General features: G+C 40.7%; 4 protein-coding genes across 10 annotated transcripts; 2 read left to right on the top strand and 2 right to left on the bottom strand.

Annotated features, from left to right (window-relative positions):
• Window positions 1-1,082: 1,082 nt before the first annotated feature.
• Window positions 1,083-33,585, top strand: sp2 (Sp2 transcription factor). Of its 2 annotated transcripts, XM_008113451.3 has the most exons (8): window positions 1,108-1,212; window positions 15,846-15,944; window positions 16,081-16,157; window positions 24,977-25,942; window positions 26,921-27,236; window positions 28,883-29,057; window positions 29,847-30,040; window positions 31,063-33,585. In XM_008113451.3, the coding sequence occupies exons 2-8, from the start codon at window positions 15,896-15,898 to the stop codon at window positions 31,161-31,163; spliced, it is 1,878 nt and encodes a 625-aa protein (XP_008111658.1). In that variant the 5' UTR covers window positions 1,108-1,212; window positions 15,846-15,895; the 3' UTR covers window positions 31,164-33,585. The 2 variants fall into 2 exon arrangements, with proteins under 2 accessions (XP_008111661.1, XP_008111658.1); XM_008113454.3 differs by lacking the exon at window positions 15,846-15,944 and having other exon boundaries at window positions 1,083-1,212; window positions 31,063-32,636.
• A 1,356-nt stretch (window positions 33,586-34,941) lies between these two features.
• On the bottom strand, window positions 34,942-40,044 carry LOC100551546 (uncharacterized). 2 transcript variants are annotated; one of them, XM_062984157.1, is made up of 6 exons: window positions 39,995-40,044; window positions 39,194-39,260; window positions 37,890-38,204; window positions 37,233-37,394; window positions 36,546-36,698; window positions 34,942-35,075 (listed from the first exon to the last, which is right to left on the bottom strand). In XM_062984157.1, the coding sequence occupies exons 3-6, from the start codon at window positions 37,990-37,992 to the stop codon at window positions 34,951-34,953; spliced, it is 543 nt and encodes a 180-aa protein (XP_062840227.1). In that variant the 5' UTR covers window positions 37,993-38,204; window positions 39,194-39,260; window positions 39,995-40,044; the 3' UTR covers window positions 34,942-34,950. The 2 variants fall into 2 exon arrangements, with proteins under 2 accessions (XP_062840227.1, XP_062840226.1); XM_062984156.1 differs by having other exon boundaries at window positions 39,867-40,001.
• A 1,880-nt stretch (window positions 40,045-41,924) lies between these two features.
• On the top strand, window positions 41,925-50,181 carry pnpo (pyridoxamine 5'-phosphate oxidase). Of its 2 annotated transcripts, none has more exons than XM_062984141.1 (7): window positions 41,925-42,035; window positions 43,431-43,555; window positions 43,644-43,743; window positions 44,596-44,649; window positions 45,296-45,424; window positions 46,516-46,586; window positions 47,130-50,181. In XM_062984141.1, exons 2-7 carry the CDS (start codon window positions 43,500-43,502, stop codon window positions 47,293-47,295), a joined length of 576 nt encoding a protein of 191 aa, XP_062840211.1. In that variant the 5' UTR covers window positions 41,925-42,035; window positions 43,431-43,499; the 3' UTR covers window positions 47,296-50,181. The 2 variants fall into 2 exon arrangements, with proteins under 2 accessions (XP_062840211.1, XP_003222536.2); XM_003222488.4 differs by having other exon boundaries at window positions 41,996-42,179.
• Window positions 50,182-58,344: 8,163 nt separating this feature from the next.
• On the bottom strand, window positions 58,345-67,892 carry prr15l (proline rich 15 like). 4 transcript variants are annotated; one of them, XM_062984142.1, is made up of 3 exons: window positions 67,355-67,892; window positions 62,082-62,228; window positions 58,345-61,057 (listed from the first exon to the last, which is right to left on the bottom strand). In XM_062984142.1, exon 3 carries the CDS (start codon window positions 61,029-61,031, stop codon window positions 60,708-60,710), a length of 324 nt encoding a protein of 107 aa, XP_062840212.1. In that variant the 5' UTR covers window positions 61,032-61,057; window positions 62,082-62,228; window positions 67,355-67,892; the 3' UTR covers window positions 58,345-60,707. The 4 variants fall into 4 exon arrangements, with proteins under 4 accessions (XP_062840212.1, XP_062840213.1, XP_003222537.1 ...); XM_062984143.1 differs by having other exon boundaries at window positions 62,122-62,228; XM_003222489.4 differs by lacking the exon at window positions 62,082-62,228 and having other exon boundaries at window positions 67,355-67,887.
• Between the last annotated feature and the right edge of the window lie 2,938 nt (window positions 67,893-70,830).

The raw sequence follows: 70,830 nt of genomic DNA, 5'->3' as shown, positions 1-70,830 counted from the left end.
ACCACTGGTCTAGTCATTTGTAGCGAGAACGTAAGACTTGTGTTGGAAAACTTAGAACTTGCTAGAGATATTGATTTATCGAAAGCTTGTGCATTCCTGAATCCACTGAAAACCTTTTTTAAAAATAGAATTAAAGTGCCAAACATTTACTTCTATGTAGAAAGTTTTAAAATGGACCTAGACCTGTTATATCTACCTACTGAAGAGTCAGAAATCCATCCTCTGTGCCTTCAATGTTTATTAGTACCACAATTTCTACATTTTAAATCTCTGGTAGTGCATTTACACCAGGCATGGCAAACTTGGGCCCTCCAGGTGTTTTGGACTTCCAACTCTTTGGACTTGAACTCCAAAACACCTGGAGGGCCCAAGTTTGCCCATGCCGGATGTAAACAATCTTTGCCTGATCTACACTGTGGAATTATTGCAGTTTGATACCAGTTTAATTGCTATGGCTCAATACTAGGCGATCCTGGGAACTGTAGTTTGGTGAGGTACCAGCACTTTTTGGCAGCCAAGATGAAAGACCCAGAAAACTACAATTCCAAGAGTCCCATAGCATTGAGCCATGGCAACTAAAGCGGTGCCAAGCTGTATTCATTCTACAGTGCAGAGGGCTTCCTAACATGCTGAAGGATTATCAAGACCAGGTGAGCCCAGGTGGCTCTTGGGGGCGGAGGGAAGTCAACCTAATTTTTCTATTGGCTTCTTGTCAAAGAATTCTCCTGCTTCCGACCAATCATAGGCCTTTGAAAATAAACCCCGCCCCTTCATAAAGCCCTGCGCGTCGGCCTGTTTGTTTGTTTCTTCTCTCTTCTCCCTCGCAATCCTTTCCTATCAATCCGCGGGAGGCGTGACGTCGTTCTCAACGCCCATTGGCGAGAGTTCAAATCAATCTCCAGTTCCGCGCAAAACGATTGGGCGTCAGCCTTGCGTCCGTCATTGTCAAAACCCTTCATTTCCATTGGTTCAAACGGGACACTCGAAGGAGAAGGCGACGATTGGCGGGGAGTGACGTCAATCGTGGCGGAGGCCTTTACGTGAGTCAAGATAAGTGAAGCTGATTGGTTACGCTCTAAACAGGTCGAGTAGGGATTGGCCATCCGTCAGAGGAATAGGCGGGCCTTGCAGGGCGGTGCCCGGGCTGCTGAGGAGGAGGAAGATGGCGCCGTGAGGGGGGTCCGAGCCGCTGCCGCCTCCTCTTCCCCGCCGGTAAGTGCGCCCAGCGGGGTGAGCTTGAAGCCCTGAGGAGGGGGAGGAGGTCCCGAGAGGTGGGAGTGGAGCCGCGAAGGGAAAAAAAGGAGGGCTCCGTGGAAAGGGAGGGGGGCCGCCAAGGGAGGGGGCCCGGCGCGCGCGAAGGGGACTGAAGCAACTGGGACCGGAAGGGGGCGGGGCCAAGCGGAGAGCCCGCCTCCTCGGGGACCCGTCAGAATAAAGCGGGCTTCGGGGCAGCCAGCGTGCCTAGGGTTCAAAGGGCAGCCAGCGAGGGGAAGAAGGAGCCCCGTCAAGACTCAGAGGAGACACGCATATCCACACAGCTGGACAAAATCCCACATTATTGGATTGGAGCTGTAATATATGGCAGTGTGGACACCGATAATCCAGTTCAAAGCAGATATTGTGGGATTTTCTGCCTTGATATTCTGAGTTATATGGCTGTGTGGAAGGGCCCTGAGTTTCTTACTGCTAGCCCTCTTCCTGTATCTTTTCATAAGGTCGAGTCCAGTAGGTGAAGCTTTTTGTAGAACACATTGAGGCTCGCTTATCTAAATGGCTTGGGACCAGGCTTTTTTTGTTTGTTTGCTAAGATTTTGGAATATTTGTATTTGCATATACAGTAGAGTCTCACTTATCCAACATAAACGGGCTGGCAAAACGTTGTTGGATAAGCGAAAATGTTGGATAATGAGGGTTTGAGGCAAAGGCTATTAAACATTAAATTATGTTATGATTTTACAAATTAGGCATCAAAGCATAATGTTTTACAGCAAGCCTGCCACTTGTTTGGGAGAGTGGCTGCACTTGTGTTGTTGTTGGGAGTGTTGAAAATATGTAAATGTGAGTAGATCAATAGATGCTGCTCTGGCGGGAAGGTAATAGCACTCCATACTGTCATGCCAGCCACATGATCTTGAAGGTGTCTACAGACAATGCTGGCTCTTCGGCTTAGAAATGGAGATGAACCCCACCCCACAGAGTCTGACTCCACTAGACTTAATATCAAGGGGAAACATTTACCTTTATTATATATTATATAGGAGCTGCTGTGGCATAGTGGTTTAAACCCTTGTGCCAGTTGAACTGCTGACCTGAAGGTTGACGGTTCAAATCCTCGAGACAGGATGAGCTCCTGTCTGTCAGCTCTAGGTTGCGCGGACATGAGAAAAGCCTCCTAGCTGTCACATCAGGGCATCCCCTGGGTAATGTCTCTATAGACGGCCAAATCTCTCACAGCAAAAGCGACTTGCTGTATGTTTCAAGTCACTTAGTATATGTATATATATATATACATACACATATATACTGTATATTAAAAAATAGTTGAACACATTTGTTATACAGCAGACACATAATATTCTATACAATATACAATACATCTCAAGTCGCTTCTGACACGATATATTACATGTAATATTACTAATAATATTGCAGTATAGTGGTATACTACAATATAATAATTTATAATACTAATATTGTGCTATTTTAATAATATAATATATTCTATATACATATAATATTGATAATATAATGTAAACAAATAAAATGCAATAATAATACAATGTAATATATAATAATAATGTAATATAATACTAATATATTAAATATAATGCCATTGATAATATATAATGATACACTGTTTTGTTATTGTATATTTTGATTTGTGATGTTTTTGATTGTGAGTCGCTTTGAGTCTTCATATGGAGAGATAAAGTGGAAAATGAATAAATAAAATATTCTATTTGTTGTCATAGAATCATAGAATAGTAGAGTTGGAAGAGACCTCATGGGCCATCCAGTCCAACCCCCCGCTAAGAAGCAGGAAATCGCATTCAAAGCACCCCCGACAGATGGCCATCCAGCCTCTGCTTAAAAGCCTCCAAAGAAGGAGCCTCCACCACGGCCCCGGGGAGAGAGTTCCACTGTCGAACAGCTCTCACAGTGAGGAAGTTCTTCCTGATGTTCAGGTGGAATCTCCTTTCCTGTAGTTTGAAGCCATTGTTCCGTGTCCTAGTCTGCAGGGCAGCAGAAAACAAGCTTGCTCCCTCCTCCCTATGACTTCCCTTCACATATTTATACATGGCTATCATGTCTCCTCTCAGCCTTCTCTTCTGCAGGCTAAACATGCCCAGCTCTTTAAGCCACTCCTCATAGGGCTTGTTCTCCAGACCCTTAATCATTTTAGTCGCCCTCCTCTGGACGCTTTCCAGCTTGTCAACATCTCCCTTCAACTGTGGTGCCCAAAATTGGACACAGTATTCCAGGTGTGGTCTGACCAAGGCAGAATAGAGGGGGAGCATGACTTCCCTGGATCTAGACGCTATACCCCTATTGATGCAGGCCAGAATCCCATTGGCTTTTTTAGCTGCCGCATCAGCTAAATCCACAGCTTTGGACTTCATTCAAATTTGTCAAACTATATGATCCTGTACTATTCTTTTCAACTAATTTACAATCAGATAATATTTTGAATTTAATTAAATGAATGACTGTGATTGAAAAAAATTAAATCTTTTTGATTTACCCCAAAGCCCCTTCTACACTTCCATATAATCCAGATTATCAAAGCAGATAATCCTCATTATTTGCTTTGAACTGGATTATATGAGTCTACACTGCCATATATTCCAAAGCAGATAATCTGGATTTTATATGATAGTGTAGAAGAAACCTATGGGCCCTTCCAGACAGGCCCTATATTCCAGGATCTGATCCCCGGTTTTCTGCTTTAAACTAGATTATATGAGTCTGCACTGTGAGATAATCTGGGATAAACAGAAAACCTGTGCCCTAAGGATTTATGCTTTTAACAAGTGAGCAATAAGATGATAGAAGTTGAGTATCCCTGATTCAGAATTCTTGGCACCAGAAGTGTTCAGGATTTTTTTGTGAAAGGGGGGGGGGGGTGTGATCAGAATTTGCATATAGATACCTAATGAGGTATCTTGTGATGGGACCTAGGTCTAATTACAACATTCTTTTGTGCTTCTTGTACATATGATAGTCTGCTTTAAGCACTTATGCTTTCCATGTAAAGTAGTAGTTCACCCCTATCCAGACAGCACTGAACCCAGCCAATGACGGATCTGGACCTAACTTCAATGATAGTACCTAACATCCCAAAACAAACAATGCCTTCTTCTATAAACCCAGGCACGACCAGGTCCCCAAGCTAGTCTGAAATAAAATCTACAGCACCTGGGATACTACAATAATTTCCCAACCAATAATTTCCCAACCAAATTGGCTTAGCGAACGAACCCAAAGGGTGCTCACCAATGCGTCGTCTTCATCATGGAAAGAAGTGACAAGTGGAGTGCCGCAGGGCTCTGTCCTGGGCCCGGTTCTGTTCAACATCTTTATTAACGACTTAGACGAAGGGTTAGAAGGCACGATCATCAAGTTTGCAGACGACACAAAACTGGGAGGGATAGCTAACACTCCAGAAGACAGGAGCAGAATTCAAAACGATCTTGACAGACTAGAGAGATGGGCCAAAACTAACAAAATGAAGTTCAACAGGGACAAATGCAAGATACTTCACTTCGGCAGAAAAAATGGAAATCAAAGATACAGAATGGGGGACGCCTGGCTTGACAGCAGTGTGTGCGAAAAAGACCTTGGAGTCCTCGTGGACAACAAGTTAAACATGAGCCAACAATGTGATGCGGCTGCTAAAAAAGCCAATGGGATTCTGGCCTGCATCAATAGGGGAATAGCGTCTAGATCCAGGGAAGTCATGCTCCCCCTCTATTCTGCCTTGGTCAGACCACACCTGGAATACTGTGTCCAATTTTGGGCACCACAGTTGAAGGGAGATGTTGACAAGCTGGAAAGCGTCCAGAGGAGGGCGACTAAAATGATCAAGGGTCTGGAGAACAAGCCCTATGAGGAGCGGCTTAAAGAGCTGGGCATGTTTAGCCTGCAGAAGAGAAGGCTGAGAGGAGACATGATAGCCATGTACAAATACGTGAAGGGAAGTCATAGGGAGGAGGGAGCAAGCTTGTTTTCTGCTGCCCTGCAGACTAGGACACGGAACAATGGCTTCAAAATACAGGAAAGGAGATTCCACCTGAACATCAGGAAGAACTTCCTCACTGTGAGAGCTGTTCGACAGTGGAACTCTCTCCCCGGGGCCGTGGTGGAGGCTCCTTCCTTGGAGGCTTTTAAGCAGAGGCTGGATGGCCATCTGTCGGGGGTGCTTTGAATGCGATTTCCTGCTTCTTAGCAGGGGGTTGGACTAGATGGCCCATGTGGTCTCTTCCAACTCTACTATTCTATGATTCTATGATTCTATACTATCTGAGCCTGATATTGCTTAGTTTCCAGTATGTAGCAAAATAAAAAGTCATATTGTATTACTCATCAAGATACTGTTGCAGGTTGGTGGGTTAATCAATATAGCCTCTGTCTCAGCTTTTGAACATTCTTGTAAAGGAAGTGGTGGCTTAACTATTCAAGTGCCAAACATTTAGGGAAGCGTTGAGTAAAGTGTTGTCATAAGGATTGATATAGCCCCCAAAGATATTTTTGCAGTCCTTCTCGTCTCTAGAATCTTAGATTGATCTTTTTTGCCAAAAAGAGGCAGGAAGGGAGGAGTGAATTACTGCTCCTGGAAGCCTCAAGATGCAAAAGTTTACCTTAAAGAAAATATGGCAAGACCTCTCTGTACTGTTGAACATCAAAAACGCCTATTTTTGTGAGCCTGAAGTATACATATGTGAGATGTTTTATTTTACTTTGGATGTCAATGCAGTACCCAGACAATCCTGGCACTTAAATGTACTTGCTAGACCTGCTACAGTTGCCCACGTATAATATCCAGCTTTGAAGATCAAAAGTAGCACCATACATTTGGGAGCAAATTGAAAACCAGTGTGGTTTGAATAAGACTGATAATGTACAATCTCAATAGTATGCAGCCATAAACAGCTGCCACATTTTGCACTAGCAGTAGCCTATGAACAATTTTCAAGGACAGCCCCATGTAGGATATATTACAGTAGTCTGATCAGGTGGTAATTAAAGCATGAACCACTGTGGTCAGATAGCTCCTTAGCAGCAGCTATATAGCCTTCTAGGAAGAATGCTGGATTTTGGGGTTAGAAAGATTTTCCAGAGGCAGTCCAAACAGGTTGCTTTCCTACAAACCAAGAGAACTTTTGCCTTGAGCTTCAGTTTTTCACTAATCTATCTCTGCAGTGTAAATCAGGAGTGGGTAGAGTGTAGGTTGTGGGTTCACAAAAATGGCCTCCTGGGAATCAACTTTTTAAAAATTCCAAAATGCCTTAAAATGATCTGTAGTAGGAGCGGATAACATCTGCAGCACTTCTGGAACCCACCAACGTTAAAATCAAATTTTGTAATTTAAAAAATGTATTTGAAAGCTCAATAATTATAATTATAATAATTTATTTCATACCCGTCTCTCCTCAAGGCTCGAGATGGGGCACAACACATTTCAAAACACATAATTATGAAACATTATGTAAAATACCTATATTAAAATATATTTCTGTGAAATACAAATATTAAAATACATAAAGCAAAGATTAAAATGCAAAAAACACAAGAAATTTGTTTATAATTCATCGTTAAATATTGACTGGATAGCCCTGTCTCCTAAATTCCAGCATCTGATTTTGCTGTCAGAGTTCTTCCGGCAGAGTTCTTCCTGGAGCAGCTAATGAAAAGGTCCTCTGTGTGATGGTCGCCATTTGGGTTCTGGCTGGCTTGAATAGATGCTCCCCAGAGGACCTCAGTGTGTGGGGTGGATGGTATGGGAAAATGCAATCTTGTAGATAACCTGGATCCAAACCATGTAGAGCAGTGGTTCTCAACCTGGAGTCTGCAGATGGTTTTGGCCTTCAACTCCCAGAAATCCTACCGTGTTTCCCCGAAAATAAGACAGTGTCTTATATTAATTTTTGACCCCAAAGATGCTCTAGGTCTTATTTTCAGGGGATGTCTTATTTTTCCATGAAGAAGAATTCACATGTATTGTTGAACAAAAAATGAACATTTATTATATACTGTACAGTGGTTGTCATCACAAACCAACATAACCAGACAAACTGTGAATCCTATCAAGAATTTCTTGTTACTACCATTATTTCCATGTATAACACGCTATCGTACATACATTTACCGATCCTGCATGTTCTGGTGTTCTGTTCAGTGGGCATGCTTCCAAACAAAAACTTTGCTAGGTCTTACTTTCGGGGGAGGCCTTATATTTAGCAATTCAGCAAAACCTCTACTAGATCTTATTTTCTGGGGATGTCTTATTTTAGGGGAAACAGGGTAACAGCTGGTAAACTGGCTGAGTTTTCTGGGAGTTGTAGGCCAAAAACATCTGGGGGGACCCCAGGTTGAGAACCACAGATGTAGAGCTTTAAAGGTTAAAAGCAACACTTTGTACTTTGCCCAAAAACTAGTTGGCAATCAGTGGAGTGACTGTGGTATAAATGTAATATGCCCATTCCTGGATGTTCCTGTAACTAGTTTGGCTATCATGTTTTGAATTAATGGAAATTTCTGAACTAGGTACAGAGGTAACTCCATGTAAAATGTATTGCAGAAGTCCAACCTTGAGGTTTCCAGTGCATGCACTATCAACTTAAGGGGTCTAGGAAGAGCCCAAATAATTCCTTCATGTTCCCTAAAGAGCATTTTGGGGAAATTGGTTTGTTTTGCAGTTGGGGTGCAGCTAATGCTACCTGTGCCTTCCACAGTTGCCTACACCAAAATAGAAGATTCAGGACTATGATAAGCTTCTTAACCTCATTGCAAAAGAAAGCTAGAGCTACCGACTATCATATTGATGACATTTGACTGCAAAGCTCTGGGTGATCTCCCCTACTATACTTTGATATAGAGCAAAAAAAAGTATAATGGGTAGTATTGAGCCTTGTGAGACCCCACAGGCCAGTAACTAGAAGGATGAACAAGAGTCCCTCATCACCACCCTCTGGGAAGAGTCAGCCAGAAATGGCTGTCAGAATGACTCCTGTGAAATCCCATATCAGCTATACGATCCAGAAACGTAGCAAGATTGATGGTTCTGAACTACTGAGAAGTCCAGTAGAACTCCAAGGATATTCTCCATCTGCCCAGTTCATTAAGCAAAGCAACTAGAAAGGGTTCTGTCCAGGAGCCGTTCTGAAACCAGACTGGAATGAATTTAAGTTAACATTTAAATCTGTGAATGTCTGGAGTTGTACTGCTTCCCCCTGCTGTAAGATCTTACTTTAAAATTGGATTTGAGAAACTGGTTAATAATCTCCATTGGGGTTGGCATACAGTGAAGGTCTCTTTCAACAATAATTGTTTGACAGGTTCTTTTGGAAGAGTTGCTTTCCTTTCAAAGAAGCATTTAGAACCCCATGACCTCTTGAGGCAGGTTTAATCAGCCAGGATGAACATGGGTCAAATAAGCTCACTTTTCCAAACAGCATGTTGATCTCATCATGTAGAACAAATTGAACCTATCCATCAAGAGTAGACAGGTGTAGGCCTCACTTACCTTCCCAGACTCTGATTTGGACTCCAGATCAGAATAGTTATAAAGTTAATGTAGAAAATTAGGAAGAAGTATTGAACATTAACGAAGAAATTATGACAAAGGCATAATCTGATAGGCATTGAATTGTGGCTATAGGGTCACAAGGGCTAACAACCCGAACAACACTGCCACAAAATTTAATTGCTAAAATGCCAAAGTCAAAATATTATCTGAATTTAAGCTATTTGGCCAGAAATGAAAAGAATCTAATAGGCACAGGATTATATATTTTGACAAATGGTAAATTTGCGTGAAGTCCAAAGAGTGGATTGAGGACAAATCAGATAAAGGAATAAAGGAAAGGAATTGAATAGCTTCCCTACCATGACAAAACTATATAAAATATCAGGCAATTACAAAGCATCTAAGGGCAGGCAGATAACCAATTTCCTGACTTAGGAGAACTGTGCTCATTTAAAATGAACATTTTACCCAGGATTCTTATTTTTCTTATAACATTAGTTCGAGTGTCATAAAGAGTGCTAGATAGAAACTGGTATGTATATACATACTTTACAACTAGAGATGGATTCACAATTCATAGAATGCATTCATAAGTCAGTATGTAGGTATTTGGTTATCAATTTAAACGAAAGCTTTTCACACAGTTCCAACTGACATTAGCAACATCTGCCCATTGTTTTCGGAATACAGCCCCTAATTTCAACTTGCACACTTGAGGGACACTTTTGTAACCCCTGACTTGAGCAAACTAATAAGAATCCCATAGCTTTGAAAGTTTCTGAGGGCAATTACACCTGATCTGGTTGCTTTTTCCTGTTTTCTCGCTCTCCAGCTTGTTTTAACTTATATAGTAAGTCACCTTGAATCTTATTTTAAGAGAAAGGTGTGATGTAAATCAAATAAATTAGTAACACATGAATGTCCTCCATCTTGAAAATGAAATTCCTACATTCAGCTCTTTCTCCAATTTGAGAACCTCAGACAGTGTTACTTAGATATCTGCCGGGGGGGGGGGGGAGTTGGTCTCATTGGTTTAATAGTGATGGCTCTCCTTTTCAGAGATTATGCAACTTTAGCTTCATGTGTGCTGTAAGGTTTCTTCATGTGTAGAGATGACCACCTCAGATAGCAGGGCAGGAGTGGTGGAGGAAGATAGAGGTGTAAGAACTATTGCGAACCTGAATCTCCAACCCTATCTGAACCTCCAGACCAACTTGGCTGCCTACAAGTATACTGGAAGTAGAGCTTGGAAAACATACTTTTCGTACTACATCTACTAGAACTGCCTAGCTAGAATGGTTGCTGTCTATTACTTTCCCAGGATTCTTTGCCTATATTCAGATAACCTTCAACGATCAAATTGGTTTCTGTGTGTCAGATTGAAGATCTTATCATTTTCTTCAGATAGCAGATTTATTGGGCTAAGACATTTAAGGGTATAGGGCAAACTAATAGACACCCCCTCCATACACACACACTGTTTTCAGATAACAGTGAGATGGTTCCATTCTGTATAGCTTTATGTGCAGATTGCCATGAAAGAAGAAATATAGATAGGGTTGGGAGCCTGGGAGTTGTTCTCTGCTATACTGGGTGTAATGGCGTTGCCTAAGAAGTGGGCAGACAAGCCCAGATTGATTTGTCCTAATTTCTCCGCAAAGGGATAATTGCTACCAGTTTATATTCCTAACAATTTCGTTGTTTTCTAAAGTGATTAAAGTCCTTTCAAAAAGTAAATTCCAGTTCAGTGGTACAGATATTGAACCCGTGCTCTTGCAGATTTTCTGAGTTTATTCAGGATGCCCAAATTTCTGGTGTAAGGGGGTGCTTCTTGCAACACAGTAAAAATAGTTTTTTTTAATTGCTATTTGGGGGGTATGTTTTCTTTATTTCAGAAATGAATGCATCTGCTGACCCATACTGTTTTTATAGTCCATCCAAAAGATTTTTAAAAACCCACTGTTGCCATGGTCTTGCATCCACAAATGCCATGTCCCTTTTCAATCCATCACACGTTTTCTGTAGTTTGTTAGCTCCTGAGTGACATTAATGATTATGCTGCATTGGAGAAAATAGAATAGATGACAGAGTGAACACATACCTATTTCTTATGAATTCGGGTCTGCAAAGACAAATGGGTTGCATTTAAAGATACTGTAGTAACTTTCACATGTAATATCAGAGCCTCTGTCTCTCATTTTTAAGAATTCTTGGAGAAAGGATGACTGAATTCAAGTCTGCAGACTGGTGGCAGACAAGTTGTTTTGTCTGTAATCGAAAGGGTAGGTTAGATCAAGGTTTTTGAAACTTTTGGCCTTATACAATTTTATGTGACCCTGAGTATATAGATATATAAAATAGGTATTTAAAAATCCTGATACTAAATTGGCATTTACCAAATTGGCATTTACCAAAACAGGCTGGTTTTCCTTTTTATGAAGTACTATCTTGGGGACACGGCAGTACCCGGGTCATTTGAGAAAGGCACTGTTTGTCTTTGAATGTTAGGTATTCTCAGTTTGGAGTGGGTGAACTACAATTCCCAGAATCGTGGGCCAATCCTCCCCAAACCTGCCAGTATTCAAAGTTGGCCATTTTGGTTCTGTGTACCAAGTGTGGTCCAGATCTGTCGTTGGCTGAGTTCAGTGCTCTTTGGATGCAGGTGAACTACAACTCCCAGATTCAAGGCCCATTCCCACAAACCCCTGCAGTATGTTCAGTTGGTCATGAGGGTTCTCTGTGCCAAGTTTGATCCCGGTCCATTGTCGGTGGGGATCACTGTTTCTCTTGATGCAGGTGAACTATAACTCCCTTTTCCCCAAACTTGTCCAAAATGTTCTGTTGGTTATGAGGGCTCTGTGTGCCAAGTTTGGTCTTGGTCCATCATCGGAGGGGTTTGGAGTGCTCATTCATTGCAGGTGAACTATAAATCCCAGTATTTAATACTCCCAAATGTCCAGGCCAATTCCCCCTCCAAACCCACCAGTATTCAAATCTGGGCATATCAGGTATGCATAGCAAATTCGGTCCAGACCCATCATTGTTTGGGTTCATAGCGTTCTGGGTATAGGTGAACTACAACTCCTCTAAATTCTCCAGTAGGAGTCACAGTGCTCTTACTTGATGCAGGGTGAACTACAACTTCCACCATTTGCTGTCAATCCCCCAAACTCCTCCAGTAAGTTGAGTTGCTGCACATTCTGGTGTGTTTGTTATACAGACAGATTTGAAAGGGAAGGGCAATAGGCGGGGTCATGCAAATTCCACAGCAATGGAGAACCCTGGGATGCCTTCCTGTGGTGGAGGAAAATGCAAAATCTAGGATGAAAGGGTCCCCACATGAAAGCATTCCTTGGGTGGTGGGCTGTAGTGTTTGGGGAGGACATTGGCAGGGGTTGGGCTACATGTTCATGGCACTTGCTGTAACCGCATTGTCAGTGGAAAAGAGTGACTTGGTGGCTCCTCAGCACTGGGAACTGTAGCCTGTTTGTGGAGGCTGGAGGCTGTCTGTGTGAGCAGACACCCCTGCCACATACACACATACGGGTTTTCACTTCTATTATGGATATAGATATACAGATATAGATAGCTGAGAAATTTTCTGCAGAGTTCACCGCAAACAGTTCAGAACAGATTTGTGTAAATGTCTAAAACAGCAACTGTTCAGGGGAAAAAATTGTGACCTCGATATTGATCTAAGGGGACCCCATTTGGGGTCAGGACCCACAGTTTAAGAAGCAGTGGGTTAGAGGACTTGAGTAGCTACAATAGCCAGCAACATGTTCTAGATCAAGCATGGGCAAACTTCGTCCCTCCAGGTATTTTGGACTTTCAACTCCCACAATTCCTAATAGCAAGGCTAGCAAGCTAGATTGTATCATTCAACGACTAGTCTGAGTCTTTACATTATAAAGCTGTCCTTACCAGGAGCCAGCATGGGTTTCTCAAAAACAATTTATGCCAAACTAACCTTATATCTAAGTCAGAGGAATGATGTTATATTGTGTCTTGATTTCATTAAACCCTTTGGATGAAGTTCCCCCATTTTATTTTTGCAGACAAGTTGGGAAAAGCCAGGCAAGAGAATGCTTGCATGAGGTGGGTTTGTATCTAGCTGATGGACTAAATCCAGAGTGCTCACCTATGGTTTTTTTGTCATCCTGGAAAAAAGTGACAGGTGGAGTGCTGCAGGGTTCTACAGCAAGCCCAGTGTTCAGCATTATAAATGACTTGGTTAAAGGAATAGAGTGGATGCTTGTCAGATTTGCAGATGGCATTAGATTGGCAGTATTAGCAAATAGCTTGGAAGGTAGAATTAAGATTCCAGCTGAATGAAGAAATGAACCTGACAAAATCAATTTCAACAAGGGAAAATTCAAGTTCTAGTTTTAGTCAGAAAAGATCAGGCACATAAATGTTTTGTGATGCCTGGTTTGACATAAGTACTGTATTCTGTTTTTTCTCTCTTCTTCTCTTGATCTTGAATGATTGTTAAACTGGGTCATGAAGGAAGAGTTCATTTCAGCACTGTACTTATTATGTGTTTCAAACCCTTCAACTCACGAAAGCTGTCCAACCTTGATTGCCCGCAGAGGGAAAGAGGGAGAAATCTGTTATTCTTAATACCAAAACAGTGGCAGAAATGTGATATAAGAAATGTACTATATTTACTTGAATCTAACACACACTTTTTTGGCTAAATTATATTTTTAAAATTGATATGTGCATTATATTCAATGATGCGTTATACTCAAGTAAATTTGGTGGTAGAAGACTTGTGACATCTACAATAGGTAGATGATAATACAGGTAACTTTGTTTTCTGATAGTTCAGTACATACAATCTATGTTTCATGCACAAAATTATTTTAAAATATTGCATAAAATTACCTTCGGTCTATGTGCATAAGGTTTATATGAAACATATATGAATTTCATATTTAGATTTAGATCCCCATCTCCAAGATATCTCATCATGTATATGCAGGATTCCAAAATACAGAACACTTCTGGTCCCAAGGAATTAGATAAGGATTATTTAACCTGTACCAAATTGCAGACATGTTGAAAGCATAAATGCTAGAGTGTTTTATAAAAGCTTAAGTATTTATGGTTGCCAATGGTACAGTGATTGTGACACTGCCCCTTTGTAAACAATTACAGTAGAGTCTCACTTATCCAACACTCGCTTATCCAACGTTCTGGATTATCCAACGCATTTTTGTAGTCAATGCTTTCAATATATCATGATATTTTGGTGCTAAATTCATAAATACAGTAATTACTACATAGCATTACTGCATATTGAACTACTTTTTCTGCCAAATTTGTTGTCTAACATGATGTTTTGGTACTTCATTTGTAAAATCATAACCTAATTTGATGTTTAATAGGCTTTTCCTTAATGTCTCCTTATTATCCAACATATTCGCTTATCCAGCATTTTGCCGGCCTGTTTATGTTGGCTAAGTGAGACTCTACTGTATTCACAAAACTCGAAAGGTACAGATAGCAGATATGCTACATAGTTATTTATTAGGGCTGTAAATATTATATAGGGACTTCACACAGTTGTCTGCAAGATACATTGATTCGATGTTACAGGTTCTTAAGAATGCACCATGCAATTCTTAGGAATACATGGGCTACAAGTAGTGAGGAAATAGCTATCATAGGGAGCATCCAAAGCACTGTTGAAAGAACCAATGTCCTCTTTTCGCTGAGCATTGAAAAGTCTGTCCATAGTACATTATTTTTTTCTGTCATTTCAAATTTATCTTCACAGCTGTAAAATCATAAAGTTTGCTTCTGAAATGCAGATAGGCACATAGTTCTCTGTGAACTAATCTTCATAATTGGGTAGCCGATTATTGGGGATCAGTTTTACAATATGTACTTTAATAGGTGTTAAGCCAGTGCTACTGAGTCTATGAACCATTGGTTGCTGGTCTGTGGTAAGTTTCCAAGAAATAAACTAAGGCACAGTTATGATGCTTGTCCCTGAAATAACCCAAATATTTCACTGCCAGTCAGCCCCATTGTGCATCTTTAAGGAATACTGTGCAAAGCTATCCGCATGTATTGCTGCCTTCTTCATGCTGCAAATCATAATAACAAGAAATTGTGTTCATTTTCCTTGGGGCTCATTGCTAATACATTTTTCCTCTCCTTACTTGCTGACTTTATCCAAATAGTAATTTGGATAATTGATTCAATTACCGTGAAATTGTTAAAGGTCAGGGCTTTTTATTGTTTCCACCCATTTTGCCCTTAATGTAATGTTTTCTAAGGTGATATCAAATGAAGCCAGAGAAGGGCAAAATTAAGCAACAACTCAAATCACAATAAGCTCTTTTATTTTCACTTAATCATTCAGTGGGGTTTTTTCCCCAGTTATACATGTACTGTCTTTTTTTTACCTTTCCTTCTGTACAAATTTTGTGAGTGTTATTCCTAAATTGTTTTTTCAAATACAACACAAACTTTTCCTACTCCAGTGAGTTTTAAAAAAGTGTTTTTCGTGTAACTCTTAGCCTGTATGAAATTTTAAAATAACATTTATTTCACGGTTGTCCTTTTTTCTTATTTGGGACACTTTAATAATTTTTTATAATCTAGTTTCATCCGTTTGTTTTGATTTTTAAAAGCATCATCTTTGGATTAAACATGTTAAATAGTTGGATATTAAAATCCTTAAAATGTTAGAGAGAAAAAATACAGATAATATGGACTAAACATAGCCTAAACATCATCAATTTAGTTTGGGTGTATCAAGAATATAGTTTTTAAAGTTGCAAAATCTTTAATCTGAAATTATTTTTTCTTAGTGAGGTAATAAAATTTTACTATGATCCAAAGGGGCTTTGATTTGGGGTGCACAATTATGAACCAGAAAAACAGATACCGTGCTTTATGAGACATTTTTAGTTTTACACGACCTTGAAAACTTATCATGTGGTAGGTGAGCTGGTTGGTGATTTTTTTAAACAAACATTCTTTCACTAAATACGTGACAGTAGTGCTCTTCTCTTCCTTGGTTTTATACTATTGTCTTCATTGCTGATCAAAAGTTTAAAACTAAATTTTGTTTCTAATTTAGTACCAGACTCTGGTCTTTCCTAGAGGTGGGGAGCAGGGGTGTCCTTACAGATGTTTTCTTGGACTGCAGATTCCATCAGCCTGACCAGCATAGCCAATGGTGAGGATTATGAGAGTTGCAGTTTAGCATCTGGGTTAATCATCACACATTCCTGATCTTAGCACTGTAAACTATGGGGATGTTAATGTCAGCTTTACTCTCCATTCTATTAATTAGCCATGTCTCCTTTTTGCAGATCCAGAGGACAGTATGGCTGCCACTGCTACTGTAAGCCCCAGTGAATATTTACAACCTGCTGCTTCAACAGCTCAGGTAGGTATTAAAAATAAAACCAAGAACAATCCTTCAGCAGAATGTTTCCTTGTAATGCATTTTATATGGTAGTATTTCTGCAGGAAGAGACCAGAGGAAAACACTCTGTTGTAAGACACACATGTGGATTGAAAACTTGTTGGGCCATTAGTTTATAGAGATGTTCACTCACTAGTTTCTATAGGACTCTAATCCAGACCTAGAGGTTAAAGACTCAGTCTGGGATGAAGGCTTAGTCAAAGATAATTTTAATTGTTAGCAAAGTTTGCAAGATGGTACTTTTTAAAAGAAATTGCTGGAGAATCATATGTTTTAGTGCTTTGTATATAAACAATGACTGCCATTTAGAAATCAGTGTTTCAAGAAAAAGGTTAATGAAGAATTTTTTCTAGCTTTTCTATAGGATGGTTCCTCTCCTTTCTGAAGTGATTCTTTCTCCTTAGGCGCTGAAAAGAGGATTTGAACATCTTTGAGAATAAGACTTAAGATTCTTGGAAAATATATTTTGTTGTTGTTGTTTGTGATCAGACAACCTGTCATCAGCTGCCCTTCTCAACTCTTGCAAACTCAGTGACATTGCTTCCTTGATTGAATCAATTCACCTTTGGTGTAATTTCCCTCTTTTCTTTCTGCTTTCTATTTTACCAGGCATTGTCACCTTTTTCAGTGAATCATGTCATCTTATGAAAGGTCGAAAGAAAGGGTGGGCTGAGTATATCCCCCAGGAGGGGTCAAAAAGGGATTTTTGTAAGAAAAAAGTGTGCATTTCTATCATGTTCATTTGCCACCTGTCTTCCCCAGGGATCAAAAACATTTATCTTGCCCAGCAATGTCCAACAGAGGCATGGAGTTCAAGGCCACCATAGTTTTCTCTCAATTTAAACCCAGGAGAGGACTTTTGTGAATCCCAGAAGATAGTAGAAATTCCTTCACATACTGTAGAGGCATTTGGAGGTATATTTTTTTCATGAGCAAATGGACACCCCCTCTTCCCCTGGTCTCCTAGGAGGTTTATGCAGCCTCCTAGCCTTCCATTGTTGCCCACCCCTGATCCAAAGTATGACAGCCTCAGTTTAATTATCTTTGCTTCTGATGAGAATTAGGCTTGATTTGCTCCAAGATCAATTCCCTTATCTTTTTAGCAGCTCTTGGAATATTTTGAAAGTCCTTCCAGCCTCTCATTTCAAATGTTGCTTTTCTTCTGGTCAGCTTTCTTCATCCCCCAGCTTTTACAACCAAACTTAGAAATTGTATAAGTATATACTTAGCTTAGAAAGACAATAATAGAAAGACTGTGTGGCCAGGCAAAATAAAGAAAATGTGCTGCTTTTTGAAGTGTTAAAATGCCTTTGATGAAAATTACCTGACAGTAAATTTGGAAATGAGAACAAGTATTTATTTCCACAGAATATAACTAATTCCTGGAATTCATTGCCACGGGATGTTGTGATGACAGTTACTATGGGTTTGCTTTCAATATTAGCACAAAGATAGATCTTTTAACAGCCATTAGTCAGTATGTCTAAAAATTGAGCTCAGGTACCAAAGACAGGCATCAGAGGAAGGTTACTGAAATAATTCATTTTTTAAAAGGTTCATGGTTTGTGGTGCCTGCATGTGAAATGCTGAATTTTTGAGAATTCTCCCTCTTGACTGGGCACTATGGGAAATAAAAAGCAAAACATCAACAATACGGTTTTCGTTTTGATTTTCTTTTCTAACAAGTGCAAACATTATTTGGTCCTCATCTAATATATTATTTTACTAACATCATGAATTTGATTTTAATGTCCCAACGTGGTTCACTAATTTTGATCTAGGACAGGTTAATGACACCCGCTACCATCCATTTATCATCTTTCTGAAGACCACTGACTCCTATTTAGAGTAAGGAACAGGCACACTTACAGAATATCCTTTAAACTTCTGACCAGAGGAGTTTTAATTTTTCCAAAAAGCAAGCCAGATTGGGCATACCAGAGATTTACAAAATTATTGACATTGTGGGGAAAGAAGTATCAGAACATTGGAACATGGGATCACGCAATAAATTAATCTGCTAATTTTTCAGACTGAAAAAATTAATTCATTTCTTAAGTTAAAGCAACAAAATATTGTAGTACTTTAAAAGCCAGTTGCAAATATATTGGTGCATACATATGTTCAGCCTTGAAGCACTCATATAATTGTATGAGAACAGTGAGTGAGTATAGAGTACAAACCTGTGTTTTATTTCTAAGTTTTGTACAACATATACCCAATGCAGTAGTAACATTTGGCATGTCATACGGCTGCACAGAACACAGCAGCTCATTGCAGAGGGTGAGATAATAATTATTTTATTTCTTACTTGCCTCTTCTTGTGCCTTGAGATGGGTTAGATCATTGCTAAAAGCACATAATTATCTAAAACTTCTATAAAATACACTCATTAAAATACATTTTTACAGAATACGAATTCAAATTCACAGAATAAAGGCAGAACATAAGACGCAAGTTTAAAATAAGTCATAGAATAGAATCGTAGAGTTGGAAGAGACCTCATGGGCCATCCAGTCCAACCCCCTGCAAGAAGCAGGAAAATCTCATTCAAAGCACCCCCGACAGGTGGCCATCCAGCCTCTGTTTAATAGCCTCCAAAGGAGGAGCTTTCACCACAGTCCGGGGGGGAGAGTTCCACTGCCGAACAGCTCTCACAGTGAGGAAGTTCTTCCTGATGTTCAGGTGGAATCTCCTTTCCTGTAGTTTGAAGCCATTGTTCCGTGTCCTAGTCTGCAGGGCAGCAGCAAACAAACTTGCTCCCTCCTCCCTATGACTTCTCCTCACATATTTGTACATGGCTATCATGTCTCCTCTCAGCCTTCTCTTCTGCAGGCTAAACATACCCAGTTCTTTAAGCCACTCCTCGTAGGGCTTAAAGAAGTGTATTAGTAACATTTGGCTTAAAGACATGCAAATGTTACTAATGCATTGGGTATATGTTGTACAAAACTTAGAAATAAATAAGTGATTGAAACTGGCTGGGTAGGCCTGTCAGAAGAGATAAGTCTTCATATGCGTTTTAAATTCTGAAAGCTCATTTAGATGTTGGACCTCTTCTGGCAGGTTGTTCCACATTCTTGGGGCAGCCAATGAAAAAGTCCTCCGGGTTGGCAGTTGGGTTCTGGTTGGCTGGAGTAGACTCCCCCCCACCCTCCAAAGGACGTAAGTTTTCAGGATGGATTGTACTGGAGAAGGCAATCCTGTAGGTAACCTGGACCAAAACCATGTAGGGCTTTAAAAGTCTAAACCAACCAACACTTTGTACTTTGCCTGGAAACTAATTGGAAGTCACTGGAGTGACTAGTATAGGAGTGATATGCTCACTCCTAGATGTTCCCGTAACCAATCTGGCTGCCATATTTTGAACTGACTGGGGTTTCCTAACTTGATACAGAGGTATCCCAATGTAAAGCGCATTGCAGAAGTCCAGCCTTGAGGTTACCAGCGCATATACTCCCATCTTTAGATCCTCTAAATCTAAGAAGGAGCGCACATTGCATATAAACCGAAGCTGATAATAAACTCTCCTGACTGTTGCATCTACCTGGGCTGACATTTGGAGAGATGGATCCAGGAGCACTCCGAAGCTGTGAACACAGTCTTTCAGGAGGAGTTTAACCTCATCCAGAATTGATTGACACACCTCCATCCCCAGACTAGGTTGCTAGCGAGAAATATTGCTTTGTACTAGGGCAAAATATGTGAGAAGTTAAGGGACAAGATCCTGAGTGTAGCCTTTATGCATTTCATGACATCTCATTGGACTTGACCTGTACCTTTCTGTTTTCTTCAGTGGCTATTTTATAGAAAACTTTTTAATTGCATCTAAGCAACTCCCAAGCTGTTGATTTCATTTAAAATATCTGCCTCCAGTACTTTGATTAAGCCAAAACACATTCGCAAAATTGCCCATCCTACACTAGTTTCATCTCACTTCAGGCACGTGATCCCACCACATGATGTAGATCTACTTCTGACAGGGCTCCATACCTGAAGTGAGGTGAAACCATCATGTAAAGTCACCAGCGGGAAGAAAGGGGGTAGAATGAGGTAAGGGGAAATGCGTGGTGACTGATGCCCCAAGCTGGATTCACCACAATCCATGGCAAATCGCCCCACTGTCACCCATAAGTTTGACTTCAATGTGATGAGGTCCTTGGACATGCATTTGAACTAACTTCCCTTCAGAATAATAAATACCTCCATCATAACTCAGTAAAGAAATTGCTTTTGAAATCATTTCACTTATCTGCTATTTATGATTGAATTTGCCACCTTGTAGGTCTAAATATCCGGAAGGCACAGGATTCCACTGATTTTGGAAGCTAAACAGGGTCAGCCCTGGCTAATGCTTAGATTGGACACTGCCAATGAATATCAGATGCTGTAGGCTATATCTCAAAGAAAGGAACAGGCAAAACCATTTCTGAATACTTTACCTATGAAACCTCTGTGAAATTCATGGGATAACCATAGTTCAGCATGTGACCTGAAGTCACATAAATACACCATTCATCTACTTAAGCTTAAATTGCTTCCTTTGTTATACAAACCAGCAGCATCAAGATTCCTTCTGACTTGCTTCAGGCAGTCTGTTTCAAATCCTTTCATTTTGAAGTGAGCCTCCTAGGAGTCAGGTGAAGGTGATTCGCTCATATGTTGAGTTTAGAGTTCACAATGGGGGACTGAACTAACACATGGGTTATTCACGGAAATACACAGCTGGGCAACATAATTTTGAGTTGCTAACAGTCCAGTAAAAAGCACTTATTGAAGCTTCATTTCATGCTGGCCTTTGAATTTTTACAATCAATGCTTGACACAGAAACAGATTCCCAGGCTATGAAGGAAACTAAGATTATTGCCATTTTAAAACCTGGTAAAGACGCATCCAGTGCCAAGAACTACCAACCAATCTCTCTCCTATGTCATCTGTCTAAAATTTATGAGAGGATGCTATTAAATTGACTAGGCCCTTTTATTGAACCCCATCTTATTGCGCAACAAGAAGGCTTCAGACCAGGGAAAAACTGTACAGCTCAAATTCTTAAGTTGACTGAATATATCGAGAAAGGCTATGAGAAAGGTTGCCTTATGAGAACAGTAGGGGACCTTACGGCAGCCTATGACTTGGTGCAACATAGGACAATGCTGCATAAAGTTTACCATACCATTCAGGACTATGATTTTATAAAAACTAACCAGACCCTCCTAGAAAGCTTCTATGTGGAGTTTCAGGGCAGATAAAGTAGATGGAGGAGGCAAAAAAATGGTCCACCTCAAGACAGCGTTCTTGCACCGACCTTGTTTAATATTTTTACTAACGATCAGCTACACCCACCACTCACAAAGAACTTCATATATACACTGATGACCTTGGCCTAAGAACACAAGCAAAAGACTTTGAAACAGTTGAGAACCAACTTACTGAAAGATCTCTCCAGTTACTATAAAGATAACCGCCTGAAGTCTAACCCTGGCAAGACACAAGTGTGTTATTTCCACCTACGTAACCGTGAAGCCAACAGAAAATTGAAAGTTGCGTGAGAAGAAGAGTTTGAACATTGTTCCCATCCTAAATATCTCGGCATCACCTTAGATCAATCGCTAACATTTAGGAAACATTTTGCAAGCACCAAGTAGCTGCACGCAATAACATCCTGTGGAAACTTATTGATAGCCCATGGGGTGCAGACCCAAAATTAATAAGAACATCAGCCTTCGCCTTGTCTTACTCAACTGCTAAGTATGCCTGTCCCATCTGACATAAATCTGCCCACGTGAAGCAGGTGAATGAAACACAGAATAATCACAGGATGTCTTAAACCTACACCTGCTGATAGACTTTATAAGCTAGCTGCTATTGCCCTCCCCCCCCCCCCCCAAATGTGCAATGGGAAGTTGCTGTCAATTGCGAGAGAAATAAGGTTGAACACTGTGAAAGCCACCCACTACATTGTCATCCTCCTCCCAGTAAACTTACGGTAAATCAAGGAAAAGTTTCATGAGAACCACCACTCCTCGAAATGTTCTTGCAGCAACAGCAAGAAATATTCCTGTGGGCAGCAAAAGCAGGCAATTCCAACTGGGTGGCCCCCTACCAGGATTTTCCTCTAGGGGCAAACCAAGAATGGGTAACTTGGAAGTCCCTGAACAGACTCAGAAGTGGAGTTGGCAAATCAAAAGACAACCTGGCAAAATAGCACTACCTAGAAGAATCCTCCACCTTGTGCAATTGTGGAGCAGAACAAACAACTCAGCATCTGTATATTTGCCCACAGTGCCCTGCCTCATGTTTAAAGCTACAGACAATGCGGTTTTTGGTCTAAAATTATTTGGCTGCTTGTGCTCCCTTTATTTTATCAGTTTGTTTGTTTGATTGTTTATGCAATTCTTTTGACACTAAATACATAAATAATTTTGGTGGCACACATGCAGAAAAGCCTTCAAATCAATTACGTTTCCATAAGAGAAACTTGTCAATTAGTAAGCAAGGGATGACATTTGGATTTTCTACTTCAATTTCCAAAATGCTTTGGTTTATGCTGCCTCACAGTTGGTTCTTTTTTGACATGCATCTGCATTGTAGAATTAATGCAGTTTGACACCATTTAAATTTCCGTGGCTCAATGCTATGGAATTGTGGGAGTTGTAGTTCGATGAAGTGCCAGGATTCTTTGGCAGAAATGTCTAAAGACTTTGTAAAACTGCAATTTTCATGATTCCATAACATTAAGCTACTACTTTTACAAACTGATTACAATCTGTATCTGGGACAAATGGAATTTTGTCTCCAAGTGAGAAATCCTTCCTCTGCTGCTACTGCCCCCTGGCCCTCAGAATAGAGAAACACGGTATATTCCTGATACAGTAGTTTCAAACCCAAGACCAGCCAATGAGAAAAAGGGGAGGGTCCCAAACCAAGCTGTTCCCCAGAAGCTGAGAAGTTCCCTACTCCATTAAGAACATGGATGCTGCCTGATTGAATCATACATAATAACTGGTAACATTTCCCTTGTTATTTAGCTCACAAGACTGGAAAAGGAAAGGGAGAAGAAGGAGAGTAAATAAATCTTGCATAGTTAAGACTAATATATGTTAACATGAACATTCATAGTCACAATCCTTTTTTATAATTTATTCTAGAGCTGTGCTTCTTTTGCTGTTTGAAACTGGAAGGTAGTAGAAATCTGTGGGAAGAAAGGCTAAGGGTTTGTGATACTGGTGGTGGAGAATGCTGTTTCAGTAACAGGGAACTGCATGTAGTGATTACAAACCTTTGTAACAGAAAAAACTTCAAATGTGACTTCACTTCGCTTCCTTTTGTTAGGCTTTTCTTTACCACTGATTTATGTTAAGAAAGGCTACTTTAGATTTACTCTTACAAAATGGAAGGAAACCACGTGTTGAACCATCTGAAGTGGTTTCTCTTTAGTTTATTCCACGATATGCTCTTTAAATCCCCCATTTGTAGTTTCCTAGCTGGCATAACAAAGACTCGAAATGTTTGTGTTTTGATTTGCAACTGTGTTAGTTAAGTGTCTCCGTTGATCATTCAGAGGTACAGTCTGGATACTTTCCTTCACACATCCTTTTCACTTTATTTATTTGTAAATCAGAAAATAACTGCAACGTTTTCAGAATCCATTGGTTAAATAGGTTTCAAAATCATTTCTGTTACATCTCACTTGGTTTTTGTTTATGCACACACCACCCTTTCATCCATTCCAAAGTTGAGGTATTTCATCAGTTCTATTTTGGGTAAAGTACTCTTTATGTATTGAATTTTATTTTAAGACATGTATAAAATAACTGCATGTGGATAGCTCTGTATGTGAAACCTCTGTTGTACTAATGGTTTCCAATGTCAGTGGAAAATGCTCCATGCCATATGCACGTATACATGTATGTAAGTCTCAGTTTATTTATAGTTGTCCGAAGTATTGTATTGCAGTCAGTAATGTTAAATGTTATAGGATCCAAATTTCTAGTTATTGTTCTCAGAAGACAAGCACAAGCACTCTAGTGTTCAGAAGAACAGACTAGCAAATTAACACACTGCTAAGCTTGTTTCCATTTCAAAAAATGTCTTGCTTGTCAGTCAGTCACAAATGCAGGTAGTCAAGATAAAATGTGATATATTGCTTATATCTTCATATTCATACCCATCCTTTGGTGAATTAGAATGTCCAGCTATTTGTACTGAATCAGATAATTAGTGCAGAGAGTGAATGAAGCACATGAAAGCTAAACTGTTGGTATAGAATACATCAAGTACAACACTTAAGGAGAGTGTTCTCTGAGGTGTAGGGAAGTATATGTTCTTATCTTTACATTATTAAACGTATTCCAATAAAATATTTTCCACAAAATTGTATTGGGTTTTTGTAAATCCTGAGACAGTATATGTGGAGCACTTCGGACACTCAAAGCTCTATATCAATAAAGGTATTGCTTATTTTGAGATTGTGCTGGTATCAGATTAATTAGGTTGGAATCAAACATAGGTTAGTCATGTTTAGTCCAGTTTAAGTCCTTATCAGAAATAATTTGTTCCATTGATTTGAATGGCCTAAAAGCCTGACTACGTTTTGGTAATGTCTATTCATTCCAGGATGTGATAAAAACAAAGCTGCATCTCCCATAGTGATCAGGTCATGACTGTTGTCCTTACATTAGGTTTCATAACCAGCTCACTGTGCTCTGTTGAATATGAAATGACCTGTTTGCTTATCAGCCTGCCTCTGATGTCACCCATATTATTTCAATTCTTATAGGATTCTCAGCCATCTCCACTCGCCCTCCTTGCTGCCACATGTAGCAAAATCGGTCCTCCAGCTGTTGAAACAGCCGTTGCTTCTCCTGCCCCTCCTCAGCCTGCCCCTCGAAAACTGGTCCCCATCAAGCCTGCTCCACTTCCACTAAGTTCCAACAAGAACAGCATTGGGATCTTGTCTTCGAAAGGAAACCTCTTCCAGATCCAGGGTTCTCAGCTCGGGACCTCATATCCTGGGGGGCAGTTGGTGTTTACCATCCAAAACCCAGCTGTAATCAACAAAGGGGCTCACTCCCCTGCCAACATCCAGTACCAGGCAGTTCCACAAATACAAACAACATCAGGGCAGACCATTCAAGTACAGCAGAACCTGGGTAACCAAATACAGATTATTCCAAGTTCCATCCCTACTTCCTCCTCTTCTTCATTGTCATCCTCCTCCTCTTCTTCAGCTCATAAGCCTGTGCCAATCAAACCAGCACCAGCTCACAAGACCTCCGCTGTCCATAGCCCCACCAACGTGGTCAAGTTTGGCACCAGTGGGAACGTCACCCTTACTTTGCCAGTGAGTAATCTGGTCACAGCCGGAGACACCAACAGCCAGACTCAGATTGTCCCAGACAGCCCCTCAAAACCAAGCAAAAAGGCCCGGAAGAAGGCAGTATCATCATCCCAGACAGCTGCGATGGCTGTGACTGAGCAAGTGGAAACGGTCTTGATAGAGACCACGGCTGAAAATATCATCCAGGCAGGGAACAACCTGTTGATTGTGCAGAGCCCTGGGTCTGGCCAGCCAGCAGTGGTCCAACAGGTACAAGTGGTCCAACCCAAGCAAGAACAACAGGTCGTTCAGATCCCCCAGCAAGCTCTGCGGGTGGTCCAGGCAGCCTCAGCCACGCTCCCCACTGTTCCCCAGAAGTCACCACAAAACTTCCAGATCCAAACATCTGAGCCCATCCCCACTCAGGTATGGTCTTGATTTGATGTGATGGTTTACAGGTTATTTGTATGTGTTCACATTGTATGTTGCTTACTTATGTGGTGACTCAGAAAGACAGTAAATAAATGTAGGAGTTCCAGTACAAGCCATGTTTGCCTGGAATTCTGGAATGAGCTGGAATTTTGTCAGTTGCATATATGGATGTATAAATAATATCTTTTGGGAATCACTCTTTTACCCATATGGAAAGATGGCTTTCTGTAGTGGAATCTGCTGCACTTTGAGATATACTCCTCCACAAATAAGGAGTCACACAATCTCTCATCTTTCTGTACAGCTTTCCTCTTGATCTGTGTTTCTGTCAAGGATCTGTTGATTATGTATTCATTTATAACACAATTTGTCTTTAGTAATCTTAAAAGCAGGAAATAAAAGGTCTTCTGGAACCACATTTCTAATAGTTTTTGAATATCTGTGAAGTATGATATATTGATTGATATTAAATGTAGATATGAAAGCAGGTTTAAATTCCAAAATATTTCAGTTAAGTCTTTTTCAGTTTGTCTTATTTATATAATTTCTAAGTCCCTTTTTTACATTTAAGGTGACTAGTTAGAAACAGTCATGAAAGAAAAAATGTCAGTGTATACATATTATTTCAACTATTTACTGCAATCAGGGTGCCAAGAAAAATGATATTTTTGATATGTCTTATGCCTTGTAACGAAGTTAGATACATTTATGAAATTTCTGAGCATGACATGGTGACAGATATGTTAAGCATACAGAATCATGAAGGGAACAATGAACAATTTAAGGAGGTGCATACCTGGTTTTCATGGGATGTACTCATTATCCTTCTTAGGGAAGTGATACAGAATGTAGTGAGAGGCAAGTGAGAACTTGGTTTTCACTAGGTAGCAGTTCCTCTACTTGAAAGAGATGACATATATGTGCCAGAAAGTAGCACACTGCACCCCTTATATTTTTGTGCTCTACTTCTAGGTATATTTCAAGTCTCCTTCTGGTGAGCTGCAAACAGTGCTGCTCCAAGAAGCCCCTGGCGTTACTGTGGCCCCTTCCCCCATCGCTTCCTCCACCACCTCCTGCAGCAGTCCTGCACCTCGCAGTTCCCAGACAGGAGGCAGTACCAAAAAGACAGGGGCTCGCAAAGAGCGTGCCCTGCCAAAGATCGCTCCTGCTGGGGGCATCATCAGCCTCAATGCTGCTCAACTCGCCGCAGCTGCTCAGGCCATGCAGACCATCAGCATCAATGGGGTTCAGGTTCAAGGCGTTCCCGTCACTATCACCAACACGGGAGGTGAGATGTGTTGTGGAATGTTCTTGATTGTGGTGAGCAGTATCTCCTGCTGAATGTTTGATACAGAAATGCATTTTGGTGGGGTATGTGAGAATATCTAATACTTAAAAAAAAAAAGTACAGGCCGATGGCATAGCAGTTAGGGCTGGCATTGGCAAACTTGACCCTCCAGGTGTTTTGGACTTCAACCCCCACAATTCCTAACAGCTGGTAAACCTTTCCAAAACCTTTTTACCACCATACAAACCCACCAAATTAATGGTTAAAATTGATATCTCCCAAAGGGAGGAATGTTGGAAATGTAAAACGCAGGAAGGCACATTCTTCCATGTTTGGTGGACCTGTATGATGGTAAAGGGGTTTCAGAAAAAGGTGGCTAAAGAAACCAACAAAATGATTACTAAGAAGATTAAGAAAAACCCAGAAATGTACTTATTGGGTTTGTTTCAGGAGAGAATTGACAAAGATGATAGAAGAATTTGCCAGTATCGTTACGTAGCAGTGAGAATTATAGCAAAATCATGGAAAGGGGGGGGGACTACTTACTAATGATCGGAGAAGCAAAGTAATAGAGTATATTCAAATGGCCAAGCTCCCCAATGGCTTAAGGGGAGGAAACAAAGAAGAATTTGCTAGAAGATGGGAGACTGGCCTTTGGGTACTTAAAAAAGAAGACAAAAATAGATTTTGAAATAGCTGAATGGGGATTTATTAGTTTAATGACAAGGACAGCTTTTTGTTAGATACTAGTTCCATATGCTGTGGTGTTGGAAGTCATGGGTTCACAGGTGGAAATGGAGAGGTGGCAGGATTGAGGAAATAATACTTGTTGAATCTTGAAGATTGTATGTTGTTGTTTTTTCTCATATATCACATACACGTGTATACAAAAAATGGAATTGTGGGAGTTGAAGTCCAAAACACCTGGAGAGCCGAAGTTTGCCTATATCTGGGTTAGGAAGATAGAGAATTCCAGTTCTGCACAGTGCAATTATGTTGACTAAACCAATAGGAGGAAAGAAGAAAACCTGTAGAAATATTTCAGGAAGCATCAGTGATAAGCATATTACTCAGAAATGCATTGAACCACATATCATATTCTTTTAATTATTGCTCAAAAGGATTTATAACTCTGTTGCTCTGTGCAACCTTTAGTACATGGAACACATAGAAATCAAATGCAGTGACAGAATTATTGAACACCTTACTGCTTGATATCCCTTTTCCACACTACTTGTAGATTCTTTGCCCTTTTAAGAATGTAACCATTTACTACAGCATTTATTATTTCGAAGTTGAAAAGGATCTTTGTGAATTAGAGAGGTGTCAGAGGAATAGGGGACCAAACAGGAGTGCTGTGGAGGAGAATTCTAAATCAAGACTAAGACCAGGGAAAATGCAGGTGGAAATGAGGTGCCTCCCAGAATGACATGCTGGATCTCGAGGTATTTTGAAGAATATACAGCACTGACTCTTAACAAGCAACAGAGAAAAGTAAAAGTGAGGGAAGTACAAAATTCCTGGCTAGCATGTTCACTTGACTATCCATGGGGAAGTTCGGTGGCTTCTTGAAATAACTACGCACTCAAGCAAATTTGGTCACACACTAGTACTGAGCCATAGCTTCATTGCCCCTCTCCCCACAGGCCAGCAGCAGCTGACAGTGCAAAATGTCTCAGGCAACAACTTGACTATCAGCGGCCTGAGCCCCACTCAGATCCAATTACAGATGGAGCAGGCACTCTTGGGAGAACTGCAGCCAGGAGAGAAGAGACGGCGAATGGCTTGCACCTGCCCCAATTGCAAGGATGGGGAGAAAAGGTGAGAACTGAGACTCAATCTGAAAGGGACACCAAAGCTCCAAAAGTTCTCTACAAATAACTGCTCTGGGCCATTGTTTGAGAAGATAGAAACTGTATTGAACAAAATGGAAGTACTGTTTGACTGAAACCCTAGAATGCAGACATATCTCAGTTAACCAAGTCTTTGAGTTTCTGGGCATAACTTTTTTAATAGAAAAAAATTAGTACTAGGGGCAGAAATAATGTGAAAAAAATATGGGGTGGTAGGTTCCTACACCACATCAAAAATAGTAATTCAACTTGTTTCAGTAATTTTCTATTCAGAGCTAACAATGTACACATGTGAAATGAAATCATGAGGTCTGGACCAATACACAAATGCATTTTGAAACTAGAAGGCTTCTTCTAGAATGAGTCTGTCAATGACTTTCTTTCACCAGCCTATCCTCTTCATATGATTTCCATTTTGGTGGTCAAATCTATACAACTTGTGTTTTTAACATGTTGGGGAAAAGATAATGAAACAGTCCTACCTTCTCACCCCCTTTCTCTCTATTTTGGTGTTCCTACATGCTCTGTAAGGGAATCTGGAAGCAGCTGCTATTTACCTTACCTGTTGTAAGCTGGCACACACAGTTATGACAAAATCACCTAGGGGTGAATCTCATTCTTGTCCAGCTCAAGATTTGCTGCATTGTTTACTGTGGACATGCTGCTACAGCTGGACACTGAAAATCTGTGTTTCTTCAACTCTCCTCGCCATTCTCCTTATACCAGTGCTGCTAAATAAATCTTCCTTTCCTTTCAGGTTGGGGGACCAGGGTAAGAAGAGGCATATCTGCCACGTTCCTGAATGTGGGAAGACCTTCCGCAAGACCTCTCTGTTGCGGGCTCATGTGCGCCTACACACAGGAGAACGCCCTTTTGTGTGCAACTGGGTCCTTTGTGGGAAGCGGTTCACACGCAGTGATGAGCTGCAACGGCATGCCCGGACACATACAGGTCTGTACAAAAATATTGGGTAAGAAAAAAGGGCCTAATACAGATTCTTCAGGTGCTTCTCATATATTAATTATCACAGTCAGCCATTCAGATGCTATGTAAAGCAGGAATAATGCTCTATTTTTTTTGAGGTGATACTCTTCTAGTTTGGCTGTCCTGTAGATATTTCAGAGTCCCAAGTGAATTTTATGTGACTGCATGCCTGCTTTATTTAACCTTTTTTAAAAAAAAGATTAGTGATAGTAGAGTTATAGCCAAAAGCATTTGGAGAGACACAAATAGCTCACATTGCTTAAGCCTGTTCTTTTTTCATAGCCTTGGATTTTGCTGATTTTCCCTTAGTGCTGTGGTTCTCAACCTGTGGGTCTCCAGATGGTTTGTCCTTCAACTCCCAGAAATCCTAAGAGCTGGTAAACTGGCTGGGAGTTCTGGGAGTTGTAGGTCAAAACACCTGGGGACCCACAGGTTAAAAACCACTGCCTTAGTGGTTCTTTGTAATTGGAAAGAAAGTTAGTTATAGATGTGTCTTTCTGAATTCGTAAAGCGAGGTAATAGCCACAGCCTGTAGATGTTTTAAGACTGCAGAGCATCAAACCCTTCACCATTAGCAGTGTTAGGACTTTGGGAAGATACAGTTTCTTTACCCAATTATACAAGGTTATTATCATAAACTGTGTTATGAAGGGGCATAAATCTCCTTCCATAGTTTTATATTCTCTCATGTGTCAGATTTGGATGATAATATATGAAATCAAGAGCTATTACCAAGCATTGTGTTTTCAAAACTGTTTTGCCATATGCTGTGAGAATTTACTGCCAGGTTGTGGGAATCTTATTGTGAGTGTTTTCCCATGAATGTGCTGTTAGGAGTTATGGCTGAAATATCGAGTTTGGGGAGGGCTGAGTTAAACCATCTAAGCAAGCATCTATCACTACCTCTTGTGCATGTCACAAGTTGCTGTATGTGTGACATGACCTATTTTGCATTCTTAGCCTTTGCTCTTGTTTCTTCCTCTGGGCAGGTGACAAACGTTTTGAGTGCGCTCAGTGCCAAAAGCGCTTCATTAGAAGTGATCATCTGACGAAGCACTATAAAACCCATCTGGTCACCAAGAACTTGTAGGGTTGGATGCAACCAGGAAAAGTGGGGAAACAGTAGGGTTGGTAATAACCCCTTCATGTGGGCAATGGGAATCTCCACAAGGAGAGCAAAATGCCTAAGAAACACTCCTCATTGGGACGTTGGCATCTGCGTAGGGAATTGGTTAACAGCCACTGTTCCTTGGCTCAGACGACCTCCACTCCTTTGGAACTTCTTCGAAGGTTCATCAGATGCTGTGGTTTCAGCCCGGGATGAAGACAACTATCTGGGGGCTAAAATCAGCACAAAGCCGAGCAGTGAGCAGGGGAAAGGATATGGAAACAGCTAGGCACGAAGCCCATCTACCCACTGGCCTCAGGAGCTTGAAAAGCGAACTCCCTGCTCTGCTACACCCCTGGGCCTCCTTGTGCCCTTGAAAGTAGCACCAGTGAAACAGTAGACCCCACTCAAAATTTTGCTTCCCTCTTCCCATCCGCTGCCCCCTTGTGCTTGTGAAGCTTTTGAATGGGGGACCAGGAAACCACCTGAAAACGGGACTCTCAGTCCTCCAAGCACATTCCTACTTTATATTTAAAAATTATAAATATATATAAATATATATCTCTATATTAAAAAAAACCTACTTAGGAAACCTTTTTTTTCTACAGAGAATGTTGCCTTATATTTTCCCCCAGTTTCAAATTATGTATTGTGAGCAATTTTTTAATTTAATTGTGTGTGTGTTTTTTAAAGCCCAAAGTCTCTTTGCTAATGCAAGGCCCTGTACCCCGACAGTGCCATTGTCAGGTCTATGACATGCTTTTTGTACACCCAGGGCTTTCTAGGACATATGTGGCAGCAGCACTTTGCTCAGGAGAGTGGTGGATGTCCATTTGTGAACAGCAACCCTTGTCTGTAGTTACTAGAGTTGCTGGATCATAGCTGTGGGCCCTCAGCAAGACAGCCACAAATACAACAGAAGGATGTACATATACAAATTGTATCAAGAAGCTATGGGGCTTCGTATGCAATTCTGCACTGCTTGGTTCAGCAAGCACATCGTGGTACAGCTCCAAATGTAAAACCAGATTGCTTTCACTGAATTGGAGCAATATGCCACTATCCTTTTCAGAATTGTACTTAACAGGCCCTGGTAAAATCAGGTGATGGTGTGTGTGCTAAAATACAAGCATTTTTTTACCATCAAAAATGGAGTTCATTTCTTCTTTCATCCCAGCCCCCCCTCTCTCTTTTTTTTTTTTTTTGTTCTATTGGATTTCTTTTTCCTCAAAAATTTACTTTTTCTACTTTTTCTTTTTCTAGGCAAACTGGTGTTTTCCTTCCGCTCACCCTTCTCCTTTAAAGTACTTCCTATCATCCCCTCTGTGTATTATAGTGTATATTGTATCATAGACTATATATTGCATTATGTGTTTCCTACATGTTTCAGAAACATACGGCTTGTTATTTTTGAGCTTTTAAATTAAAAAAATCCACTTTATTTTTTAGTTTTAACTGTTTGAAGTATGTTTTTCTTTAGAGTGTTTTTGATTAATGCTGTAATTTGACTGGTCAGTATGTAGCGAACCCAATATGGATTGATTAAGGAGAAAACAATCAGATTTCCTGATAGGTAAATTTAATTGACAGAAGCAAACTCCATCATGGTTTAAGAAATATAGATAGTGGAAGAATGGAATATTTAAGTGGCTTTGTGAAGGGTTAAGATGGGCTAGAGTGTTTTTGTTTTTTTTACTTCATAGAGACTCCTAGTGACAGTTTCATAAATTCAGATTAGATTGGTTTATGATGCCACTGTATAAGACTTAGCTGGCCAGAATGTATATTTCAGTTTTATGCTGTCTCTCCCCATTTTGCTTTCTTTGCAGCATTAACAAGAGTCACAAATACATTTTCTAATTTCATGTATGGAAAATTACCTTTGGCCTGGTGTATGCATTTCATAGTGACATGGAGTGCTGGTGTATTAAAATGTTGAGCATGTTGCTAGTATACCATACATATAGTGGCAGTGTAAGTCATCACAGGAGTGTCACTTCAGACTGCCACATCTATAAAATGTAAAACAAACCTTTGCCTGCAGTTGTACTTCCAAGGTCTCATATTATAGGCACTTTCTGTCTGTGGGCACAGGCTAACAGCAAACACTACTTCACAAATCTCAGTGAAACTTCATGGAACCTTTACAAGAGCATGGTGTTTCGATAGGCTTGTACAGGACACCTTCACAGTGGATTGGTCCCTGTGTACTGTATTCAGCTATTAGTTGTTTACAGATGGTCAACTAATCGGTTCCTTTTGTGTGGGCTTAGGATATACGGTGCATAACTCTACCCACCAACTACAGTCTGCCCTTTCCACATCAAACAACCCTCAAGTATCTTTGGGAGGGAAGTTATTTTGAAGGGGAGTTAGGCAGGAGAAATAAACCCATGTTGTTACAGTCCTGTTTGAGATTTGTCTTATTTAAAAGAATGATAAGATCCATAACAAGCTTCAGTAACAGGTTGTACTATTGATAACTGCACAGACCAGTTTTCAGAGGAAAGATGGTTATAATGAGAGTGGATGGGATTATAAATTCCTCGTTGGGTGGCTTACAGTGCGTACCTGACTTAGGTTATAGTCATATGCACACATAAGATGAAATTTCACTGAACTCCATAAATGTGTATAGAATTTCATTGTTTCTTCATCTGAGTAAAGAGGTAAGGGCTGTGGTCACTGAACACTGAACAACTGCCTTGAGTCCCCTTCAGGGTGGGGTATAAATGGGGCAAATAAATAAATAATAAACATTTGCAGGGAAGGAGGATTAAGTACCTTGTAGCTGAAGATACATGTGAGTAAACCTGGTAAACCTGAAGAACTTGGGAATGTGGGAGCATTACATGTGTAATAATGTTTGGATGTGATGTGTGCAAAGGCCACACTCTTTAAAAAGGATCCCAAGTAACAGTGTATGAAAACCCTGGGAAGCTGTTGTCAAGTTGAGCTGCCCTTACTAGCTGGTTTATTGGTTTAGATGGCTGAGTATGGTTTAGGTGGCAGAATTACCATCCTAAAAAACTACTGTATCTCTTGTTCACTGACCCATCTGCAGGTCTTCCAAGATTATAGTATTGCATGCTATTTGCTGTGATTTTGATTGTTTAGATTAGAGTTTCCATCACAACGTGCTGAGAGTTAAAACTCTAAAGCAACCTTATTTGACATTATAAAGTTTCTTCCGGCATCTGCCATTATTTATGCATAAGTGGGAATCCAAATTATTGCCATTTTGCTTTGTTCCTTGCTGTCCTCTATTGCCCCTCAAGAGCTCTTTGTAGCTCTATCCAGTCCATTTTGCCTATCTTGGTTGTGGCTCTGCTTTCTCAACTTCTGTACTGCTGGCTTGTATATTCTCCCTCAGCACCAATTTATCTCCAAATTTTGGCATGTACTATGCCACCCCCTGGTTGGAAATCTTGGAAGTTTTTTTGGACAATAACTCCCAAAGCTTCCCCAGCAGTGTTGCCATGGCTGCTGGAAGATGCAGTCCAAAAATAACTTCCAAGTTTTGAAAGTCAGAGAGCATATTCATGCATCTATATTTTAATTATGGAAGAATATTAAGGCATGCTAGCCATAGATTGTTAAAAATAATTAGAATTCTAAAGTAAATATCTTTAACTGAAGGTAGCAATGTTATAAATAGAAAGTTTTGAAAAACTGGATTCACGGTTGTTTTGGGAGAAAAGAGGGTACTGATGTACAAATTGCTAATATAGGTATAAAAAATCAAACATTATGAAAGCCATTTTAAAAATTAATCTTCATGTTCATCATCATATTCCAGACCCTCAAGATGGCAAGTTCTGTGGTGAATCCACGCATTCCTCATTTTTAAAACTATCCGCTCCAAGCGGGAGATACGTTGTTCAAAATCAGTCACTGCAAGGAAAAGCACATTGTTTTGAGTCAAATGTAGAGGGCAATGATTATTATAACAATTATCAGACGTGGGATTCATGCACTTTTCTGTTTCATATGTAATATGAAAAATATGTTCCTAGTTGACAGACACATATACACATGGCAGTGTGGAGCTGACAGTGGCGAAGAGCAAGGTCACAGAAGGTATGTAATGCAAAATGTACAAGCTGATAAGTAAATGTCTATATGGAGAAATCACTACAGTGATCATGAACAAAGCAGTGCTGGTAACACATGAAGTGAGAAAAAATGGTCTCTGTGCACATCACAGAACTAAAATTTCTGATAAACTAATTTGGTAGTTTCATGCTAAAGTTCCCATCAATTGCTGCTATAAAGACAGCATATTTTGTGCCTGTCGCCTTATCCTAACTTATCCATAAAGTGTTATGGATCTTATGAAACAGATTATAGTTCATGAAACTGTATGCCATTAATAAATATTCCATAAGTCTCTTTAAAAAGACCTATAGTAAAGGTAAAGGTTTTCCCCTGACATTAAGTCTAGTCATGTCCGACTATAGGGGTTGGTGTTCATTTTTATTTCTAAACTGAAGAGCCGGCATTGTCCATAGATGCCTCCAACGTCATGTGGCTGGCATGACTACATGAAGCGTTGTTACCTTCCTGCCAGAGCAGTACCTATTGATCTACTCACGTTTGCATGTTTTCAAACTGCTAAGTTGGCAGAAGCTGGGGCAAACTGCAGGAACTCACCCTGCTCCCTGGATTCAAACCGCCAACCTTTTGGTCAGCAAATTCTGCAGCTCAGTGGTTTAACCTATTGTGCTGCCAGGGGCTTCAAAATCGACCTATAGAATCAGAATCATAGAGTTGGAAGACACCTCGCGGGCCATCCAGTCCAACCCATAGAGGCATAGATTTGAACCCAAGAACTATCTAGTGAATAGGAATCCCCTCCTAAAGCACCCTAAAAGTTAATCAACTAAACCTCTCTTTGAAATCTTCTAATGAAGATAGTCACTGCTGGAACTCAGGAAGTTCTTTAATTTAGTCATTTGAATTCATTAGTTTGGTTCTTCTTCATGGTCTCTGTCACTTACATACTATAAATGACTTTTCTGAGGTTCATCCACTATTTCTCATAAGGATTGGTTTCCAGACCTCACGTTAATTGCCTTTTAGACAAATTTCAGCTTGTTAATGTCCTTAAATATGGTGATCAGAATCAGGCACGTTATTCTAGGATAGATCTGGCCAACTTTTTGTTTTTTTGTGGGCAATATTTTGACGTGAATAATGTACTATCTGGATATGAACAAACAGATGTAGAAAGTATGTCTATATGTACAGGTACAGGAAGAAGGCTTTAGTTCACCAATCCATTCCACAGTACAAAACAAATTAACTCTTGGATTTTAGGCTTCTGCCATTTGATAAAAAAAATGGGAAGACCTTTTCACATACCTGTGTTATCCATAATAAACTGGATCCTTTGCATCCCATGCAGGATCTCATCCAGTGTGACCCTTCCTGGTGATTTCGGGAAATGATGTGGATTGGTTTGTGTTTCTCTGGTGTCCTTTTCCTCTGAGGTGGAGGGCTTTTGGAGATCGTCATCTTCCAAATGGGGAGTACAAAAAGGGAAGTTGAGTCAACAACATAGGTAATCTCTTTGCCTTGTAGAAATTTCTCATGTGTATTAGCAGAGAGTTTTGGGACCTTGCTACTAACTCACTAACAGGATTAAGCATTTGCTTATTGCAAGTTGGGAGTGAAGCAGTTGCCGATGTAACTTCTCTTCAGATCTGAGCACAGGATGCTGCTTTATATGGAGGCAAACTGTCTTACCCAGTATTGTTTATTCAGGCTGGCAGCAGCTCTCCAAGGTCATGGATAGGGATAGGTTTTTCCTATCAATTGCCACCCCGGAGATTGAACTTGGGTTTTTCAGCATGCCAAGCTACACAAAAATCCCTGACCAGTGAGGAGCAGGAAACTAGGATTGAACAACTTGCTCTAGTCATGTATCTTATTCAAAAAGAATTATGTACACTGATAGATGGGGTTATCACTTTAAATCTATCTGGTGAAATTGAGTAAATTATACTGTATAGCCATTTAAAGTCAGTAATTTTTTTTCTGTCCACGAACCTTCACCCGATGGTTCTATTTGTTGCTGCTTCACCTCCTGGACCTGGACTTGAACCTGAACCTGGATCGGGGGCTTTTCCTTGACCGGGGGTTTGATTGGGGGTGATTTATTTTCCGGTTCATACTCATCCTCATCTTCTTCATGTTTCAATACGTAGGCAACTGCCAAAAATGAATTATTTGCTGGGTTAAGTCACCACTTTTGGTAGGTACTGAATGCCCCAACGGCCACAGAGAGGCAAAGACCTCTGACTTTGGGCAACTCCTCCCCCTAATAAATCTTGCCTAACAAACCCCATGATAGGGTCAGCAGAAATCAGAAACAACTTGAAACTACATGTTAAAATCCCTACCAAAGAACATATGTATCTTTTAGAATAAAATGATCTTTTTCTGCATGAAGAAAAAAGATGTGTCTTTGCCCAAACATACCCAAGATGGTGGGACCAAGAAAAGGGCCTTCATAATCATCTCAAGGTCCAGGCAGGCTGAACAACATGCCCTTTCGTAAAGACATCTTAGCTCACAAGATAATATCTCAGGTAGGATTTTATTTTGAATATTTTTTTAGACAAAGACTCTCAATCTCCAGACAGCATTGTCTATGATCATGCTACCTGAGACATGATGGAGCAGCAAGGAAGGAGATGTTTGTACCTGGGATAACAGGAGGCTTAGGATGGGAAGGAAACTTTGGTTCTTCCACCACCTTAGGGCTGAATTCTGGGGGTTTCTTTTCTTTGCAACAGCTCCAGGCCATGTTCACATTTTCCCCATTCTCCACATAAAGCTTCTTATAGTTTGAGCAGAAATGAAAGCCCCTTTGTCCTCTGATTCAGAAATAGTTGTCTGCGATATCTGGAAGGACGCAATGCAAACTGCCAGCCTTTGGGTGGGTCACTGCTACTTCCCTGTTCTTCTGAACAACGTTGACATTCCTTTTTCAAAGGATGGATCTGCAACTTTTCTAGCCTAGAACAGAATGGCAAAGAATGTAAGAAGTGGAGTATGGATAGTTCAGGCTGAGTATCCCTTATCCAGAATTTCAAAATCCAAAATACTGCAAAGTCCAAAATTGTATTTGAGCTTATTCTTTACTGGGAGACATTATCTCAATGCTCAGAGATACTGTTACTTGATATGATCAAGGACAAAGTTTTCACATTCAAAACGAAGTACAAATTGAGTATTTCTGATTTGCAAAACCTTTCACACTAGTGGCTGAGATCGTGGTTGCTTTCTGGTGGTTCAACATACACAAACTTTGTTTCATGCACAAAATTATTAGGAACATTTTGTATAAAACTACCTTCAGGCTATGGTAGTTTCATATTTATGTGTTTCATATTTAAATTTGAATCCCTGTCTCCCAAGATATCTAATGTATATGCAAGTATTCCAAATTCTATTAGCTAGAATAGAAATCAGCTTTTCCCCTGAAGCTTTTCCTGCAGACATGCTACTGCAACCTAACAATGAAAATCTGTGTTTCTCCTGCCCTCCTTCACCATCATACCAATGCTAATGCAGCTCAATATCATTCAGTTAGACAGAGAATGAGGAGGAAATGAGAAAGCTGGGAAGGTGTAAAAAGACTTGCTTGGTTTTTTCATTTGAAAGAAGGAATCTTTGTCAGAGACTTTGTTAACAGAAGTATAGCAATATAGAAGGGTGCTGGAATGGAGTTGAATTTTACTTCCAAACTGGCAATGGGAGAGCTTCTGCCACTGTACCGGAAGACAGCAAGCTATCTCAGGGGCACCTGCCTGTCCTTCAACACATCTGCCCTAAGATCAGTGTGTGCCTTATCCTAACATCCCACAGCCATAACACATCGTATGAGTCTGGGAACCATTACTTGGGGAAAAGGACCCACCCTCCACCCTGCTCTGTTAAAGGAATAGAACTAAAACTTGGAAATCTTTAAGAATCCTCCTTATAATAATTATTTTCTCACTTACCTTCTCTCTTTCATTCACTCCTTTTCTTTTGCTCTCCAAGAAGACTTCATTGTCACCCAGGCAAGGCCTAGATAATGAAAGTATTTTTTTTCCAAATTTATCAAATTGCTAGCTAGCATTTATCCTGTGAGTTCAGGCATAAATATCAGGTTCAATAAGACCTTGCTGTGTATTCTACGACATGATTCTAAGCATGTCCTTGACATTTCTGTGAAATGAACATTGCTTGCAATTGTGTCAGGTCAATATTGGCTTCTCTGCATTTCCCCCAAACAGTTCTTCTCAAGCATGACACTTTTATGAGCTTTGCCTTTTTGGAGATTTAAGTCACTGCAGTCACCTTTATGCATTTTGTGAAGTTCTCCCAGCATTGCATTGAATGGATAGCTAAATAGATGGATGGACTAATATGAATGATGCAATGCTGAAAGACCTCATAAAATGCATAGAAGGGCTTGTGTGCACGTGTATACTGTATGTCATCTATTATAAGATTTCCTTTTTCCCATATAAACATCTCAAAAAAACGGGATGTGTCTTAGAATCACAGGCATTTTTATAAATAAAGCTTTTTTTCACTTGGTGGTAGTGTGTGCCTAGAATCAATATTATATATTAAATATGTGTGCGTGCAAGTGAGATATGGAGGTAAAGAAAGCCACAGTGTCCTCACCCTTGATTTAGTCCTCATAGAATAAACCCACTTCCTCCCGTACTTATAGAAAATTAAGCCAGAACCATAGTATCGTCCTTGTGGAGAATGTGAACACCTTGGAAGAAGAAAAGGCATTGAAGACTTACTATCAGAGAGGACCTCAGCTATATGGCAGGTGAACATGTAAGTGGAAGTGTCACAATGCAGGATATGTCACTGTTACCTTAGCAACCTGGCTCATCCATGGGCATTCTTAGTTTATGGGTTTTTTTGCAGCATTCATTTGTGGTCCAGACAAAATGATGTAAGGAATACCTACATAATGTCAGAGGCTCATTAAATGGCACTTGTGATAATGTATTTCAGGATTCAATGCAAACCCAAAATAGATGCAATGCCATAGTTAAGTGTCATTGTGATATCTCCATAGTACTAATAGGAAAAAAAATCAAACTATGAGTTGTTGGGCATTTTTGGCACCTCCTTGCACCTTAGAAAAATTACAAGTTTGTGCATCATTGGGAACACTTAGGAGTTCACCCAAAATATAGTTATGACCAGAGGCATGGATTTGTTAATGTTTTATTTATAAAGACTAGTCATCCAAATCAGTTTAATCAGAACCATGTAAAGGGGTCCATGAAGGAGACCCAAAAGCCCCTTTGCTTGTCATCTAAGTCCCCTTTGGGGAGATAGAGGCGGGGTATAAAAATAAAATAATAATAATAATAATAATAATAATAATAATTATTATTATTATTATTATTATTATTATTATCTAAAAGCCAGCAAAGAAGGATCCAAGAAAAAGTCTTCATAGAAAAGAGCGTCACAGCTTCCTTATCATTGTACAAAAGGCCCAGCTTCAGGTTCCCATTCACTTTGGATGCATCTGCTCTGTAGAACTGATGCAGTTTAATAACAATAATAAGATATTTCATTTATATCCTGCCCATCTCCCCAAGGGACTCGGGGCAGCTTACAACATAATACAATAAAATGCAATACAATAAAAATGGAATAACAATAACATCCAATCAATATAAAACACAAAATTAACAATAAAAATATGAACATTAGATTAGAGGCACAGTTGTTCCTATGAGATAAAAAGGGGGCTTTAAAACTGCTTTAGCTGCTGTGGCTCAATGCAATGGAATTGTGGGAGTTGTAGTTTTACAGGGTCTTTAGCAATTTCTGCCAAAGATGGCTGGTGCCTCGCCAGGCTATAAATCCCAGGATTCCATAGCATTGAGCCATGGCAATTAAAGTGGTGTCAAACTACATTAATTCTACAGTATAGACGGAGTCTGAGAAAAAGATGTTTGTAGCTTTTGGTAAACTCATGGTGGAGACCTGAGTCTATGAAAGATCATTCTATTAATGTCTTCTTCCCGGGGCCCTGTCACACTGCACTGTTATAGTGCTATTATTCCGCTGTAATGGCCATGGCAACATTATATACAATCCTAGGGTATGCACGCAGTTTAGGGAAGGGCATTGAGAATTCTCTGCCAGAGAGCTCTTGGGCCTCAGAATTCCATAGAATGTTGTCATGGCAGTTAAAAGTGGAATAGTAGCGCTATAACAGCCAGCCTTTCAACATTTTGGATTTTGGGATGTACATTTATGCCAATATTGCAAAATCCAAAGCAAAAAAAAAAAAAAACCTGTCGAACTGTGGTCCTGTGTATTTTGGATAAAGGATACCCAACCTGCAATTAATTTTTCCGAATACTAAATATTCTAATCATGCATAAGTGGGATTTTATTGATTAGCAGCAATTTGTAATAATTAACATTTAAGTAGAAAAAAAATAGAAAGTGGAAAACTGGTCTATCCATGTAATTTTTAAAAATACACCAAGCTCCGCCCACTCCCCTTAGGACACGCCCCTTGGACCCCGCCGTTTCCCCAAGTTGAGGTTCTTTTTCGGATTGATTTGGGGATGTCGCTTTCTATTGGCTAGAGGAAGGCCCAATTTTTCCTTCTGATTGGTGTATCTCCGTCTTCCTCTTGATTTGCTAGAACGTGAAAGAGGGCGGGATAGAAGACCATTCCCTTGCTTTGGATTGGTTCCTGTCATCTTCCTGCTGTTTTGTAATCGACCGGAGAGAGAACGAAAAGGCGGGACGGACTTTGACTCGCTCTATGTTGTCTACGCATGCGCATTAAATGGATAGAAGGTGAGCTGAATGTTGGCTTGCGGGAGGCGTTTCGGGCTCGGAATTTTGGCTCCCGTCGGCCTTCATAGTTCAGGCCAAGTTGGAAAGTATTCTTATGCGATGGATCTGGGTCCCTTTCGGAAGAATTACAGGGGAGACGACGAGGTGAGCGAGTAGGGATTAGGACCCAGAATCCCTTTTCTCCATTGCAGGGGCTTAGCATGAAGTAAAGGCCGAATAATTACAATTTATACAGTAGCTATCAATAGAGTTCCCGAGCATGTACAGAGTGTTGTCAAAGGCTTTCATGGCCGGAATCACAGGGTTGTTGTGAGTTTTCCGGGCTGTATGGCCATGTTCCAAAAGCATTCTCTCCTGACGTTTCGCCCACATCTGTGGCAGGCATGCTCAGACGTTGGGAGGTCTGTTGGAAACTAGGCAAGTGAGGTTTATCTATCTATCTATCTATATCTGTGGACTAATATCCAGGGTGGGAGAAAGAATTCTCGTCTGTTTGAGAAAAGTGTAAATGTTGCCACCTTGATTAACATTGAATGCAGTTTCAAAGCCTGGCTGCTTCCTGTCTGGGGAAATCCTTTGTTGGGAGGTGTTGGCTGGCCCTGATTGTTTCTTGTCTGGAATCCCACTATTTTATCAAAGTTGCTCTTTATTTACTGTCCTGATTTTAAAGTTTTTAATACTGGTAGCCAGATTTTGTTCATTTTCATGTTTTCCTCCTTTCTGTTGAAATTGTCCATATGCTTGTGGATTTCAGTGGCTTCTCTGTGTAATCTGACATGGTGGTTGTTGGAGCAGTCCAGCATTTCTGTGTTCTCAAATAATATGCTATGTCCAGGTTGGTTCATCAGGTGCTCTGTTATGGCTGACTTCTCTGGTTGAGTTAGTCTGCAGTGACTTTCATGTTCCTTGATTCATGTTTTGGCAACACTGCATTTGGTGGTCCCTATGTAGACTTGTCCACAGCTGTATGGTATATGGTAGACTCCTGCAGAGATGAGAGGATTCCTCTTGTCCTTAGCAGATCGTAGCATTTGTGTTCTTGGTGTCATAAATGTGTGTTAGGTGGCAATGTATTTTGTCCCTTCCCTCCTCCATCAAGAGTTATGAGGGGGAGAATTTTCTCTAGGTATGGAGATATTGTGAAAAATCCTAGGAAATTAGGGTTGAAATGACGTGGAAAGCTTCCATGGCTCTCCCTTTCAGAGGACTGCTCTCCACATGTTAAAGAAGAGGCAGAGATAATATAATCCCCGTTCTTGTAAATTTATAATCTTAAATGGCTAAATAAGTATTTTTTGAGGTTGAGGAAGCTACTAAAATGGAGGAACCCAGAAACTTGTTGTGTGGACAGATATGGTTAGCTTCTATGGCAATGCTGTTTGTTTCTCTTCCTAGGCCTTTGAGGAAAAACATCTCATCTCCCTTAATCCCATAAAGCAGTTCTCCGCATGGTTTGAGGAAGCAATGAAATGCCCATCCATTGGAGAAGTTAATGCCATGTGCCTGGCCACATGTACCAGGTAGGAATCCTAATTGTTTTCATTCTTTCCTTATTGTATAGATTCTTATTTGTGTGACTTACAACAAATTGTGTTTATTCCTTCCCAGGGATGGTAAACCTTCGGCTCGAATGTTGCTTTTGAAGGGCGTTAGTCAGGAAGGCTTCCGTTTCTTCACCAACCATGAGAGCAGGAAAGGAAAGGAACTGGTGAGTGTTCACTGCTTTAAGGGGGGGAAGCAGTATATAAGTAATAATAATAATAATGCTGTCCTGCTTGAGAAACCTATGGGAAAGATCAAGAATGTCATCAGCTGGCAATCCAAACTACTTGCTTTGGAGCTGACATATCAAGGCGTATTTAGAAAGGAGAGAACAAAATAAGTTTAAACTCTTGCTTCAGCGAATAAGTAAAAATGTTCACGATGATCACTATGTTACTCTGTGGCAGCAAAACACAGAGTTTTGTGGCACCATAAAAAGCGAAAAGGGTTTTTTAAATGTAAACTTTCAGTGATTCTGCCCAGTTATTAGTTGGATATAGTATAGCCCAGGCATGGATAAACTTTGGCCTCCCAGATGTTTTAGACTTCAACTCCCAGAAACTTACCAGCTGGCTGGAATTTCTGGGTGTTGCCCATGCCTGGCATAGCCTTATTTGTTCAATGTTAATATCACTGCTTGGTAGACAAAAAATGGAAAGTTGCTTAACAAGTGACTGTTGATGTGTTTTTTTTAATTAAGTGCTTGCATGAAGAAAGGTTGAACAAAACAACATGTTGGGAGTGATAAAAGCTTACAGCCTAGATAAACAGATTACTTATATATGAGGATGAGAAGACTTCTGCCAGCCAGAGTAGAAATCAGCCTCACAGTGAAGCCTAGTCTGTGGAGGGCTAGAAAAATGAGAGCTAGAGTGGACAGAAATTGGTAAGCAGCCAATGAAAAAGTTGGGTGTGAATACAGACAAACCTGTGTAAATGAAATGATTAACTTATCTAGTGAGGAAAACATTTTGTTTCATTCTTTTCTTGTTTTTTTTTTCTTCTTCTCCATTTACAGGACTCAAACCCGTTTGCTTCAATGGTCTTTTACTGGGAGCCCCTCAATCGCCAGGTAAACAATTTCCTTTTCATTAATTGAAAATAAGTTCTGCAATCAGACTGAAAGTTGCATTGGGGGCACAGGCTACTGTGAGAAGGAGTTTAGAAGCAACTTTATCATGCCTTCTTTCAGTATTCCAATTGCTCTGAAAATGCTTCAAAGCTTAGTTAAATCTGTTGAAGTCTTTGAGTAAATAACCAGAGAGTTTTCCTATGGCTCGATTTATGGAGGAAATTGTGTAGGACTAGAGAGTAGGGACAAAGAACTTCCAATACTTCAGCTTTGATATTGTGAATAATATCGGCCAGGTGTTAGTATCCATGGGAAATACATTTTCAAAGCTTAGGATGACGATATTGCTAGATTCGCAGATGAGTGGTGTTAGAAAATGAGAGGGACAATTCATCTGTGGAGCAGCAGCAGGGACTCCTTTGGATGAAGGACCATGGAATGGGATGGCCAATTAACTCAAAGAAATGAAAAAGTTAGCACAATTAGAACACAGTAGCAAAGTATGCCAAGAGATCAATTTACTTTAGGATGGGTCTTTCTTTTCCATTTATTCTGAACATATTCAGGGTTAGAACCATATACCATAACCCCTGATAAGTCTTCCCTCTTATCTTCCCATTAGTTATTTTTATTGGTTTCTTTCCAGGTGCGGATTGAAGGCTCGGTGGAGAGGCTTCCTGAGCAGGAATCAGAGAAGTATTTCCAGTCGCGTCCAAAGAGCAGCCAAATTGGGGCCATTGTGAGTCTGCAAAGCACAGTGATCCCAGATAGAGAGGTGAGGATTGTTCCTTGGGGCTCCTTTTGCTTGGCCATATACCTTAAGGCTAATAAAAGGCAAACACACAGTGCATAATAACATCCAGAAATAAGATATAAATAAATGTTAAGCATTAAAAACATTTTAAATTAAATACAGTTATTGTGGAGACACATCAATTAAATAGTATATTTTGCTAAGCTCAGTCAACAGTAATAAACATGAGCCAGCGAGAAAATTAAGAGAAGTCTTCACAAAATAAGTAAATAAATACAAATAAAATAAAATCTGAAAACAAAACAAAAGTCCCCACTAAAGCCCAGGAGCAACAGAGTTGAAAGTTGCGCGTCAGCAGAGAAGTCAGCAATCCCAGTGCAAATCAAACCCAGTTTCATTACTAAGTTGATGGTCAAAGAGGGGCTGGTTGGTAAAATTCCCCAGTACTGTCGTCCTATAAGGTATCAGTGACTTTAAGTAACTTCGGGCAGTGGCTACCTAGCGGCAAGAGCATGGTAGCGGGAAATGCCTGCGATGGTAGAGTGGCTTTGTTGCACCACCTTTTCCAGGCTGATGTTGGGCAGTGGGAGGGAAGGCCGAGTGGAGCGCAGCTCAAGGAAGGTTGCAGTAGTCTTTGCTCTTGCCGGTGATCGGGTTTGCATGAGACCATAGGAACTCCAATAGAATCAGGCCTTCAGTAGAACACTAGTCAGCCGGGCAACAGGTGGAAAAGGCCACCCTGGAGCAGTTAAAGATGGCGGGAGGGTCTCTCAGCAGCTGTTAGAGAGTGCCTAGTTGGTAGACTGGCTCTATATTAAAATATATTATTTTTCTCTTCTCCATTGATGGTTTGCTTAGCCAAATAACATTTTTGCAGCCTATGAGGTTAATATACATTAACTGTTAACTGGCAAAAAGGATGTAGGGATGCGGGGGCGGGGGGGGGGGGAGCTTTCCTTCCTTGGTAGCCAGCAGAGAAATACAAGATAATAAAATTAGCAACTGCAACTTATTTACATTACAGTACTAATTTAGATGTGATGCCAAGTTTCCTGTTTTTCTTTTGCTGTTTGCTTTCCAAAAGTATTCCTATTGCTTCCCTTCTTTGTTAGTTTTTAAGGAAAAAGAATGCAGAACTAGAGGAAGCATATCGAGAAGCCAAGGTGCCTAAGCCAACCTATTGGTGAGTTGGACCTTTGTATGCCTTTCAACTTTAGATTCACTTATATTATCTTTCGTTTGTTTGTTCACTGCCAGCCATAAACTGGGAAATGCATTAATATGCTTTTATATCCCAGTGAAATGGTAATTTGAGTTGTGGTAGGTAAGACTGTGTTGTCACTCTAAGGATAAGGGGTCATCAGAGTCTTACGCATAGTAATAATAATAAATAATAATAAACTTTATTTATATCCCACCACCATCTCCCTGAAGGGACTCGGAGCAGCCCACAAATGCACTCCAGGGTGCAGCCTATAGCACAAAATGGTACATGAGTATAAAACGATATCACATAAAATTATAATAACAACCACTGATTTTTTAAAAACTGTCATGCACCAGGATTTTAAAAAATGTCTTGAGTGATTTGTGGGTTTCTTTTTAACCCACTGAGAAGTCTTTTGTACTGAGGAATAGTATTAGGTTTAGCAATATGGTTTCAGATTAGGTCTTGCATTTCTTGAGCTCAGACTGAATGCCTGTGTTCTCTCTTTCTTTCTCACAGGGGTGGATACATCCTAAAGCCAGAAGTTATTGAGTTCTGGCAGGGCCAGACAAACCGTTTGCATGACCGTCTTGTCTTCCGGTACCGCCAGGATCCCAGTGCACCATTGGAGCCCATGACCCACAAAGGGGAGGGCAACTGGGTTTACGAGAGACTCTCCCCTTGAAAAGCCTGTAGGGTTCATTGTCGTTGTGCCATTCTTGCAGTATCTGTGCCAAAGTCGGTGTTTCTTGCTCCGCCCCCCTCCCGAGACAGAACAGGTTGGAGGTCAGGGGATAAAGACTGGATCTCCCCAGAGGAAGCCTAGATTCGGGTTATTGCACAAACACCTTGAATCAGCCTGATCTATTTCACAGAATTGTTGTGAAGATAAATAGGGCTGTCCCTATTTGAACCTGATCTCATTGGAGGTAGGTCAGGATACAAATTTAATGGCTCAATAGGTGTTTAGGTTACAATTTTATCTACTCTTAATTTGTTGAACTTTCATTCCTCCCAGACATGACATCTTAGGAATTTATAGTGAAACACACTTTTATGAGTAGAGTCAAGAATTCTATATCTCCTGGGGTTTGGGGGCATGGCCGTGAGAGATCATAACAGATTGGCTTCATTTTATAATGACTGCATAAATCTGTCTGGTTCTGCATTGACATGAACAGATAGGTTTCAGTTTTGTATCCCTAAACTAGCTGGCAAGAGACTTTTTTATTGAAACAGGCTTTTGGCATTTGACCGCCTATTGGAAAGAGGGGCTTTAACTGGAGGTGCTGTGTTTTTTTATCACTGTGATTTTATGCTGCTTTTAATCCTGTTCAGCTATAATTTGTTTAAATTTTAGAGATGTTGGAGATGCTGAGGCTGACAAAAGCATCCTTGGGTGTTTTGCATGTCGCCCAAAAGATGTACTTTGCCCACCACTGCTTTTGGAGGTGCTATGTTGAGACCATCAATCCTGAACACAGTATTAGGAACTTAGAAAAAAGGAGGACGTGAACTGCTCTAACTTCCCCTAACCCAGGAACTAAAACAGCTTTCTCTGAACTAGTAACATCCAGGGGTGGCCTGCTGTTCTGAGGGTGGTAGAAGTTTGTTCTGAGGGTGGTAGAAGTCATAATCCTACATGTCTGGAAGACAGAGCTAGAAGTTGTGAGAGGGACATATGACATTTCTGCTTGTCTTTAGCTTCTGATTTCACAGAGCATTGCTGTCATGTTTTTATTCTCTCAAGCTGTAAAAGCCAGGGAGTTGATTTCATAGGATTTATTTATCATGTCAGAAGCGAATTGAGAATACAGTTATAATGTATAGAAAAACCACAAACAAAGTTAAAAACTTGGCATTATACTATATTTCCTTTGACCAAAAGCTAGTCACTTGGACTGCTTCTGGTGTCCTTGTAAGACAATCCTCCATCGTGGATCTGGCAGGGCTCAGACTTCATTGTAGTAAGTGGTCTGTGGTTTACTCTTCTCCACACTCACATGTCGTGGACTCTACTTTGTGGCCCCATTTCTTAAGGTTGGCTCTACATCTCGTGATGCCAGAGCACAGTCTGTTCAGTGCCTTCCAATTTGCCCAGTCTTCTGTGTGCCCAGGAGGGAGTTTCTCATCTGATATCAGCCACTGATTGAGATTTCGGGTTTTAGCCTGCCACTTTTGACTCTCGCTTGCTGAGGTGTTCCTGCGAATATCTCTGTAGATCTTAGGAAGCTACTTCTTGATTTAAGGCATTGGCTTGCTGACTGATATCTGACCTGTTTTAACGTGGTGAGATGTATTCCACACTGGGTATGCATATTCAGCAGCAGAGTAGCAAAGCGCAAGGGTAGATGTCTTCACTGTGTCTGGTTGCGATCCTCAGCTTGTGCCAGTCTGCTTTTGTATGATATTATTTCTAGCACCCACTTTTTGCTTGATTTTCATAAGATATAAAGCATGGAAAATTATGTTCTCAGGATATTGAAATCTGATCAGGGCAGCCCATTTCATACTTGTGTCCCAGTCTCAAGAACACAAGGGTTTGATCCCAAATTGCTGTTTTGCTCCATGTAGCTGGTTCTATAGGCTATATTTCAGAGGAAGGAACTGGCTAAAGCACCTCTGAGTATTCCTTTCCTAAGAAAACCTTATGAACTTAATGCAGTTGTCATAAGTTGATAGGTGTCTTGAAATCACAAAAAGCACGCAAGAAAAGAATCTATTTCCACTCAGTCCCCATATGTTTGCAGCAGGAGTGGGCAAAGTGCAATTCTTAGTCCCCTTTTTGGGGTCCCAAGCCTCTTGGGTAGATTTTTAAAATTATTTATCTCCTAGAAAGTGGCATTTTTACCCATTATTTTAGCCCTGTGGCCATTTTAAACATAGGAAAGGGTTTTGTAAAAAACAAAACAAAAATAATAATTTCTCTTGGATATAAAATTCCTTCAAATGTGACAAAAATGTCTTATTCTCTATGGGGCTTCAGGAAATTTGGGAGACAAATTGTGGGTGGTATTGAGTTCTCCAAAGTCTCTTGAGGATGAGTTAATACTGACTCTTAGCTTCTCATAGTTGTCCCCTCGTGATGTTAAGCCCCACACTCTATTTGTCGCTTAACTGGCCTAGCCACAAGGATCAAACTTTGGGGGCAGCGTGGGAGTCTGCCAATAGTTTGAATCCACAAAAAGAAAATCAAGATCCAGTCCATTGCATCCACCAACACCAGTATTGACTAGACAACTCCTGTCTTGTGTTTTTGAGGTGCCTATCCAAGTATGTCGACCATTTATTATGTTTATGTTGAGGTAGTTTTCAAAAACTTGTAACTGGCTTATCCATTGCCATAAATGGAAGTGCAATAAAACGTCAGCTGATCCTAAAAGATGAGATGCTTGCTTGGTAATGTGCGTCATGTAATGTTTCTTATAAAATATATTTTAAGTGGTGTATGCTGTCCTAGTAATTCATGTTGTTGCTCTATCTGGTCCATCTGGCACCCGCTTGCTGCTGTGTACTAAGTTGGAGTCTGTACTTATGTACATTGGACAATAAAAGTTAGCTTGCAGTTGAAGGTGAGTGTGGTTTAATATTAACTTTTGTCCAGTTTTTCTTTTCCTTTCTTCCAAAGTGGAGTGTGTCTCAATTTTCTCAAACATTTCAGTTGGAGAATGTTTCCCTCCTGCAGCCAGAAGGGCTCTTGTGTCTATAATCAACTACACTCCAGATACAAATTCAACCAGGAAAACTGGTGAGAACTATCCCATTCGGTTACTGCGAGTTTCCAGGCTGTATGGTCATGTTCCAGAAGAATCAATGTTCCACCTTGATTAGCATTGAATGGCCTTGCAGCTTCAAAGCCTGGCTGCTTCCTGCCCGAGGGAATCCTTTACTGGGAGGTATTAGCTGGACCTCATAGTTTCATGCCTGGAATTGTCCTGTTGTTCTTTATTTACTGTCCTGATTTTACAGTTTTTTAAATACTGGTAGCCAGATTTTGTTCATTTTCATGGTTTCTTCCTTTCTGTTGAAATTGTCCACATGCTTGTGGATTTCAATGGCTTCTCTGTGTAGTCTGACATGGTGCTTCTTAAAGTGGTCCAACATTTCTGTGTTCCCAAATAATATGCTGTGTCCAGGTTAGTTCATCAAATGCTGTGCTATGGGATTCCCTAGGCAGGAAGCAGCCAGGCTTTGAAGCTGCAAAGCTATTCAGTGCTAATCAAGGTGGCCAATTTTAGCATTCACACTTGTCTCAAACAGACAAGAGTTCTTTTTCCCACCCTGGACATTCCACAGATATATAAATCCCCACTTGCCTATTTTCCAACAGACCTCACAACCTCTGAGGATGCCTGCCATAGATGTGGGTGAAACATCAGGAAATACTTCTGGAACATAACCATACAGCCCGGGAAACTCACAGCAACCCAGTGATTCCGGCCATGAAAGTTTCAACAACACAACTATCCCATTCTTTTATTATTTGTTATTTTTCCATCATTTGGAAGTGTTTGTTGTACATCCACTTTCCACCAGGAGGAGCTAGGAGGAAAGCCTTTTCCGGTGTGCAGCCTAAGTATCGGTTTACTCTCGGTTGAGTTCTTGGGTTGCGTCCCAGTGAAACTGCAGCCTTGATAACTTTTTGACCTTTCTCAGCTCCTGGTGCATATTTGCCTTCTCAGTCATCAGTCCCTTGTTCAATCATCAGGGGTCAGGCTCTCCTGGGGCAGTTCACTTAAGAGAATGGGATTCCCTAAAGGCTGGAAGAGTCCCCAGCAGGCTTGCAAACACTCATTTGTGGAATGCATACAGAACACATTCAGTTTCCTTACTTCAAGCAGTGCTTTGTGCTGTCATTTTCTGAAGGTTGAAGTAAACCATGTTTGCAAAGCAAAACAAGTGGGACAGGAGTTTCCCAGCTTTGTGCAGAACAGCTTTGCCTGAAAGCAATCAAAACCAGACCCTACACACCATATTTCCTACACTAGGGATTGGAAATAAGTTCCAAGTTGCAATCCCAGCTTTTCTATTTTATCTTGGCATAGAGTTTTGTTTTGTTTTTGTTTTTTAAAAAAAACACTACAAATTTTAGATGTTTGCAATTTTAATTTCTAGAACTGACTCAGATTCTGAGATGTGTCATCCTTTCCAAACGACCTTTCCTAGCTCTGCTTGGGGTAACATTCCAAAGAAACTCAAAGGCTGTGAGATATGATTGTAAGATACAGATCCATCTTCATATCCCTGCTCAAGTAATAACCTTGAGCCTAAATCTTTATGTGTTTGTTTTCAAGTCACCTGTTGACTTATGGCGATACAAGGAAATTTAATAGAGTTTTCTTAGTCAATGAATACTCAGGTGCTTTGCCATTGCCAACTTCTGAATCTCATCTACAATAATAAAATTATACAAGAGAAGAAAAGGGACAGTGGTGCAGACACTATAAAATTAATGCGGTTTGGCATTGCTTTAACTGTCCAGGCTCAATGCTATGGAACTGGGATTTATAGTTTAGTGAGGCACCACTCTGGCAGAGAAGGCTAAAGGCTTTGTAAAAGTACAACTCCCACGATAACATACCATTGGGCCATGGCAGTTAAACTGATGTCAAACTGCATTAATTCTACAGTGTTGATGCACACAATTTTAGAGTCACTGATCTCCATTTTATTTCAGATATTATTTCTGTCGTCAGTTAAGTTTTGGAAGAATCTAAATGCTGGCAGCGGGCCGTCCACCTTAGACATGTGAGGACAGAATACAATAAAAGGCAGGCAATAAAGTTTCACATCCCTTTGTCCCCAATCACCACATGCACAAGAAAGGGAGTGCCCTCTACCTGCTTTGATATAATTTTTATTCTCCATGATTTTTATCCTCTGCCTGAAGAAGCCAGTGAATCTTTGAAAGCTTATCTAATGTATTTTGCACACTTTAGTTGTCCCACTGTTCTGTAGATCCTATTGTGTCTATTGTCATGAGCAGCCTCTGACTTGAATGGGCATTTAGCTTTACAAAGGACCAGTGGATATGAAAGCTGCTAGAACTGGTTTGTTGACTTTGAGAAAAAGTGTTTCTCCTTGGTACTGGGGGAAAATTAAATTCCTGGCAAATCTTCAGCTGGTGATCTTATGCTGTTTCAGGAGAGGTTATTTTCCAGTCTATGCCTTTCTTGCACTTTTTGGTCTCTGGACGAAGTGTGGTCTGCTTACTGCTACACTGCCGTTTGTTGTGCTCAAGTCGTTTCTGAGTCATGTTTCCCCTCAAAAGAACCAATAATAAGGTTTTTTCTACAAGGTTTATTTAGAGGTTTGCCATTGTCTTTCTCTGGGGTTGAGACTAAATGACTTACCCACACACTCCCAATGGGTTTCCGTGCTTAAGTCAAGATTCGAACCCTAGTCTCCCAAAATCCATGTGTTTGTGTGTGCCTTCAGATTACTTGTTGATTTATAGTGACCCCATAAATCTCATAGAGTTTTCTTAGGCAAGGAACTCTCAGAGGTCTTCTAGTTCCTCTGAAACAAAACCAACAGCACCTGCTATGCTTTGGCGGTCTCCCATCCAAGTATTCAACAGGTGTGACCCTGATTAGCATCAAGGATCAGATGCAATATGGTGCCTTTGGGGTATTTAAGCCCTTACTATCCTAGGACAACCACTAGCTCATACTAGCTTTACTACGTTGACCTTTGGCAGCTCATTGTTATGGGAATGTGAGCTGATCCTAATCAAATGATGATTATGCAATGAACTTCTGATCTTTGGAGAGGGGTGTGTATGCCTGCCAGCAAACTAATATAATACACTTATACAATATTATAGACCATATCGATCAACACATCTGCCTCCTCCTTTGGATTTACTAGGGTTGGCTACTTTGAAGCACTTCAAAATTTGTTAACCCATTAAGCCCAAGTGTAGCACAAACCAGCTAAAACCTCAGAGGTGCTACAGGTACTAATAAAGATGAGTATGTCCCCGAGCATGAACTGAGTATCTTTAACTGCTAAGTGAAATTTATGGATTTGGAAATAGGAAATTTAGGGTAAAGATCTGGAGCACAGCTGTAACTTGTACCTTACAAAAGTCCCCTATCTATCTACTATCTACTTGTATTTCATTCCAGTGTTTTCCACTTGTGATAACCCATAGTCAAGAGGTCATTGTTTTGCCTATTACCTATATAATGAGAAATCAAAGGTAGGTGGAGGGGTTTGGGATGTGTATAGAATGGATCTGGCTGAAAAGCCCTTTTGTTATTGTTGATTTAATGCAGGACCAGCTCTCTCTGTTTTTTAAAGGGATGGGTGTAGTCGGCTTTGAAATTGAACAGAAATAAAGCACAGGGCCTTTTGGATACAAAGAAAGGTTGCATTGTATGGAGCCGTGCTTTGTGTCCAGTTCTCACACACGCAGACAAGCCTATCCAAAGTTTGCCCAAAGGGAACTGTATTTCCTGCAACTGACTCTCTCTTTATTGTTTGTTACCAAAACAGAACACAAGATGTTCTTTTGTCATCAACTGAGAGTCCACCTACATGCTGGGAATATAGTCTCCTTTCAGTAAAAAGTGAACAGGAAATGTCTTTTTATAAAGCCAAGTCTGTTGCTTGGCTGTGATAAATTTCATCATCCCACTGCCTTCTTGTCTTAACATATGGCTGTTCTTATGTCAGCATTGCTGTTAATTTCCATCATGTCAGTTTATGGTGATCCTATGAACATCTTCCTCTTTTCCTACTGCCTTTCTCTTTACCTGGAATTGTCGTTTCTATTGAGGATGAATCTGCACTATAAAATAAATGCAGTTTGACACCATTTTTATTGCCATGGCTAAATGCTGTGTGATCCTGGGATTTGTGGTTTGGTGAGACACTCTTCTGCCAAGAAGGCTAAAAGCCTTGTAAAACTACAGTTGACATGATTTCATAGCATTGAGCCATGGCATTAAAGTGGGTCAAACTGTATTCTACAGTGTAGATGCACCGAGTCATCTCATCTCATTGTATGCCCAAAGTGCAATAGCCTCAGTTTAGTCAATTTGTTTTCCAAGAAGTCTTTGAGTTTGATTTTATCTTGGACCCTTGATATGTCTTTTGGCCAGTCCCACAAGGCATTCCAGCACTCTGTTTCAAATGAACTCTTCCTATCCGCTTTCTTCACTGCCCAGTTTTCACAACCATATGCAGTAGGCCTTCCATTTTTGAAGGAGTTAGGCGTGCAAGACCTCAACAAAAGTAGAAAAACTGTGAATTTAAAATGCGATGTTGTTTTAATTAGCAATAACACATCTCTAAGAATTTCAGCGCTGAGCTGCTGAACTTGCCGACCAAGAGGTCGCAGGTTCAAATCTGGGGAGCGGAGTGAGCGGCTGCTGTCAGCCCCAGCTTCTGCCAACCTAGCAGTTCGAAAACATGAAAATGTGAGTAGATCAATAGGTACCGCTACCTATCAATAGATAACGGCGCTCCATGCAGTCATGCCAGCCACATGACCTTGGAGATGTCTACGGACAACGCCGGCTCTTCGGCTTAGAAATGGAGATGAGCACCAGCCCTCAGAGTTAGACACAACTGGACTTAATGTCAGGGGAAAACCTCTACCTTTTTACTAGGAATTTCTATGTCCTCCAAGATAACTATATCAAACCTCTGGCCAAATCACATGGTCCTATATGATTCGACCATGGCAGATAGAGTGTCAACATGGTGCTATAATTGTGTAGAGTGAATGGGCCCTGGGTATTGTTAAATTGGAAGCCCCAATAGACCTAGTCAGTGGATCTAGTGGTGAAAAATGTTGGGAGTTGTAGTCCAACTGCATTTGGAAAGGCATATTATTTCCACCTCTGCTGTAAATGCTCTCAGATTATGAAAGAACTATAGAGCGGGGAGGGAGGGAATAAGGGAGTTTCTAACCACAATATATTTATTGTCTGATCCCTTCCGCCCCACTCTTTCTATATGCACAGTTATAAAGGTTTTACATTTGAACACAGCAGGGCTGAGCCAAGGTATTTTGGTATTAGATACTACTGTCACTACTGTACTAAATATAGAATCAGTGTGGTGGTTAGACTGAGATTTGGGAGATTCAGATGTTAATCCCCACTGAGTCATGAAATTTAGTGGGTAACCTTGGGCAAGTCACTTTCTCACTCTAACCTACTTCTCAGGGTTGTTGTTAGTGAAAAGTGGGGAGAAAATCGGAGTTTGAAGGCGGAAGGTGGAGGTTCTAAATATAACAAGCAAAGCAAGTAAACCTCTAAACATATCCCACCCTACATAGACATGGAACATAATCCACCAGGAAGTTTATCTCTCTTTGTGTGTATACACATCCAAACAGATATACATATATACATTTTACTAAAATTCACTATACAAGAGGAATGGGCTGCCTCTCCTGACCCATGAGAACCTCATCCTAGATTCCCCTATTCATTGGAAGATGTCTGAAAAATCAAAAGACTGACTAGCCACAAGCATTTGCCTTTGAAATGCTAGCTTCTAATAGCTCTGGTCTATGATCAAGGGAGAACACTCTGCACATGATCAAGAGAGGGTTCACTTAGCGGAAATATGATGTAAAAACAACTTCTGGATAAGTATCCTAGCAAGCCTTGGTAGATAAAGACAGATAGACAGTTTTTTAAAAATTGCTGGGGCAGAAAGACCTACTCTGTAGCCTTGGCACTTCTTTTCGTTCCTACCCAGACATATTTATTTGAGCTTATTCATTGCTGGAGAGGCATTCTGTGAATGCTCAGACACCCTGATACTTAGTGTGTTCAAGAACGAAGGCTTCACATTCCAAACAAAGTACAGGTCAAATACACCAAACCAAAACACCACAAAATTGTTAACTGACACCTTTGCATCCTGATAGTTCAGTGTTTGCAAACTTGGTTTCATGACTAAAATTATTTAAAAATATATTGTTTATCAAATTTCCTGCATGCTATGAGTATGAGATATATATGAAACACAAATTAATTTCATGTGTAACTAGCGTCCTATCTCCAAGATGTCTCATTTTGTATCAGCAAATATTCCTAAATCCTAAATCCAAAGCACTTCTGATCCTAAGCATCTCAGATGAGGTCTGGGTAAATAGTTGGTAGTTAAAGTTTATTACTCTGACTTGAATTACACTTTTTGTCCATACAGTAAGAGCACTTTAATATATATATATAGTCAAAGTCACAACTGGGAGGGGTATGGAGGAAGTCTTAATTTAAAATATACACAGAAAGAAATGTATCTGTACTGTATTGTTGTTGACAGACAGAAATGTAATTATGTTTCATCTATACCACCTAATCTATATACATCTCATCAGAATGGTTGGGTTATCAATAGACCTTTGTTGCAAGTATTGGAAGTACAATGAATTGGAGATCTTTCTCTGTTGTATGTGCCATTTAAGAGAAAACCAGATGTTTTAGTGGGAGAACTTTGCTAAGATCTGCTTCTCACATAATTTTCTTCCTCAAAATGGATCTATAGCAAATTCCAATTTGGATAAGGCTATGACACAGCAGCAGGGGAGCCAATCCCCTTTCCTCGGCACCATAACCCCAATCATACATGCCTCTATATTGTTTCTGTAAGTTTTTCTCTCTCTGGCCTGAAGGCATTGGATTGCATCCCTTCTACAGGGATCAGAATTATACATCCCTTCCCTCTGTGACTTTGATCTAATTTGAGACACCCCACACCTAGTTGCAGAAAAAATTTACACTGGATGAACCAGCCTTGGGACTTCCAGTATACAGTAATGATTCTTTTTAATGTTTTGCAGCAGGCAGGAGAAAGCCCAGCAACCTTGCTAAACTGGGGAAGGGTGGGGACAAACCTATCAATCAGGCTGTTCATTTTTTTCTGTCTCAAATCTAGAAAGGGCTGTGGAGCGAGGCTTATACATATTCTTAGATTTCAACTCCCATCATCCTTGATCATCAGTCATGCATTATTGAGCCTCTGGTGGCGCAGTGGGTTAAACCCTTGTGCTGGCAGTTCTGCTGACCCAAAGGTAGGAAGTTTGAATCTGGGGAGCAGGGTGAGCTCCTGTCTGTCAGCTCTAGCTCCCTGTGCGGGGACATGAGAGAAACCTCCCACTGGATGGTAAAACATCAAACATCCAGGAGTCCCCTGGGCAACGTCCTTGCAGTTGGCCAATTCTCTCACACCAGAAGTGACATGCGGTTTCTCACACATTCATTCTGGTGTAGCAGAATTTATCAACATCAGGAAAGCCGCAGGTTTTTGGCCCTTGTTGGGCAAGAGTCAGTTGTGACCATGAAGAGAGCTTAGGAAAGGAGGGGATGTTGGAGCACAATTCCCAGAATCTCAAATCCAGCAAGGGAGTTGGCAGTGTAATCCAAAATATTTTTTCTAAGATCTAGTCAGGATGGCAGTAAACCCTTAAGACTGCAATAATTCATCTGGTGAGGTGAGCAATCATATCCATAGACACACATATTCATATGCACACATACATTGTTATGCGACTTTAAGTTGTTTCTGACTCATGATGACCCTAAGAAGCGTCCATCACAGGGTTTTTGTGGAAATATTTGTTGAGAAGAGGTTTGTCATTGCCTTTACCTTCCTCTGAGAGTGTGACTTGCCCAAGGTCACCCAATGAGTAGCCATGGTCAAGTGCGGATTCAAACCCAGGTCACCAGAGTTCTGGCCCAACCCTCAAAGCATTACACCACACTGGCTATTTATGTTTTGTTTTTGTTTTTTCCTTCCTTTTGGTAACTGGACCATATGGAACAACAGTTGGGACATTAGAAATGTAAATAGCTACAAGGCTTAGGAAAACAGGAGTGCAAAGTACAGCAAAACTGCAGCTTTTTTACAAGCACATGGTTGAGTTATTAATACAATTCTTTGCAGTGAAAGTTCACTTGGCTTGCCAGGCTGAGTTGGCTGGAATTGGCTTGGAGGTGACTGAACTGAATGTGAGAAAAGGACAACCTTGAATTCAGTGTGTGAAACAAACAGCAGCTTTATCAGATCTTTCCTACATTTTAACAGATGAGAGTCAGGACTAATACAAAAGTTTGCCACAAGTTTGGGTGAAGCTTTAGGCATGCACCTCAGGACAGAGTTGAAAATCCTTCTGCTCATATATTTCAATAGGATTTAACCAGAAATGCAGACTCAAAATATCCTCTAGTCCAGGCTTGGAGAATGCATGACCTTCCAGACGCTTTTGAAGTGCAACTCCCATTAGTCCTGGCCAATAGAGTCATTGGTGATACTTAATGGGAGTTGTAGTCCAGAAGATGGCTATATATCCCCAGTCTCACTTTAGTCTAGCTCTCCTTAGAAGGGACATAGAAGGGACATCTACCTGCCACCAAAACTCCTGTCCTTGTCCAAAAAATTAATCCTATCCTCTGTGTCACAAAAATATGCAGTATTAAGAATAAGAGGTCCCTGAAGATTCAAAACTAGTGAGCCCTGGCACATGGCAGAGAAAATCCTTCCTCCTTGAGGTTTAATGTTCAATTTGCGCTAGAGACAAACAATTTCTCATCTCTGAAGTACAGCAATTTTGGCTAGCATGAACAAATCCCACCCTAAGGGAAAGCATCGGGGTTGTTACTTATGAGTCAACCCCACCAATAGGCAGATTATGGATGTCATGAAAGGGTATCAAATTGTTGCCTATCTGTATTGCTTATTATCATATTGTATTTTTATTGCCAGGATTGGGGAGAAGTACTTGTACTTCTCCCCAATACTTGAGTACTTCATCCTCATGTGCCAAAATGACTTGCTCTGGAAACTATGGACCTTGAATTGGGCAGTGGGGATGTCATTTAGTGCTCCACCTCAAATGGCAAAATATCTCGGTCCTGATTCTACTGCCCTGTTCCAAGCAACACCCTGATTCCCTTTATGAAAGCCTTTGAGGGGGCCAAGGAAGGCAAGAGGCATATAATTTCCCAAATGAAGGGAACAAAAGAACCAGTTTTGTAGTCAAACTTGGTTGTAATCATAATAAACGGAGTTATACGGGGCGCATTATACAGATGTTATGGATTGCTTTGTAGCTAGTTACACAATATGTAGTCCATATACACCCCTGTTAATCTCTGAATCTAATCATCCATGACCTCCAACATTTAGCAGATGAAAACCAAGACACTTGTTGTCGAGCAGATCAGAGTATGGTCAAAATAGCAAATATTATAAATGAGGAAGAATACACAAGCTAGGAAAGGCTGCGTAATTTTTTCAGAGCTTATAGGGAAATGTTAGATTCCACCTGCTCCTCTCATCCTGATGAATTAGTTGAGTGGAAATTGTTTTGTTTTTCACTTTGGACTCAGTTTGTAGCAATTGAAATAAGCTGCGGGCAAAGGGGAGAAATGTGAGCAGGAGGAGGCAAAAATGAGCATTTTTAAATAATCTGAAAAAGTGTGGTGAAAGAGGATTAATTGACACCATTTGTGCCAAATAGGGACAGGCAGAGGCTATGGGTTTGGTTGGCTTTGGAACTATGGAACTTGATTTGACTTGGGGTGCAGGGAAGGGAGATCATTTCACTCACTGCTCTGCTTCAGGTGGCAAATAGTCTCAGTCCAGCTTTCTGTTGCACTAATAGCCTACCTTTATTAAAATATTTTATAGGAGAGGTAGGACAAAGGTGGCTCAATGGCACACCACCTTCTCCCTCTTGGTGCCACTTCCCAGCATTTGCGACCCAAGATGAGTGACCTTGTCTGGTCTGGCAGGGTTAATATGAAGCAGTTCTGCAAATGTCCTCTCACGCATTCCGCTTTTCATTTTTCCACTGCTAACTATGCAGCAGGTTTGCATTTCATGTAAATATTCTTTTTATTCCTTAAATTAAAAAAAGTAAAGAACAATAACAATAATAAAGTTCATTTCCCTCTGAACCTCCACTCTTCATGTGAAAATCGGGACCTAATCCTGGAGCCCCAGACAGGCCTCTCGTTAACTTCATTTGCAAATGTAATGGAATTGATTCACAGTCGGCTTCTCAGGGTCAGAGAAGCGTCTCCAAATAACCACCAAGGGTAATGAATGGGCACCTCCTTCATTCGCCCATCATTTCTCATCCCGGTCATTGCCAGCAAAAAAGTTGGGGTTTTCCGACAACGTGGCCCTGACTTTCTTCTTTTCCTTGAAGCGCCCGGAATTGGAGACCTTGACGTGTTTGCCTTTGGTGCTTTTGTCCACAATCTTCTCCAGCCGGGCATTGAATTCCTGCTGACTGTTTGCGTCGCTGCCACCATCTGCTCGCATCCCTTCTTGTTGGTTTTCATTATTAGCAACAGGATAGATGTCAGGGCTTTCATACAGCACCTTGGGAGTGGATTTCTTCTTCCGGAGAAAAGTCAACTTCCACCAGCTATAATTGTTTTCTGCCATGGTGAACAGAGAAGGACTTGTCAGCCCTGGAGAGAAGGAAGACCAAATCTGTTATTGCTAGCATCTTATGAATTGGATTCACTCTTTCCTCTTCATCTAGTGGGTCTAGATTCTGAATTTCATGCTTACCATTCCCAAACCCAATTTCATACTTTCCAACATGTCACAGAGGAAAACTAACATACATGTGGCCAAGTAAGAATATGTGGTCACGCTAGTGAGTTATTACTGAGAAACTGTACACAAGTCAGCTGAACAACCTTACAATTTTGGTGCATGAAAACTTGAAATTCATCAGTCAGAACAGGCAACTGCCCAAGATTATGGGGCTACACATTCACACAATTATTGTTGAAAGTAGTCCTTCAAGTAGATCTTAGATGACTACTTTCAATACCCATAGCACAACTTCACTTCTATTGTAGCTGGTGAAGGGGAAACACATTAAAATTGTCCACATGACAGTTTTAATTTTACAAAACAATAACATGAAGCCCAATATTCCCAACCCCAATACAAATATTTTGTTTTGGAAAGTACATATTGACATTCCTACTGACAGGAGAGTGTGTCCCTAAACCCTATTTCTGGATTAAGAAGCAGTGAAGCAATGGGTTAAACCCTTGTGCCAGCTGAACTGCTGCCTTGACGGTTGGGTTGCTGACCTGAAGGTTGGCAGTTCGAATCTGCGAGACAAGACAGGATGAGCTCCCGTCTGTCAGTTCTAGCTTGCAGGGACTTGAGAGGTCTCCCAGCAGGATAGTAACACATCCAGGCATCCCCTGGGCAATGTCTCGGTAGAAGGACAATTCTCTCTCACAAGAAACGACTTTCAGTGTGTTCTCAAGTCGCTTCTGACATGATTTTAAAAATCTAGATTGACTGGCAGTATAACTGTGCCAGTACCAGAGTTGACTATGAGTCCAGAGCAAAGAAATTGTGATTCTTTTTTTCTCTTCCAGATAGCTGAGAGATTCTGGGAATTGTAGTTTCAAATAACCAAACCCACAGACTTTTCGATGCTCTTTGTGATAGGCCGCAATACTTGACCTTGCCACAGGAGTGAGGTAAGTCTTATCTCAGAAATCACCGTGAGGTTTCTTGGTCCAAAGCCAACTTCTGACTTGGGTTGAAGCGGCTTCTATCAGAGCCTCAGAAGGTATTTGCTCAAGGCGTCGTCATGCTCTTACTTTTAATCTGTTTGTAAGCAAACAGAGAAGCATGTCTATAAGAGGAAGTGTATGCATGTGTTTCTGTGTGTGCATGCATGCACCTCTTGCCAATGCCAAGGCACCAACTATGGAAGTAGTTAAGAAATTATTCAAGATGGACAACCTTCAAGATAACACATCCTGCTTTATTGTCTTCCTGGAGGTACCCTCTGTTTTAAACACTAGCCAGCCAAAGCTATTGTCTTCCTGGAGGTACCCTCTGTTTTAAACACTAGCCAGCCAAAGCCCTCTTTAAGGAGAAATAAAATCAAAAGGAGGGAGTGCAGGTAACTGAAGCTGCCCATCCACAGGAAGCACCTGGATAACAGATAAATCAGGTGCATACACAGTAAAGTTAATGTAGTTTGACACCAGTTTAACAGCCATGGCTCAATGCTATGGAATCATGGGAGTTAAAGTTTAGTGATGCACTAGCATGCTTTGGTAGAGCTTGTAAAACTATAACTTCCATGATTCCATTGCACTGAACCATGGCAGATAAAGTGGTATCAAATTGCATTAATGCTACAGTGTAGATGCACCCCTAATCAACCTTCCTTGCTACAGAGAGGTAATTTTTTTCTTTACAATTTTACATGGTAGGAATTAATTCTATGTATATGGTAGCATATCCCAATATTGTGCAAATCTCAGCACTCTTTCTTCCTCTTTTTCGGGTAATGTGTAAGTAAGTGGCTACGTCAAAGGATTATTACCCTTTCGTATTTTAATAGACTGCTTAGAAATACTATTGTAGTTCACATTATGTCCACTACGTAGGACAAGCCACTTTTAGGTCTGTGTTACATTTAAGATGATGTAACATATGGGGCATCCAGGGAAATATGAGTTTAGGATCTTTCTAGTCTCCTTAATTTATGTTCCCTACTGTGAGACCAGTAGTTTTTAACCTTGTCCAAGTTAAACTTAACCTGAAAAGGCTCACATCAAAAATAGGAAGTGGCAGTAGCTCTGTGAGAATTTATTCTGAAAACTGTCCAAAATTGGTAAAAACAATCCCAATTCCTGATTGTCCTACTTCTCCAGCTATTTTAAAATATCTCGGTTTCTATTACCTCCTCAAATCCCCACTTTGTTCTCAGCTTTCTTCAATTGCTTTAAACTGAGTTTAAGATGCTAAAGTAGTCTGCAGTTGATGATGATGCTTTTCTAAGTGCCAAAAGTTGTTGTTGACCCAACACAGGACATGTCTCAAAGCAAGAACTAAACTTTCCTGGACCTGAAACAAGTCTAGGTACAAAATTGTGGCAAATGTCCATCGCCAAGGTGGTGACCTTGCCTAAGGGTGCATGTGGCTTTTAAAAGTCAACAGCATTCTAAATTTTGGGGTGGGGTGTCAGGGAGGAGTAGGTGCAACTCTGACGTCTGGAGGAGGCACTATATGGTCACTGGATGTTCTTCATGCTTGCTTTATGCTTAAAGTATTGGATCAGGACAGTGGTTTTCAAGGTTTTAGTGTCTAAGACTCCTTTTCTACACTGAGTAGCTTGACTGACAAAGATTAGTGTGCCCTACGTCAAACTCTAATGGAACTGCAAAATATTTGAGGATCTATTCTAGGGGATAAAATAATCCAAATAACAGATTAATAATGCCCATCATTTGGAAGAATGGAGCCCCTGGTGGTACTATGGGTTAAACCCTTGTGCTGGCAGGACTGCTGACCAAAAGGTTGGCAGTTCGAATCTGGGGAGAGGGGTGAGTTCCTATCTGTCAGCTCCAGCTTCCCATGAGAGAAGTCTCCCACATTATGGTAAAACATCCGGGCGTCCCCTGGGCAACATCCTTGCAGACGGCCAATTCTCTCATACCAGAAGTGACTTGCAGTTTCTCAAGTCGCTTCTGACATGAAAAAAATGGAAGAATCCAAATAATGGGCATAGAGTCCAAAAAAATCAGGACTCAGGAGCCTTTTCACGTTATACAATTATCACATTCTGATTCCACTTTAAGTGCCATGGTGACCACCTAAAGCAGTGGTTTTCAACCTGTGGGTCCCCAGATGTTTTGGCCTTCAACTCCCAGAAATTCTAACAGCTGGTAAACTGGCTGGGACACATGCAGACCTTGATGTCTACAGTTTAAGAAGGAGTTCTCTAACACATAGCTTTAGTGCTTTCCCAAACTATAAGCGTCAGGAGTCGAGAGGACACAGAGGTAGGTGGCAGTTAAAGTGGGATAATAATGGTATAGTTGTGAAATAGTGTGAAAGGGTCCCTTATAAGGCTCTACTCCCCATTATTGCTCCACAACCAAGAGGAAATGCAACACAGAAGGGCAGCTGTCTTTGGGGTAAACTCATCCACCAATAGTGATCTAGGTTTTCAAAAAATCACTGAATTTTCCCTGAAAAGTATTAGGATTGGTTTCCCAATCATTTCATAGAATTCTCCTTCCTCAAAAGTATGTACTGTCTGTTTGTAGGAACAAATAGCAAGCTGTACGAAAACAAGCAATTAAGGAAAGTTGGGGAAATTTCTTTTTCAGATGAGAAAAGGTTCAAAGGGCATCTTTCAGGGATACTGCAGGTGTTTACAAACTGGATATCCTGTCTCTAGACAGAAGCTACTAGGATCTCCCTCCCCATGGTAACCCTTCCTGGAGGGATGAGGATGACAGTGGCCACACCACAAAAGAGGATGCAGGTTTCCAAAGAATTTGCATGTGCTACTTTATATGTATGCATGCAAATTTAGAAATGGTTACAATGATTTAAATAGAAAATCAATACCTCTCCCTATAGTAACCAGATTGACTTTATGGTTGCTTCCTGGGTGTGCTTATTTGGATGTTCACACTGAACAGACAACTTGAAGACCAAACCCTTCCTCCTCCTTATTTAGAAATATTGTCTTCTAAAAACTATAATTCTCAGAATCCTCGATATACGAAACTCGCTTCCCTTGCTGGTTGGAGGATTGTGGAAGGTATAGTCACCAAAAGTAACTCTTCTAAGCTATCTCTACGAGTGAAACACTTGAATTAATTGGCAAATCATTCCGACAAAGACAAGAGTGGTCAGCCAGACATCAATCTCCTTCCCAGCTCTCTACTAATAGAGATTTCCCTCTTTGCCTAGCTACACTATAGGTATCAATGTGACCCTGAGATGGCTGGAATGAGTTTATCTATCTCAGCTCCCTTATTCCCCTAGGTGGGATGGAATTCACATTTTTAGTAATCTTCCATTAATTCGTCAGCTAGATACTCCAGTCTTTCTTTCCCCAACTCCCATTGGCTCTAACCAGTGATGGATGGGAATGATGAGAGTGATGATCTACCATATCTGGAGGTATCTGTTTGGGCATGCTGCTATAGTCCCTTCATGGAAACACCACATCTAATGTTCCTAAGTTAGAGACTATGATGATTATATCATTTTCAAACGGGGTAAACTGTTCAGTATAGACAAGGGGTGAATCATATAGCAACTCATCAGATAATGTTCAATTGCAGCTGTCGGTATTCTTCAGACTTATTCGGAGGAGATTTGCCATTGCCTTCCTCAAAGGCTGAGAAAGAGTGACTTGCCCAAGGTCATCCAGGAGGTTTGAACCCTGGTCTCTTGACGGTCTAGTCCAGCACTCAAAACACCAGTTCTCTAACCCAACATTTATATATTGCAAATATCCCACAATTCTTTTAAGAAGATCAGAGCAGCATATTGGAGCCTCCTAAGCAAAAATGGTTTGGGAAAGTTGTTTATTTGGACTACAGTTCCCGGAATTGCTTCTTGGCAGTGGGTTGGACTGGATGGCCTACGAGATCTCTTCCAGCTCTGTGATTCTATGAATTTCCCAGCCAGTATGACCAATATGTTCAAGGATGGGTTGTCCAGAAAAGTAAATTTTTCAGCTTTGCGGAACTTTCTGCCATTCTAAAAGGGGATTATGGCAATCAAGTAATCATCATAGACATGGAGAAAATGGCATTTTTCTCTGTTCAAAAGATCGCATTGTGAACAGTTGGGGAACAGTTGCCACAAAAGTATCCTAGTAAGGAAAAGATATCTGTATTCTGTACAATAAATGACCAGCAGCTATACTTTTAATATGTGGACCAGGCAAAACTGGCAACTTTAAATGCATATTGTAGGAATTGTTCCTGAAGAGCCTTACCACCGTGATTTTATTTAGAGCATTTTAAGTGTACGTGATGCATAAAGCATGGACACATGGGATAAACCTGTGGATTCAAATAGCTCTACTTCACGCATATGAGGAACTCAGGATTAGAAAGATATACAGTAGAGTCTCACTTATCCAACATAAACGGGCCGGCAGAATGTTGGATAAGCGCATATGTTGGATAATAAGGAGGCATTAAGGAAAAGCCTATTAAACATCAAATAAGGTTATGATTTTACAAATGAAGCACCAAAACATCATGTTAGACAACAAATTTGGCAGAAAAAGTAGTTCAATATGCAGTAATGCTATGTAGTAATTACTGTATTTATGAATTTAGCACCAAAATATCATGATATATTGAAAACATTGACTACAAAAATGTGTTGGATAATCCAGAATGTTGGATAAGCGAGTGTTGGATAAGTGAGACTCTATTGTACCTTCATTAATCTGATTCTACAGTACAGGAAAAACACTATTAACAATTTAGTTGCTTCTCACACATTCTCATTTTCCATCCTGTCTCAAACATATCTTGCCGGCTGTCCTTACCTGAATCCTCACAGCAAGGCAGTAAATCAGATTATGCTGAGAAGATACATCCTGTCCAAACCAACATAGTGCCATTCCAAATCCAGAAAAAATGAGAAACAGTCTCTTCCAGACTTTGGATTAGTACATTTTTTGTACTAGCATTCCTAACCAGCTTAAATATTAGACCAGGTAGCTCAACACCTGAGGGGTGGTAATCCACCAAGCCACTTTCTGAAGCTCTGATCTTACACAGCTCGATACTTAACTCTGCCCACTCCAATACATTGGTTTCAGGCTTTCCATCTGTTGGACTGATCAATAAAACATTTGCCGTGGTGGTACTGAGGCACAAGACTCCAGGCAGTGGTTCAAGTTTCCCTCCTGACACCCCTTCCCGGTTGCCGCAAGAGTGCTTTTACCAACATACCTGTTCCCTGGGGCTTCTAAACTTTGTTCCACCACCGGATTGTATGTTCAGCCGTTGTGGGCAAAGACCAACATGAAGAACAGGTGGGATGGAAACCGGACGATGGGGTAGATCTCTGTGGCAAAATGAGCAGGTTCCTCTCCTGTAACCGGTAGCAAAGCGGTTTTCACATCACAGGTGTGTCGAGGTGCCACATACCTGTTCCTGCTGCACCTTTCTCTCTGTGTGTCTCCCTCCCTCCCTCTCTCTCTCTCTTTCTTTCTCTCTGTATGTCAAGGTTAACTGGAGACGGGGCCACTCCTGTCTAAAGTAAACAGGAGCAAATAGAGGCCGAGCTGAGAGAGATCTGAATATTCATGACAAAAGAAAACTAAGCATTTTCCTGCGGAGAGGTGCTCCAGTTCAACCCCATCAAAGAGGAGAAGAGGGGAGCATCTGAGGGTGTAGATTTGAAGCAGGTGAAATTCCAGGAAAGCAAAAAGTTGCAGAGAAAAAGCCCAGGCAACCCCAGCACATGACTCCTAGGTTACTGTAGGTATTTGTTTGTTGTGGCAAGACCTTTCCGAGATACACCCTACTTCCTCAGGTGTTTTGTGCTGACTCAGAAAGCCATAGGCAACATATATTATGCATTTGCACACACATTCATGCGGTATGCTGGAATGCTGACCAGGTTAACCAAGTTAAAATGTAAAAGACTAGAATGACAAAGATTGCATCCTGATAAATAGGGTGTAAAACATCTTACGTGTTGCCTAAGGCATGAAGGTGTAAAGGCCAAATAAAGATAATGACATTTTGCAGTGAGAGAAAACTATCATGACAAAATATAGTCCACATTCACTTGGGTTAGGGCATAGGACCACTATGTAAGTTAAAAAAAAAACACACAAATTAAGAAATTGCTAATTTTTTTATTCACAAAAACACCTCTTTAGGAAATTCTCGGTCTTCCGGCATAACTCTACAGTCAATCTCTATTGCAAGCTGGCCATAGAATCGCAATGGAAGACCCAGAGGTTCCTAGGGAAGTTTCCTCTTTAGAAATTTCTAGCGTAACTGGAAGAAGTTGACCATGGAGTCACACTGGAAGACCTAGAAATTGCTAGAGAGAACAATTCAAATCAAATCATCAAATCCACAAAAGTCAAAACTGCAAATGTGGAGGGCTTTCTATATTCATGGCACAGCATCTGATTTACAAGGACCAATTCACCTGTGCCGGTGTTGCAATGAGGTAAAACCCTTGTGCCGGCAGGACTGCTAACTTGAAGGTTGGGTTGCTGACCTGAAGGTTGCCAGTTCGAATCCGAGGAGAGCGCGGATGAGCTCCCTCTGTCAGCTCCAGCTCCCCATGTGGGGACATGAGAGAAGCATCCCACAAGGATGGTAAAAAACATCAAACATCTAGGCATCCCCTGGGCAATGTCCTTGCAGACGGCCAATTCTCTCACACCAGAAGCGACTTGCAGTTTCTCAAGTTGCTCCTGATACGAAAAAAAAAAAAGCTGTGTTTGTTCATCACTTGACATGTTGTCATTTGATTTTTGGCAGACAAAAATGTAAGATGCCCCTATTTCTCCTGTTCATTGGTAGTATTTTGCCTGACAAAGGAATTTGGACTTCTTGTAACCAGGTCCAAATCTTTCCTATTGGTTGGCCTAATAAAGCTATCGGTCAAAAATGATTTTAGGAGATTTCCTATGTCTACTAATGCCTTTTATTTATCCATCCGAGATTACTTTGAACACTGTGAAGATTTGGTCTGGAATGTATGTAACCTGTACACCTTTATAGGTATATATTCATCCCTTGAGGTTGTAGTCACCAGGGGATGATTGGCACACACAAACCAACCCTTAGCAAATTTCAGCTTAGGGACTGCATGCTCTAGTTGCCAGTTATTAACCATTTCCTTTATCCCCACCCAACTTTTCCGATAGAGCTTGATGGGCTGCGTGTATGATATTTTTTAACCCTCATTAACAAGCCTTAAGGTAGAAACACCAGCAACCATCCTTGTGACATTTTAAAAACTAACAAGTTTTATATGACATGCTTTTTTGTGGATTTCAGCTCACTTCCCAAGATCATATCAGCTAGACAAGGAAAAAAATGACAATTGGCTAAAGAGGTAATGATAGGCATATTTACAAGGAAGTAAACCTCACGAACTATATTTGTTGTTGTCATGTATCTTCCAAGTCATTTCTGATTTATGGCAAACCTAAGGCAAACCTATTATAGGGTTTCCTTAGCAGGGTTTCCTCAAATGTTTTTTTCCCCCATTGCCTTCTTTTGAGGCTGAGAGCATGTGATTTGCCTAAGATCATCTAATGGTGCAATGCCTGAAACCCTTGTGCCAGCTGGACTGCTGACCTAAAGGTTGGGTTGCTGACCTGAAGGTTGCCGGTTTGAATCCGCGAGATGGGGAGAGCTCCCATCTGTCAGCTCTAGCTTGCGGAAACATGAGAGAAGCATCCCACCGGGATGGTAACATATCCGGGCATCTCCTGGGCAACGTCTTTGTAGACAGCCAATTCTCTCACACCAGAAGTGACTTTCAGTATGTTCTCAAATCGCTTCTGACACAGTATAAAAAATCCATTGCCCTTCTATAGTCAAGCAGGGATTTGAATCCTGGTCTTCATTCAGGGTTGTTATCCAGTGGTAAAACTGCTATATCATGCTGGCTTTCCATATTTTTATTTTTTAAATCGTGTCAGAAGCAACTTGAGAACATACTGCAAGTCGCTTCTGGTGTGAGAGAATTGGCCATCTACAGAGATGTTGCCCAGGGGATGCCTGGATGTGTTACCATCCTGCTGGGAGGCTTCTCTCATGTCCCTGCAAGCTAGAGCTGACAGACGGGAGCTCATCCCATCTTGCGGATTTGAACTGGCAAGGCTCTCCAGACGTAAATAGGTTTCAAGACTATCATACTAAACTTACTTTTAAAGAAACATGCTTTGGATTATGCAGCAGAACCAGTTTAAGAAAAACTTTTCAGGAATTGAATGTGAGCTTCCTTAATCAGTCCATCACTTTTCATAGTCTTCTGAATCTAAGGACTGGTTTACGTGTGAATAATCCTCTAACTCTCAGTATGTTATAGTGACTCCCTTCTGAATCTGTGTCCGGCCCCCATTAAAAGTGTCATTATATTGTATGATATCAAGGATAATAAAATCTTTGTTCTTTGAGTGTGTCCTTGGACAAGCAATTCACACAGATGACCTCAGTGCTAATGAAATTGACCACAAAGATGTACGTGTGAACTTGTCCTGAGAATAGTGACTTTAAAAACAGAATGTCCCAGGAGATGGAACACCTCTGCCAGTGGCATTTCCCCCATTTTAATGCCACATTTGTGCCCATTAATTTTATTAACGAGAGACCAACTTGCTTTGCCTGTATAAAAAGCTTCAGGGCATTGTGGCAGGTGACAGCACCCATTAACAGAGCTTTCAAAAGTG

Source organism: Anolis carolinensis, chromosome 6 (genome assembly GCF_035594765.1).
Source record: "Anolis carolinensis isolate JA03-04 chromosome 6, rAnoCar3.1.pri, whole genome shotgun sequence".
Taxonomy (NCBI): Eukaryota; Metazoa; Chordata; class Lepidosauria; order Squamata; family Dactyloidae; genus Anolis; species Anolis carolinensis.
This window is presented reverse-complemented; position numbering and strand designations above follow the sequence as displayed.

Bases quoted from the DNA above. Each gene is read 5' to 3' on its own strand.
- sp2 (XM_008113451.3), top strand. From the start codon at position 15,896: ATGTTTTCTTGGACTGCAGATTCCATCAGCCTGACCAGCATAGCCAAT. The intron at 25,943-26,920 runs GTATGGTCTTGA...CTCTACTTCTAG, and splicing joins CTGAGCCCATCCCCACTCAG to GTATATTTCAAGTCTCCTTC. The intron at 27,237-28,882 runs GTGAGATGTGTT...CTCTCCCCACAG, and splicing joins CACTATCACCAACACGGGAG to GCCAGCAGCAGCTGACAGTG.
- LOC100551546 (XM_062984157.1), bottom strand. From the start codon at position 37,992: ATGGCCTGGAGCTGTTGCAAAGAAAAGAAACCCCCAGAATTCAGCCCT. The intron at 37,395-37,889 runs GTACAAACATCT...CATTTTTGGCAG, and splicing joins TAAGCCTCCTGTTATCCCAG to TTGCCTACGTATTGAAACAT. The intron at 35,076-36,545 runs GTATGTGAAAAG...TTTTCCTTGCAG, and splicing joins GTTTATTATGGATAACACAG to TGACTGATTTTGAACAACGT.
- pnpo (XM_003222488.4), top strand. From the start codon at position 42,045: ATGTTGGCTTGCGGGAGGCGTTTCGGGCTCGGAATTTTGGCTCCCGTC. The intron at 43,556-43,643 runs GTAGGAATCCTA...ATTCCTTCCCAG, and splicing joins TGCCTGGCCACATGTACCAG to GGATGGTAAACCTTCGGCTC. The intron at 44,650-45,295 runs GTAAACAATTTC...GTTTCTTTCCAG, and splicing joins GGGAGCCCCTCAATCGCCAG to GTGCGGATTGAAGGCTCGGT.
- prr15l (XM_062984142.1), bottom strand. From the start codon at position 61,031: ATGGCAGAAAACAATTATAGCTGGTGGAAGTTGACTTTTCTCCGGAAG.